This window comes from Dryas octopetala, chromosome 4 (assembly GCF_963921425.1).
Source record: "Dryas octopetala chromosome 4, drDryOcto1.1, whole genome shotgun sequence".
NCBI classification, from domain to species: domain Eukaryota; kingdom Viridiplantae; phylum Streptophyta; class Magnoliopsida; order Rosales; family Rosaceae; genus Dryas; species Dryas octopetala.
Genome location: NC_141369.1, coordinates 16,961,886 through 17,017,748, shown reverse-complemented (window position 1 = coordinate 17,017,748; position 55,863 = coordinate 16,961,886). Strand labels below are relative to the sequence as shown.

Genomic DNA, 55,863 nt, shown 5'->3' with positions numbered 1-55,863 from the left:
AAAATTTATAGGTGATGACATTCGGTATTAATTATTGTATATGAGATTTGAACTCAAGACCTCCTCTGACGAAAAAAGACTTGATCAATAACATCCACTGAGCCAAATTGTAATTGGCAAAATACAAGTGTTACTTAAATACAGTTGTCTTACATTTGTTACTTAAAAAATGAATGCTGAAAAGAAAAACAATCTATTTTTCATTTTTGGGACGACTAAAACAGAGAAAAGTCAAGAAACAACAATTTTGTTTTTTCTTTCTTGCTAGTCTGGCAGAATGATTTTATTTTTGGAATTCTACCTACCAAGTACCAACTGCATTATGTTTTGCTCAAAAAATTTCAAACACACATTTACACACAAAGCAACGCGCCAGCGTGTAAGCTGCTGGGACCAATCAGGGACGTACATTATGCTGACTCTTGACCCCTCTATGTTGACCTTCGAGAGGAATAGTACATATGGATCCACAAGTGAAGTACATCAACTTCTAGGCTTAGTTTAACTGTAGTTACTGAAGGATTAACATTACAATCTCACAAGCATTGTAAGTTCTAATGAAAGCAATTTTGACCTCATCTTGAAGTTAAAGTCTCACATACTGTTAATGGCCCAAAAAAAGAAAAAAGCCTCACATACTGTGTGTCACAGTGGGTTGGTTTGAAGTAATTACTAGGAAGTCAAAACAAAATTAATTGGTGTTAAATTGTTATAAAAAAAAAAAAAAAAAAAAAAGCAATTTTGATTCTAATGAACTAACACCAAAAAAAAAAAAAAAAAAATCATTAGAAACTCATCAGAATAAATAAAGAATTATATATGCATCCATGCTATATATAAAAAGTGAAAAACCATAAGATCCAATCACCCAACCAATAATGAAGCCCAAAAAGAGAATATGATATATAGAGCCATAACAAGCCCATGGCGTTCTACAATATGAAAAGAAGGAAACAAGACCTTGCCAACATATTAAAAAAAAATTCATCATGAGAAAAAAAGAAAAATGCCAACTGATTCTCTCTGTGCGCACACAAATCATTTGAGGAGGGTTCTGGTTAGATGTTCCCTTGCTGTAGCCCACGCTTGTGTTATGGTCTGCAATATTAGAAAAGAAGTCGATGGATTAGATTAATACTAAAGAACACCAGTATGAAATTATTGTAGCAGGTGGCCAATGGTATTAGACAGCAAGCTATCAACAACTCTTCTTCTTATTCAAATAATGGCATTCGTGAAAGTTAAACTATTTGGTTTGACCTAAGGGCCAACAAATAAAGAATTTGCATTACCTGCTCAGACAAGGGTGCATCAGCATCCATGCTGTGAGTTGCCACCTTTCCTGCAATAACGGTTGGATCTGTTTCGAGTATCATCCTGCCATATAAATTAACTACATAAATATATAATCAAACACTTATTTGACTAGGGGGGGGGAAGCATATGGTGGAGTGGAACTTATAGTTTATAGACAAGGATAATTGATGGTTCATTGTGTTATGATGAAGTTTACCCCCTTTGTTTCCCCCATCCCCCCAAACACACACACACACACACTCTCTCTCTCTCTCTCTCTCTCTCTCTCTCCATCTACCATGGAAAATATTAATAGCTGCATAGACATAGAGCGTGAGAATTTAGGAAGCATATTCCATACCCCCCATCAACAATCTCATCAAAACATAAGAGTATGAGATCCAGATTCTCTAGTGCTTCTCTTTTGTCGACATTGTTCCTACGAGAAGGAGATGCAAGAATATATATCAAAGGTCTGAAAAAAGATAATCATCAGAAAGGAAAAGAAATGAAGGCAAATACCTCAAGAGAAGGGCAACTGCATCAAAGAACCCCTGAAGTACTGTGGATAAAATGAGTTCATTTTCATCGTCACCTCCAGTCACAAAGAAGTGAAGGTCCTGCAGGAACTTATATATAACAATGTTGCTCTCAAACATCATTATCTCTGCTGCAGATGATAAAATAGAAAAGTATGAGCACAGAAACTCTGGTGATATAACATGACTTTTGTGTAGCACATTGATGAAAATTATCCACCGGACAGGCTCTATATTTATTTCAGTTACATTTATGCTGCATACCTTCTATGCGAGCATTTGTCTTCAGAGTCTTGGTGAACACAGATTTTTCAAAAGCTAACTTTGCACTGTTTGTTGGCCAATCATCTGAGTAATACTTGACGGCCACACGCTTCCCTTCAGAGTCCAGAAGAAGAATGTTCTTTACAGATGGGCATGAATCCTAGACAAAATAAAAAAGTGTATTAATAGAATACTACATCTATATACTTCTGGTGTAAAGATTACTCCAATTCTTTGGGCATTATCCTTATGGATCAATGTAGTATCCATCATAAGTTCTCTTCACATCACATCAAGCTTCTATTCATCAAGATGAATATCCTTAGCTGAGAACAACTTGCAAATTGGGATCCATACCCTATTTGTTATGCAGTTCAAATTCATGCATAAAAGTGCAACTTTTCATTTTATTCCAAAACTCTATAGGGTCTAACCAAAGTGCTAACAGATCCTCAGGTGATTCTTGCCATTCAAGTACCACCATAATCTATAACAACATCATTTTATCCTTAATTAACCACATTATTCACAAACCCAATTTCAAAGTATTTCCTACCTGGTGCCCAGTTCATTCTAAGTCAGCTAAAACCACAAATCACCAAAATTTTCACATTCTATAAATAAGAAACCTTTGTTGAGCTCATGTCTCAAGTATCAAGCTTGTCCACACACCATTTTGTATAATATACATAAGGATCTAAAAATGGGAAACACACGGAGAAAAAAAGAGTCCAAATTTGATGTGATATCGAGAAACAAATAGAACGCGTATATGCTCACAAACTGTTTGGTTCCTGAGAAAATGGAAAAGAAAAAGATCTCACCCAATGCTCCATTCGGATGTAATCTCCAAATCAATACAAAACAGTTCCCAATTAATTGTTCCAAACAAACCGACAAGCACAGAGAAAATTAGATTTAATTTCATCTCATTCCAGACATTTTCTCAGAATTTTACGGATCTTGTATCACAATTACTCTGAGACCCAGAAATGGTTCTTATCGAAAATTGGAATCAGAGAAAGCCCAGATTTCAGGGAGAGAGAGAGAGAGAGAGAGAGAGAGAGAGAGAGAGAGAGAGAGAGAGAGAGAGAGACTTACACGATAGCCGAAGAGGCTGCCCATTTTGACGTAATGTGAAAAACAGAGAGAGCTTTCGCTTATTACAGTTAACAGAGTTTGTGTACAATGTTTGGTGGTTACTACTTTTTCTTCAGAGCGAGGGAGGAAGATGGGTAATTTCGTCATTTTGATTTACTTTAGGAGGCCAAACGTCATGTCGTTTAGCAAACACATCTACTTTTGCTTGTCTTTTTGTTTTTTATTTTTATTTTTTATGAATAAATGTGAATCTGAGGTGCAAGGAAGTGGAAGTGAGAAAATAGGAAATGTGGTTTCAGCCGTAACACAGTTGCATATCATTTTAATGAGGCAAAGTTTAACACTGAATAAGTACAATCACCTACAAATTATCTGTATAAGGAAGTTGATTGTGTTACTGATTTTAAGTTGTATTCATGACCTCATTGAAGCATTACAACTATTTCTATTTCACACTAATGTGTGGATCAAGTTTCAAGTTTAAGGACTTTGTTTGGGTAAATAACAATCACCCCAAATTAGTTTCAAGGACTTTCTAGTACCATAAAAATTTGCCTACAAAAGGCAGGCACCAACCCATTAGGAAAGTCTTGTAAAGGATGCATGGTATAGTTGCCCAATTGAAAATGATGGTACAAGTCATTATAAATGCTGTTAAAACAAACAAAATAAAAATTCAAACATATATAATTTAGTTAAGAAGTTAATTGGAAATTTGAATTTTGTACAATGGGAATGATCAATTGCATACATAAAGCTCAGAGAGAAACAGGAGCCAAAGTATGTTAGAATGCCTATGGGATTTTTCATGGGCTGAAAAATGTCGGGCCACACTTGCATTTCCAACCCTCAGGCTCATAATTTGCATATTGAACCCCTAAAGGGGTGTGCTTTTTGGTGGTGGGAACTTGAATGGCTTCACATGGAGTGCATCCATAGCACTTGTGCTCACAGCTGGGAGGGCTTGACCCTAATTTGCTAGCCCCTCTGTAGTTTGCTATTTCATTCATCTTTGCCTCTCCATTCCAGCTTTTTGAACCCTTAAAAGACAACAAATTCAATAACATTGCAATAAGAGAATACACACACACACAGAGGGAGAGAAAGATACCTCTTCTAAGGTAACTTGTAAAGACTCTGGGCTCTGGCTTGGGTCTGTTCAAGCATTAATGCAAGTTAGCAGAGAAACTCGGGAGATTACCCAGAATGTATGAGAGAAAAAGCAAAAAGGCTAAATTAGGAAGAAAAATGGTTTTTAAGGAAAAGGGTGTTTGATCAATACAGAGTAACCGAGATAAGAAGAAGAAAAGGTGTTTGTATGTAATGAAATGCCAAAAAGGAACTTTCACTGAGAATGGCTGTGAAAAGCTGATTCCAGTAGTCCAGTTTCTTAGGACCCTGATGCCAAAACAGTTCGTATTTCTTTTCAATCCCTCCAAAAGAAGGGGAAAGAGAGAAAAAATGATGGTGATTAGTATAAGGTATTATTAAAAATGTGTTCTCTAAACTGCATAAAGTTGGTCTACTAGTATAGGAAATGCATATATATATATTATATATGAGGGGAATGTCAAAACAAAAATATGCATATGCCAAATGCATGTCAAGAAAATTCAAAATGAAGCTTTCTACCTAAACAAGATGCAAGAGAAATCATTCTATAGAGGAAACAAACAAAAAGTATCAGTCCTAAACCAACTAGGTTGATCATTGCTATAAAAAAGGCTTAAAAGCTCACTTTTATGCTCATGATTGAAAAGGGCATCTTAATTTCTAAAGGGAAGGCAAGTAAGTAACCTGCTTGATGACCACCAAGACCATCATTTGGAGGAAACGGCCTGCTTGTTACAGAAACCCAACACAGAATTTGCAGAGCTATTACAAGACAATAACTTCCTTTCATTGCTTCAAAGCTAAAATGATTATGGTGGTAATGATGACTATTAGATGGGAAGAGGGACATAGAGAAATAGAGAGAGAGAGAGAGAGAGAGATTGAATCACTCACAGCACAGGATGTCATGCATGATTGCTGAGATATATAAGAAGGTGAAAAATCCTATTCCCAAAAAAGCTAGTTAGAACCTCTAAATTTCTTGGTTCTCTCTAGTCTATATTGCACTGGTGGATAGAGTTTGCATCACAAGCAAGTGATTGTGGGCTTTCTTGTCAAATAAGTGAATAACACAAACAAGTTTCCAGCTCATTTGACAACTCACTTCAAGACCCTTTTGGCTAAGGAAGATGCTGATGCTCTGTTGTATCTTCCTATGAGTAATCTGTTTTCTCTGCCTCTCCACCTCTGATCTTTGATTTCTTACTCTTTTACACAATCTCTCTCTCTCTCTCTCTCTCTCTCAAATCAGTCCACCAGAGTTCTAGTAAATGAGCTGGTCCCTAAGCTCAAAATAACAGCTCCCCGTCTTGGGTCTGAAAATTTGGTAGACCTTTTTAGCTCCCTAGCTTACAGAGCTATTTTTCCACCCTCTTTTTTCTCTAATATGTCCACTCATTTAAAAAGGAAAATCCCAAAATGTAATCCAGGCTCCAGTGTCAGTGGCAGAAGCCATTGTATAAAGGTGGAAGAAACTAGAAAGCAACCAATGTCTGAGACTTTCAGCACCTCAGAAAAATTTAATGAGTTAGTTAAATGGATTAAAAATTAGGTACTTGGGTCAACTTTTTTACAGGCTTTTTTACAGGTTGGTAGGTGGGAAACATACAGGTTAGTATACCCCCATCCATTCTGGACCCTCCATCTGGACCTTCACCAGATTGGACATTTAATATTTTGGGTGGCTTTGGTTTCCTTCAAGGCACCTCCAGATGATCACATCAATTAGCAGTATATTCTGCCACCACACACTAATCAAGATTATCTTTTGTTTTGTTTAGCTTTTTACTCTTTAACTCTCCCCCTTTTTTTTTTTCCTGGCCAAAAAAAAAACTCTCTCCTTTTTTCGAATGCATGCAATGTAACAATGTGCAGTGGATAAGCTATTTAATAGAACTAAACTTGTTTAGTAAATTATTAATTTCTTGAGGTTTGTGCTGTGAAAGCAAGTCTGATAAGCAAGCTTGATTGCACCATTCAGTGCAGTCTCTCCCTCTCTAGTTGGTTTCTTTAGGAAGTAGTAGGCACTGCTGAGCCGTAATAACTTAATTTGGGTGTGGATTTGTTGCAAATATTTTGCCTAAAATGGGATAATTTAGTCAGGTTAGGGACGTCATAAACAGATATTAGCCGAACATCTGTGATGGACATAAAAAGGAAGACTGGTAGGCACAGCTCAGACCAACTTCGAAAGCACCCATACATGCATACATATATATACATATCATGTACAATGTTGCCTAGAAATTTCCCCTTGTTAGTTGTATGCCTTGTATGAGACTTGTTGGAGTATTCAATGTGCTGAGTTTACCCAGTAAGGCTATATTTCTTGATTCTCTTCCACCTGAAACTACAGAGTACAGAGGGGTGGAAGAAGGTATCGGCTCATTTATTGTACTTTCAAAAGAGCTTACACCAGCTGGAGCACACCCTGATAAACCCCCCACTAAAACTACAGGTCATGCATTTATTTTTTAGTATGAAGAAAGGTCATATGACTCATATCATATGATATATGGTCATTCCAAACCTCCCCATTGAACACCACTTTGCTCAGGCAAAACTCAATGTGGTGATTCTATCTTCAAAAGAAAAATCAAAGTTTAACAAGAACCAATACAAAAACCAAGTCCAAATCTATATAATTCTTAATGTCTCCTCCAATAGGGGTATAGAATGCTTCTATACACAAGGCTTAGACTATCCCAACTCCCAAGTCTCTAGACAGGAGCCAAAACTTCCCTGGTGAAGTATATGAACAAATTTCAGATAAAGATTTCATAGGAGAGAATATTTAAGTACAATTTGGTCTGTTAGTTTAAATGTTGATAACGAGATTACAGTTCAAAATTTACTGCTCAATAGATCTTATGTAGTGGATCATATTTGTAAAAATGTATTAAAAATAAACACTGTAATATATGATTTATCCAGATATCATAAATGATAAAAAGTTTATTAGAAATTTACGAGAAAAATGAGTATACATCAACTGTTAAATTTATCAAACATAATGATTCTTTGTATATTAAAAATCCTAAAGTAAAGCAAACCCTGATCAACCCACAATTGATAGTTCACCACACCTGACATGACACCTGACGGTTTATGCATCCAGAAACCCTGTATAAACCAGGGCAACCCACCTGTGGTTTCCTGTGTAAAACCAAGACCACTCAATGTTTTAACCTTTCAACATTATCATTCATGAGTCCATCAAGTTTGAATCTGATTTGGTTCAAGTAATTCTGTAATTGTTGAGTAAGTTAATCTCAACTATATTGAACAGGAAACTGCATGAAGCAGTTATATTCAAGATCAGAGTAGTGAAATCAACTCATGTATGAGAAAGCAAAACAAGGCTGCCACACAAGCCCACAACACCCTTCTCCTTCTCCAACATACAAGAAATGCCAAAATGGGTATCAGCATCTAACAATATAACATCTAGCCACTGCAACCTAAAGCACACTGGATGGAACTAGAATGGTCATGTTACTATTAAGGTTCTACATTTGGGGGTGTTTATGACTAGCCTCAAGAAATAAAATCAAAATTTAAATGTCAGTAAACATTATAATCAAAGAACAAGTAACATGATATGATGATAATTATTTTTGCGGTATCATACAACATTTTCCTTAAAAGGGTCCCTCCAAACAACAATCATGCTCCATCACATGTGAATAGTTAGACTGAAACAAACATACAATGATACAAATCAAAGAAATTACACAAACATTGACAGTACAATATTGGCTTCTCCCATTTACTCCTACTGAGAGCTATATTTGTGAAGCATGCTTACAACTGAGGCTCAACCAACCTCTCACTTAGAAGATGAGTCATGAGAATCATGACTATCAGATTTTTTCTTAGGAAGAATGGCTTCAACAATGGCTTCGACTTCTTCCTTCACCCGTTCAAACACATTTGGGCCTTTGACTTCTTCTGCTGGGGTGTTCTCATCTATGTCATCACTCTTTCCATGCGTTTCATGGTCATGTTTTGGTAATTCCTCACTGTGATGTCCCGGTGATTTCTCTGCCATAAACGTAAAAATAAATCGATATAATTTAAAGGCTATCCTTTAATCACCAAAAAAGAAAAAAAGCCATACTTAACTAATAGAAATATCATTTGTAATTTTGTACATGGTCTTTACTAAATAGAATACTCCCTACACCATAAAAATATCATTTTTTAATTAAACCCATCACCAAGATTAAATTTTTTCTTCAGAAGATCAATGGAAGATCTTCACAATATCAAGCAAAAGAAACCCAGAAAGCAAAATATAAAAAAAAATATATAAATACAACAAATTAAAAGTGCACAGGATAAATATTGGGGTTTCTGTAAATACAAAGAAATGAAACTAAGCTGTAGGACTTAAAAGTACCTGAGACTGAGAGAGTGTTTTTGGGCTCTGGTTTTGGTTCCGCCATCGGAGTTTCTCTGAGAAATTTTGTTGGTCTTGATAGCTAAGACAGTTTGGTTTCTCTGTTCCAGCGCATCCTGACCGTTAATATTTTGGGACCCACAAGTACGGCCGTGTCATGATTTTTGGCGGTTGTGATTTGCTGCTGCACAAAGAACTTGTACCAGCGCATTCTAATGTGAACTAATTTGTGGTTGGGTTTGGAGCTCCACGAGGCTTTGAAGTTTGAACTGGATCAGTGTGGGGCCAGTAATGCCTTACAGAGTCCAATGAGACTGAAGGCCCAAGATATGCTTCCTAAATATCATCGCATCCTCATTCAACACAGTTTACGATGAAACAATAACACACTTTTTTTTGGCTTCATAGCCATCAAATTGTCCCAAATTAAAAATTTGGTTAATTAAGCCATCAAATTTGTAAAAATATGGATCAATTTTTTAAAATTTCATTCAAATTTTTGTCCAAAAGATTACGTAAAGGAAAAATAAACAGTTCATGGCTTCATGCCCAAAGTGTTGGAACTTGGAAGCGGTTTGACATTAACAATATTTGTCTCATTTTTAAAAACCTTCAAAAAGAAACAAAATTGGGTGAGAAAGACCCACAAGACATATGTAAGCTTTGGGCATAAATTGTCAATTTTACCCTCACTCAAAGGGCACGTAACATCAGTGACCAAAAAAAAAAAAAAGGGCACATAACATCTTTTAGATCCTATTCGTGTATATGGTAACACGCTTCGTATTAGAATTCATGCGAACCACACGTAGATTTCTATCTTTCATAATATAATTTAAGGAGGATTAGACTCCAGTCTATTTTATGAATCTTTCTTTTACTAAGACCGATAGTGATTTAGAGTTTTTAATCAAGTCCTTTTATTTTTCTTTTTTAACGGCTTTATATTAGGTTTTAACTCCGGAATTTTGGGCTCTACCCAAAATTCTGGAGTTAAAACCTAACATGCAGTCTCTACAAACCTCACTCTACATCCTAGAAGGGGAAATACCCTTCAAATCGAGAGAGGACTTTATTATGAATTAAGAATTTTCTTATAAATTAATAGGACTTTATTATGAATTAAAAATAAATTAAAGGACTTTATTATGAATTCAAAATGATTTTCTTATAAATTTTAAAACTTAATTATCTCTTTTTTTTTTTTTTGCCCAACGTAATATAATCTATCTCTAGTCATGTCACTTTAGCTATGACCAAGACAACCAAAGACTAGTCAACAAATGGATAATTGCGATATCATTGCCATGTTTGTTATAGGGAAGCAACCTGCAAGAGGGCAGTTGCAAAACGTGTGGGAAACGTTGTCAAGTCCATCTTTTATAATCTTAATGAATTACCTTTCAGCGACATAGAAATTTACTGAACCTGATGTTGTTAGGGTCCAAGGAAACATATATGGTGAAGACATGTTTGTTAAATAAGTTATAATGAAGACATATATGGCTATGCCTAGGTTTTTCAGTAGTACGATGTTTCTGTGTTTAAGCTGCTTTGCCTGCCTACAAAGCAATTTGATGTGAAGGAATAACCTTGTTCATAAGCATGGTTGCATTTCTTTGTGTTTTTGGTCCTTTGTACGGAAAATCCCACCATAAAGATGTAACATATACATATGACAAATGCATTTTTAATTCTTGAATTTTGATAGATTCACTTTTGACTAGTGGGATATAGATTTCGCCACCTTTGAATATTTTTGTATGTCGCAGACAAACACTCGCTTTCTTTATCGTTTCTTGTTGTTTTCTTGGACTTTGCCTTAACAAAATCCTCTCAGTACTCTTTCTCTGCTTCTTGGAAAATTTCATAGCACATGTTTGACTGATTGCCTCTCTCTCTCTCTCTCTCTCTCTCTCTCTCTCTCTCTCTCTCTCTCTCTCTCTCTCTCTCTCTCACACACACACACACACACACACACACGCACAAAGAGCACACATAACATTTTCATAACATTTCTTTCTAAAGAAAGTGAATGCACATGGTAAATGCCTTACTGAAATACTAATTGCTAAGTGTCTGAAGTCTGAACACTCTATTTATAAATACAACCTTTGAATACTTCAAATTCAAACCCTTCATAGTGTTGTTCACTCACGCCAATTTTCTTTCGCCATTCAAGCAACCCCGTGTGATGGGACACAATTTCAAACTTCATTTTCATTGCCCTTCAGAGGATTGCGCAGTATTTAAAGGAGGGTAGTGGTCTGATTTTACTTACAACTAAACCAAGATATTGCTTTAGAGAGGGAGACACTTGCATTCAGATTCAGGTGAGCAACCTTCATATCCAAATATATCTAATTGTTTGTGTCTGTAAATGGTTTTCAGAAAAGTTGGCTCCCTTTGTGGTTGTTCTGGTGTTTGGTTAAGATACTAATTTTGATAACTTCTTGATATGCTTCAAGTTATTACCCAAGTTTAAATGTGTCATGAATATTTGATCATGGTCCAAGTGAAGATGATGGGTTATCTAGTTTAGGTTCAAAACCATTCATATATAAGAATAGCATTCTCAATCTGGTAATAAGCATGCATGTCTCTCTTTGAGAGAGTAGAGTGCCACCAAGGTTTTCTTATCTTTAATATTTAGTGTGAGTTAGTATCTTCAAGAAACTAAGTTTTTCTTTCTGGAAATTCATAAACTTGAATTCAAATTTTCTTATGATCCAAACTCAGAATACCATTTTGCATGATTTGAGAAACTCTGGATATCTGTTTTCTGAGGCACATGGTTTTTCGTTTAACAGAAATTATAGAAATGGTCATACTGACATCCATCAAATTTGAGTCCAAGAGAAAGGCAACATCTAGAACAGTTAGCTTTGAGAAAACTGAATTTAGCAACACCAATAAATCTGAAGGGATAGATGAAATCATTATCGAACAATCCATAAGCAGCAAGAAAAGCAAAGTAGGAGAGCTAAAGCTCAGGACGAATGTTTCATTCAAGAATACAGAGGGAAACACTGATAATTTCATTGAGAAGTTCAATCCAACAATATCTTTGGCCAAGCCAGAAGATTGGTTTTCTCTGCGGTCCCCAAGTGAGCTTGAAGCAGCTGCAATCAAGCTACAGAAAGTCTACAAGAGTTACCGGACTAGACGAAACCTTGCAGATTGTGTCGTTGTTGAGGAGCTATGGTTTGTTGGATTATCATTTCCTACTCTGCTGCACATAGTCAAATTACTACTTCGAATAGTACAGTCATGCTTATTTTCTTCTTCTAATTGTTGTAGGCGGAAGGCATTAGACTTTGCTTCTCTTAGGCGGAGCTCTGTGTCATTCTTTGACTCTGTTAAATCAGAAACTGCAGTTTCAAGATGGGCAAGAGCCAGGACTAGAGCTGCCAAGGTGATTTTTCTATGCAATGCAGTTAAAGTTACTTGCTTTGCAATATATTGAAGATAATAAAATATCATTCATTTCAACATTTGGACCCAATTCAGACTTTTTAAGGCAGAAAGTCTATGTGCTTCATTGCTTTGTATTTTGACCAAGACCAAAATGGATAACTAACTAATTCAAAATTTATAAAATCATGTAAGAACTGCTATTTTGTACACATGGAGTGGTGATAAAAAGTAGAATATGCTTGATTGATGTAGGTTGGGAAGGGTTTGTGCAAGGATGAGAAGGCTCAGAAACTAGCTCGAAGGCATTGGCTTGAGGCTGTAAGCTCAAACTAATTAGAATATTCTTACTTTGTACTTTTAACTCATTATTAACAGGGTTAACTCTAAGTGGGCAAAAAAAAAAAAAAAACAGGGTTAACTCTAGTGTCAAATGAATTTTGAGTCAGGTTGATAATATAAACTACTCTATCTGGCATGGATTTGCATTGACATGTCAATACAAACATTTGGGAATCTCAGAACCTACCAAACCACATGACTAGCATTAGCATGTATAGACTAATTTCTTTGTATCTCAATGAGTGGGAGATATCATATATGGATAAATCAAGCTTACCTTCTTCTTGTGCCGTTTAGATTGATCCACGCCATCGTTATGGACACAATCTGCACTTTTATTATGATGTCTGGTTTAGTAGTGGGAGCTCTCAACCTTTCTTCTACTGGTAGAATTCCTAGAGAAGCCAATTTTCCTGCTTTTAGAAATTAATATTTCAGCTTTTTTAATTTTGTAATCTTTTGATTCTCCATCCAAAATGAAGGTTGGATGTTGGAGATGGTAAGGAAGTAAATCTTGAGAAGTGCCCAAGAATTGATCTGCAGCATCAATGCATCAAATACCTTGGACCAGTAAGTATCAATATACTTTATTACTTTTCCCAGATACTGAAAAAATATATATACAATGATCAATTTATAAGGTATCTATGGAATTTTCACCTATATTTAAGTTTTTTTTTAATCAGGATTAGATATATTTTAGTATGAATATGTAGGGGTTGGATCATTGGATGTGTGGTTAATGATGTTTGGTTAATCTGTATGTATTTGCTGTTACAGAAAGAGAGGGAAGCTTATGAAGTGATTGTGGAGAGTGGGAAGCTTGTGTACAGACAAAGTGGGAAGCTTGTGAATACTACTCCTGAGGGTTCCAAATGGATCTTTGTGCTCAGCACATCAAGGAATATGTATGTTGGGGAAAAGAAGAAAGGCCTTTTCCAGCACTCTACTTTTCTAGCTGGAGGTGCCACCATTGCAGCTGGCAGATTGGCTGCTTCTAATGGGGTTCTTGAGGTGATGTCATGTGTTGCATTTTCTTACACACACACACACACACAAAATACAAAATTTCATTAACTTCCTCCCATAATTTTGAATATGAATTTCAATTTTATGTTCAAACTGTACAGGCTGTGTGGCCCTACAGTGGTCATTATTGCCCGACAGAAGAGAATTTTATGGAATTCATTGGCTTCTTAGAGGAGCATCAGGTGGACTTGACAGATGTTAAAGTAAATTATTCTTAAGCCTTCATAAACTTGGTGCTTATGGAGCATTAATTTCATCTGATTCTGATTAAGCCTATCTATATGTTCCTAATTGTTCTCTGCAGAAATATCCCATAGATGATGATGTTCCACCTTCATATGCTACCAAGAAAGAGGAGAAGTCAGATTCTATAAGAAGCACTCTTGAAGATATCCCAGCTGCTAACATTGATGTTGCTAGTGTATATTCACATATTTTACATGTATAATTAACCTAGAAATAGGTTAGGTCCAACTTTAATTTTTATCTCACATGTATATGCATGTCACATATTAATTTCACTTTTAAATATAATTAACTTAGAACACAAGTTAGGTCTAGATTCTTACTACTGCACTCGTACTATCTCTAACAACTGCTTGTAGTAGAGCTCTTCCCTAAGCTTAAAGCCTACAAATAGGCTTTCTCTTGTACATTATTATTCACTTCAATATACTTAGTTATTCGTTTGTTAAACATTGTTTAAGCTCTGTTGGCGCCAACCCTTATTTGTAGAACTCACCTACTTGCAAGCTTTCCAAATAACGCCATATTGTGCAGATGCCGGTTGATGAATCCAACCATTAGATACTTTCATGTTTCTATCTTTAGTTAAGGCCTGAGAAGGACTTGAGTTCAATCACTTTTCTCACTCTATAGTCTATATAAGGACATGAGTTCAATCACTTTTCTCATTCTATATAAGGGAAACTCACATGCTATATATAGATGCGACCTACTTTGCCAAAATGTTATAGAACAGACTCTGGCATCATAAATTATTTGGTCGGCACCACACTGATCGATGTTCCTAAACTCCAATGATCTTCTCTTTAATCTTTGCTTTTACAAGAGATTTCATTATAATTGCGTGATCACTTATCATCACACCTTTGATCATTGACTGCACTTTTAACTGAGCTATCAAAATTTTGCCACCAATAAATTCAAATAAACTATTAGAAGAAATATATAGGTTCAATTACAAGTACACCCACCAATTATAAAGGGTATTTCAAATTGGTTCATGAATAAAAAAATATTTCATATTAATACACTAACTAATAGAAATTTACAAAATAGCACATCCGTTACAAATCTCATTATTAAGTACGTTAAATGCCAGTATAGACAGTGTTGACATGTATTTTTTGAATGATGTGGACACCTAATTTAAATCACATGGATTAATGATGTCATATTTAATCGTATTTTTAGAGGTTTAAAAGTTTTGTTAGTTTTTATTTTTATTTTATTAATCAATATGACATTATTAATCCATGTGAAGCAAATTTAGTGTCAACATCATTCAACTAATTTACGTCATTGTTGTCCAAAGTGGCATTTAACTATCTTTTTTGACGGAATTCATAATAGATGTGTTTTTTTATAACTTTCTATTAGTTAGTGGACCAATCTAAAACATTTTTTTGTTTATGAACCAATCTGAAATACTATCTATAGTTAGTGGGTGCATTTTGTAATTGAGCCAAATATATATATATATATATATATATGTATTCTTAATTTGGTAGATTTAGAAGTAATGAAATACTAAATAAATAAATAACACAGCTACAGTAAGCAATTTAAAATAAAAACTTACACTGTATATCATTCTCTCACAACAAGGATCACGTGATTAGCTAAACATCAAACGCAACATAAGATATATGAATATGTAATTTGATTTCTTGGGCCAATGATCTTTTTTTTTTTTTTTTTTGTCATGGGGCCAACCAACCGGCCAAGGAATATTTAATAAGTTGATATGACCAACAAAATCTGAGTAAAGCCGAACCGGTCGTGACTCGTGAGTCAATACTCCCGAATTTTCTTGTTCTCCAATGCTTTCTTGGAACCTTTCACACTCTTGACAAGTATGTCAATGTTATGTTTGACCCATTCTCTCTCTCTCCCTCTCAGGTCCCAACACACGTTAAACCTTTCATCACATTTTGTTCCAAATAACGTAACCATACAAATACATATATGTGAACTTGAACACTTCAAGTTCAAGAATCAACCCCCTCGTGGGGTTGTCAAAATCACGCCAGTTTTCCCTTTTTTCATTCAAAACACCCCCAATGATGGGCAAAATTTCAAACCTCTTCTATTTTCTGCAATCTTTGTCCAATACGTATAGGAAGGTACCAACTACCAAGGTTCAACAAACTTCATTTTCATTGTCCTTCAGAGGATTGTGTAGAATATCTATAAAGGAGGGACGTGCTCTGATTCAGAAGTACCAAACCAAGTTGTTGGAGACACTTGCATTTTACATTCAGGTGAGCAACATTCATCTAAATGTTTCTAAATGGTTTTCATAGAAGTTGGCTCTTCTGTTGTTTGGTTAAGATACTAAGTTTTGTCTTGAATTTGATCATTTTCAAAGTGAAAATGTGGCTTATTTTTGTAAAAAGAGATCTAAAAATGATGGATAATATCTATCAAGAAAAAAAATGATGGGTTATCTAGTTTAGTTGCAAACCTCATCATATGAATAAACTTGTCTCTCTTTGTGACAGTAGAGTACCAGCAAGGTGGTTTTTCTTATCTTTAATATTTAGTGTGAGTTTGTATCTATGGAGAAACTATAAGTCTCTTTGTGGAAATTCATTAACTTGAATTCAGATTTTCTTATGATCCAAACTGAGAATTTTATTTTGCATGATTTTGAGAAACTCTAAAAGTAGATTTTTTCATAATTTTCATTGTATACCTACCTGTATTTTCTTCCTTGGAGTACTGAAGATTTCAAAGAGGTTCAACAAATTATCTTGTTGAGCAGGTGCATTTGTCAGTAGTCAAATATTGATGTATTACTGCTTAAAAATAATAGGAATATCTGTTTTCTGAGGCACATGCTTTTTTGTTTGACAGAAATTATAGAAATGGTCACACTGGCATCCATCAGTTTTGAGTCCAAGCAAGAGAAGGCAACATTTAGAACAGTTAGCTTTAAGAAAACTGATTTGAGTAGCACCAATAAATCTGATGGGCTAGATAAAATGATTTTTGAAGAATCTATAAGCTGCAAGAAAAGGAAAGCAGGAGAGCTAAAGCTTGGGACAAATGCTTCATTCAAGAGTATAGAGGGAAAAATTGATAATTTCATCGAGAGGTCCAATCCTACAATTTCTTTACCCAAGGCAGAAGATTGGTTTTGTTCACAGAAGCGAAGTGAGCTTGATGTAGCTGCAATCAAGCTGCAGAAATTTTACAAGAGTTACCGGACTAGACGAAACCTTGCAGATTGCGCTGTTGTTGTTGAGGAGCTATGGTTTGTTCTACTATTGTTTCTTAATCTGCTGCATATAGTTGTAGTCGTACAGTCACGCTTATTCTCTTCTTTTCATTGTTGTAGGTGGAAGGCATTAGACTTTGCTGCTCTTAGGCGGAGCTCTGTGTCATTCTTTGACTCTGATAAATCAGAAACTGCTGTTTCAAGATGGGCACGGGCTAGGACTAGAGCTGCCAAGGTGATCTTTCTTTACCTTGCAGTGAAAGTTACGTACTTAGCTTTAAAAATTCTTTAACATCATTCATTTCAACATTTGGACTCAATTCAGTCTTCTTTAAAATATTTTTTAATCCATTTTCTTCTTTGTTTTGTATTTTGACCATGACCAAAATGAATGACTCAGTCAAAGTTTATAAATTTTTGCAAGAACTACTATTTTCTAGACATTAAGTGTTGATTATCTATCATATGGTTGATTGTAGGTTGGGAAGGGTTTGTCCAAAGATGAGAAGGCTCAGAAATTGGCTCTAAGACATTGGCTTGAGGCTGTAAGCTCACATTAACCATATTCTTACTTCATAAGTAGTTCATATTTGGTTCATTATTCTGTTTATCATGGTCAAATCAAGTGTCTACCGAATTTTGAGTCAGGTTTATAATATACTCTATACTCTATCTGGCATGTACTTATATAAACATGTCAATACAATATTTCAAAATCTCTAAATTCTTTTCCTTACATTACATTTCAAAATCCCACAATGAGCTTGGAACTATGATATACGGATAAAGCATGCTTACCTTCTCCTTGTGATGTACAGATTGATCCACGCCATCGTTATGGACACAATCTGCACTTGTATTATAATGTCTGGTTTAGCAGTGGGAGCTCTCAACCTTTCTTCTACTGGTAGAATTCCTTCAGAACCCAACTTCTCTGTTTAAGAAATGTTAGGGCTTCTTTTATAATCTTCTGATTTTGCATCTGAAATGAAGGTTGGATGTTGGAGATGGCAAAGAAGAAAATCTTGAGAATTGTCCAAGAACTGATCTTCAGCGTCAGTGCATCAAATACCTTGGACCAGTAAGTATCAATGTATTTCATTACTTTTAGTTTTCCCAGATACTAAAAATATACATTCACAAAGTAAAAAAGGAAAATGCATTTTAAGTTCAAGTTTCAATATATTTTAGTATGAATATATAGTGGTTTGATGTGTGGTTAATGATGTCTTTATCTTTACATTGCTCTTACAGAAAGAGAGGGACGCCTATGAAGTGATTGTGGACAGTGGGAAGCTTGTGTACAGACCAAGTGGGAACCTTGTGAATACTGTTGAGGGTTCTAAATGGATCTTTGTCCTCAGCGCATCGAGGAATATGTACGTTGGGGAGAAGAAGAAAGGCCTTTTCCAGCATTCCAGTTTTCTAGCTGGTGGTGCCACCATTGCAGCCGGGAGATTGGTTGCCCGTAATGGGGTTCTTGAGGTGTGCTTCTTATTCAGACACAATACATTGTCATATGGACATTACATTTCTTGAGACATATTTTCTCCCCATAAATTTTTTAACCTTTTGATTTTCACATTATTCAGGCTGTATGGTGCTATAGTGGCCACTATCGCCCAACAGAAGAGCATTTTATGGAATTCATTAGCTTCTTAGAGGAGCGTCAGGTGGACTTGACAAATGTCAAAGTAATTATACATTCTTAGCCTTGATATTGTCTTGCATAACTGGCCTGAACTTGTTTCTTGTACTGCAAGTAATGAAGCATTTTTAATTTGATTCCCATTATGCCTTTCTATAATTTCGTAATTGTTCTCTGCAGAAATGTCCTATAGATGATGATGTTCCACCTTCACAAGCCACCTTTAAAGAGAGGAAATCAGAGTCTATAAGAAGCAGCATCGAAGATAACCCATCCACGAATATCGATGTGACCAATGAAAATGAGCATGCCATTGACACTGCTATTGCAAATGATCACCATGAAGACAATGTGGAAGCACCAAAATTTGAGTCTGGCAGCCGTTTGTCCTGCAAATGGACTACCGGAGCTGGTCCTCGGATTGGATGTGTAAGAGACTACCCGGCACAGCTCCAGTGTCAGGCACTTGAGCAGGTCAATCTATCACCTAGAGTCACACCAGAACACTCTGCTAGCAATGCTCCGGTCCCTTCACCAAGGCCTAGTCCAAAGATCCACCTATCACCTAGGCTTGCATATATGGGGCTTCCTAGCCCAAGAGTACATAATTTAACTGCCAACTCATCACTAGATCTTTCAGCCAATTAACCCCAGGGTGAATTTATTTAAGGGTGTGTTGGACCTAATGATTTAGGACTTGTGGCATTGAGTACAAAGGGGTTTGAAGACACTAACCTGACTAGAATGTCTTTCATTTGGTCTTTTTCTTGACGTTGAATTGATCATGTAGCTATGTAGGCCAGTATTGCCTTTGCCAAATTATTTGATCTCTTCCACCATTTTTTGGACCTTTCAGGGGTTGGGACACTTTTTCCTTGTAGGGTCTTTTCATTGTATTCATCATTTAAATAATCATTGGAAGAGATTGTTTTGTAATTAATTAGTCTTTCCATGCAAGTTTTGTTATTGTAATCATAATTCAAATACACCTGTGAATGTGTCCAATCTCTCTCTCTCTCTCTCGCTCTCTCTCCTCTCTTCCCTCTTTTCTTAGAGTTTTTTTTTTTGGCCAGCCTCTTTTCTTAGAGTTTGACCATTCTTCAAGACCAAAATATTGCACACATATACCAAGTTTATCAACTATGAACATCCCCACTTGGAAAATTTTAGACTAATTTTTCCAACCGTTGACCCTAGAAACCAATATTTTTTTTTTTTATCACACCCTAAAAACCAATTTTGATAATCTTGAAATGATAATTCTATAACACTTACCGGCTAGTAATGTAATTATGAATTTATCATGTTTTAAACCATCAAATTTTCATCCCACTATTAATAGTGTAAAGGTTTAGAAAATTTACGTAAATGACACATTTTTTATTAACCGTTAGAACTTTTAAGTATTTAAGCATTCTGCCCTATTAAGTATTTGTTCAAAATTAATTGTGTCAAACATCCCCAACTCAAGTACATCAAAATACACTATTTCTTAAATGGGTCATGCTCATGGAAGATCATCTCCATCAATGTAACATGCTTTCTATAATTGGTCAAGCAAACACCACCTAAGGTGATTCTAAAAGGGCTCCAAAAATGAGGCCCAAGGCCCACTTCTGATTCTTCTGAACAACATGGTTATTAGGCTTGCCACTAAATTCTTAAACTGGGCCCATATCAGAAGTGCCGTACGTGTAACTTGTTACTGGGCCCCCACCTTGTCGCCAAGAGGGATTGGATGTTTTGGACGGACGTCGTCGTTTCAAGGAAGGAGCGGCGGTTAAAAACTTAAAAATGTCCATTGCAATTTGTATCCGTTACATTCTTTAATTGACTTTTTCTTTCGAATTTCGAAATTCAAAATTACTAATAAAACCTTGCCACTCTTAATTAATATTATTTTGAAAGCCCCTTAATTAATAAATTCTAAACCCAATCCCAAAAAAACCCAGACTGACACTCTCTGCTTGCTCAGTTTCTATTTCTGGTTTCGAAAAACACTACACTCTCTGCAAACACTGAAAACAAGCATTACCAAAGCATTTTCCACAACACAGAGAGAGAGAGCCATTGAAGCTTGATTCAGTTTCATAGTTTTGTTTTGCTCCAATGGGTACTCCAGGAAAATGGTTGAAGTCGCTTGTTAATCTCAAAAAGCCCACCACAAGTGACCACGTAAGCAACCCAAAACATTCCTCGACCTCTGTTTTTTTGTTTTCCTTTTTTGCTCTGTTTCCTCTGTTTTACTCTGTTTTTCTCTGTTTTTGTTGTTTTGGGTTCTTTTAGGAGAAGCTGGGGGACAAGGGCAAGAAGAAGTGGAAGCTGTGGAGAAGTTCATCAGAAGGGTTTGGATCTTCATCCAAAGGTGGCATGAAGAGCGGCCAAGTGGCCGCTTCGGAGCCCTCGGATTCTTCGTTTGCGGTTGATCATGCATTGGCTGCTGCCATGGCCACTCTGGTCCGAGCTCAACCTAAAGATTTCAAGGCTATCAAGCAAGAGTGGGCAGCTATTCGGATACAAACAGTGTTTCGGGGATTTTTGGTAACTTGTTCTCTCTCCTTTTTCTATTTCCATTACTATGTATTTAGCTCATATACAAGCTTACTGAATTTAGCTATATGTTGTATACAGAATTCAGTTCATAAGGTCAGAAACCTCATAATCTTTGCACTAGCTTTATGTCCTCTGTTGCTTACTTTATAAATAGATTAAACTCTGAGTGCCAAATACATTTTTTTGATAGTTGGTATCAAAGAAAACCCAAGCAAATTTATTGGGTTTTTGTGGAATCAAATTTAGGTCTTGGATGAGCAGAAATAAGGGTTTGGACACCGTCTAACTTTGATATATTATATATAGCTTCATCTCTATTTCCTCCGGAAAAGTTTTAGCTGTAGATTGCAGATTTAAGTCTTTTTTATTTTTGTCTTCTTTCAAATTTTCTAGTGAATATGTGTACTAATTGTAGGTCCTTGTGTGGTTGATTTGAGCCGGTCCAGTCTCAAAAGAAATCGAAATCTTTTTAAGTGTGAGAGGTGGTTGAGAAGTAAATAATGAATGTCATATTTTCAATTGAGCTGCTTGAACGGATCATATTCAAAGCTAGAATTACTTGGAGGTTAAGACGATTATGGGTTTGATAGGTTGAGTCATAGCTTCAGAGTGAAACATTATTTGGTTCCCAAGAAAAGCAAAGAAAAAAAATATTTTTAAGAAGCTGGTTTTTGATCATCCATCCAATGAATGAGACAACATGAACTTTGAGTTTGAGGTATTCTTTTCAATAAAGCATGTAGCAGGATGTCCATTTTTGTTGCATATCGGCAAATGTTTAATGTTCTCTTATTCCTTTCATTTGCATTTGATAATGGTTAATGTGATAACTGCAGGCAAGGCAGGCATTGAGGGCCTTGAAAGCAGTGGTGAGGCTTCAAGCTATATTTCGTGGTCGGCAGGTTAGGAAGCAAGCCGAAGTTACATTGAGGTGCATGCAGGCACTTGTTCGAGTTCAGGCTCGAGTACGAGCTAAGTGTGTGAGGGAGTCTCCAGACGAGCAAGCTTTGGATGAACATCACCAAGCTGATCCCATTAAGCAGGCTGAGGTATATGTATCAAAATTTTCTTGCATTCTACATGGTGATGATGTTATACATATTATCTTGACAATAATAGTAGTAACTTCTTATGAGGTTGAGATTAACTCTATATTCAATATTGCATTTACAACAATTTTTCAGCAAGGATGGTGTGATAGTCCTGGAACGGTGAGTGAAGTTAGATCAAAGCTACAAATGAGGCAAAGAGGAAACATAAAGAGGGAGAGAGCAATTGCATACTCCCTCTCTCAACAGGTAATGCAATTTCTTTCTTTCTTTTCGGTAAGAGAGTTAACTGAAAAACATGGCTTAGTTGAATAGAGTTTTGAGTATGCATGATTATGTTGCTTTTTCAGAGACCAAGATCAACTGCCAGTCCATATAGAAGGACAAACAAGACAGCAAAGGATGTTAGGCATGATAACGATTCGGGATGGAACTGGTTAGAAGGATGGATGGCAGCGAAGCCATGGGAAAACAGGCTGATGGTCATGGAAGAGATTCAAAGTGTGCCATCAGAAATGACTCCTTACTCCAGGAAGAGTGGAGATGACAGTGTTGGCTTTTATCCATATTCTTCAGAACAGAACTCAGTGAAAGTAAGAAGGAACAATGTCACAACCAGGATCTCTGCTAGACCTCCTCACACAGTTAGTCAAATAACTCGCTCGTCTTCTGCCCCAAGTTCTGATTTTCTACATGATGAGAGCTCAGCATCGACTTCTTGTACTTCTGCTTCTCCAACTCTTGTGTTTGGCAACACTCCCAAGGTGGAAAGTGTAGAGGAAACTAATATATGGAGACCCAGTTACTTGAACCTCACAGAATCAATTAAGGCCAAGCAGAAAACTTCCAATTGTTTGAATATGTATCAGTTTCATAACAAGTCAATGGCATTTTCTAATGGGGATACAAAAAGCAGTGGCAGTTTTGATCTTTCAGGTAATTTGTGCAAGGATCTATACCCTCCAACATCATTGGGCAGAGTCGAACGAGTAAGGTATCGATGACAGTAAGGGCTACTAATTAAGAATTGCCTTCATATATCATCCTTCATATATCATCAGGCAAATCTTGTGTATTTTTTCCGTTATTTCAACAGCTTGTTGTCTACGATTTCGACCTTCAAATTACACTGAGTTTGCATCAAAGGATTACTGATAGAGAACTAAAACAAGTTTCAGGAGAATTAATTGTTTGTGATTATATTGTCAATAAGTACAGATTTTTGGAGAGAGTGAACAAAGAATTCAAAAACTGTAGGCAACTCCATGCCTGAGTTGGGTGTGCCCTATGATTGAATAGTGTTTTCAAGCATCTAAGACTTGTCAAGACTTCAAGACTTAGTATATTTATTGTTGGTAATCTTGTATTTTAAGGTAATGTGTGATTGTTTTCTGAAGTCTGTGAGTGTGCATACTCATGATGCATGAAGTACTGAGATGAAAATTAAACTAATTTGAAGAATGTTCTTTAATTTGCACATATCAAGAGTGTTTAATTTATTTATTTTCCAGGATCTTTTTGTGGTAAGAGTATGTACAACGATTTGTTCAGCTCTAGATCAATTGTTTGTGGTCTGAAATGGCTCAAATTGATTGTCACAAGTATTTTGGCATGCCACATTTACAAGATGTAGAATGATTGAGTTGTTATATAAAGATCCCTTGGGCACTTCTACTTTTTCATACCATATATGAGCAATGAAACCAAATGGGAGCCCTTGTATTTCTATGTGCAATTTTAATGAGTCCTGGTTGGCATGTGTACAGTTTAAGAGAAAAATTTAAGATGCTTGGCAAGGACTCCTGGTGCTTACTGTAGCCTTAGTACCCCACACGCAAAAGACAAATACTGTACATACAAGGATGTTAATTTCACTGTTTTGTAAATCCCATCAGGATCTTTTATATTGGGGTTTTACTTTTTCAGTTTTCTTTTCTTTTCTCTGTTTTTCTCTAAAAAGACCCTACTTGGCTCTTTAAAGCTCAACCTTTTATAATTGCAGGGATGATTCCTTTTCAATCATGTTTGGAAAAGAATTAAGCTTTACATGAAATTAACTTGTTAACTCCACTTGGGAACATGAACAATTATGTAGATGTGGGTATCGCCATTAAGACAAAAAAGAAAAGGAAGGCATCCCCATTATCAGTAATTAATGCTAAGCATACATGATTAAACCATATATATTCCCTTCACACAAGTATAAAATATGGTCCCACCATTCGCAAATAGCTAGCTAGCCAGCTGCTTAAAGAGTAATGATACATGAACCACATTATTGTACCACATTGTTTATCAGGTCATTGATAAATGTGAGATTCAAACAATCAATAAATCCCAAAAACTTAAAATGTTAGGAAATAAATCAACAATGTATATCAAATTAACACCATGTCTTACATGCAACTCTATCATGCACGTGGAGAGACATATGCATACAGATGCAGATAGTATTGGTTCACCCAACAAGAAATAAGTTGGGGATCATGATTGTTGGTTTCAAACCCAGGACTTTTTAGAACCAAAACTTTGATGCCATGTCAGATAACTACTCGACTTCAAATGTTTAAGCTATTAGAGAATGAGTCAATAATGTATATCAAACTAACAAAACTCACTTATATAGGTGAGTCTCACTTTTATTAGTGATGGGGTACACAACGTGGTCCATGTAGCATTACTGATTGCCTGAAGTATTGTGAGCACATGATCATCCCATCTTCAAGAAATGAAAAGCAGAGAGGAGAGCTAGATGTAAAAACAACAGTGACATGAACACATAGCGGTTTCAAATTTCAAATAGACCAAACAGTGATGAAATGGTTCAAGGGTCAACTTCAGAAGTTTTAGACAGTATCTCCAGTCCGTTAGAGTTTGACTTCTCTCTGGTGCATGGCCTACACATTGCTGAAGATGGTGCAGAGTGATGGGTCCACGAGCTGCTCACGTGGGGGGGCATGCGCTAACAAAGGCAAGAAATCAGGATGCCACCAAAAGCTAGGAAATTTGTTGATGTCATTCGATGGGATTCTCTCTCAGAGTGAATTGGAAAGATAAAAGGGATGGCAAGCTTTCTTCAATTGTGAGTAAATACGTAAACTTTCTTTCATGGGGGGGTTGCCATGAAGAGAAGCAATGCAATGCAGTGTGGGGGCTTATGATATAACATCTCTGTTTTCTTGCATACCCTTTAATTCATTTCTTGTGTGTCATATTCTCTGTGGGGTCTATATTTGTGGTTTTGTTTGTTAATGGAGTGCAGATTACTGAGATAAATATGTGTTGGATATTGCTCATTGTGATTGATTCGAGAAGAACTCAAATTTACTTTTTTTTTTGTGACAAAAATGTTTTTGTGGGTTTTGATCACCTTTTATTCCCATCAATTTGAAAGCTTTATTACTGTAATTAAAGTCAATTAATCCGAATTGATTTTGAGCATGTCTTTTGGATTAGATGCAATAATTTGTAAGCTTTTCAACTCCTTTATGTATGTCATGACGTACTCATGAGGAGTACAGCTATGTTAGATAGTATCAAGTTTTGTGTGTATGTGTGTGTTCAGCAAGCATGACTACTTTAGTTCATTGACACACACACATATTTGCAACATATTTTGGTGATACATTTGTAACATATATTGATATATATAGTTTATTAGCTTGATGATATTTTATAGGTTAAAAGTCATCTTCCCAACCCCAAATATACTGAGATCATTTAACCAATTAAAGTATTTGTGGTTGCAGATTTCATTTGAACTTCTACTTTTATGATAGTTGTTCCTTATTCTGCAGTCATATAGAACCTATGGAGTGGATCAAAAGGACAGTTGCTAGAACTTTAAAACTTAAGTATTATGTGTTTTCACCTCTATGACAAATTTGACTCCTAACTAGATTTTCTTTTTCCATCTTTTCAGGGGTTAGGTTATCCCGGCCCAAATAAAAAAACAGTAAAGAGATAAGAGAAACATGGTATATAAGGCATAATATGCTCTTAAGTCTTCATCATTACTCAATTGGTTCTGCTCTCAAGTTTTCTCTGAAATGTTATAGATCCCATGAGTGATCATTTTAAAACTGCTCTTGTTTTGTTCCTCATCTAATTTCATACAAGTAAAGCGCGCAAGAAACAATATTGGAGGGAAAAATTACAAGAACATGGAAATTGAAATTTGATTGAGTTTGTGAAACAATAATATTTGAAGTGAAAATGACCCATACCAAAATCAATATCCTGGTGATAGAGGACAAGGAATGACCTAGTCATTCTTTCATGTTCTTCATTTGATTCCCCAATAAGTAGGGAAAAAAACAAAAAACTCTTGCAGCTTGTGTCCTCTGATGGCTCAACAAATAAAGCAAAACAGTCCTGCCGCAATTAATTGTTGCATGTGCAACAATAAATCAAGAATCTTGTTTGGTCATATTTCTTCCATCACAAGCATTCCAAACTTTTGCTTTTTCTATCAGAAGCAACCAATATGACTTGGGTGCTTGGCAGCTGCTTATTTCACCACAAGAGAAAGCATTGCCTCAAGTTTATTCTATATATCTTGGAATTGCATTTTTGTGTGTGCAATGTGAGTGAAACTAAGAGAGGGGCCTAAATTTCAATAGTAACCTTCGAGGGAAAAAAAACCCCTTAGATTGTAAATTAAGACCAATAAGACATATCTCACCCAAAAAAAGACCAATGAGACATAATTTCATCTAAACGGTTTAGCACACGCAAATCCACACATTGTTGTAAGAAAGTGGAATAGACTAGATGAAAATTTAGCACGTGTTTTGTTTTAATTTCCATAGTAATTTATCTTACACACTTGAAGTTTAGGACATGTGGGATTCTTGACTCTTTTTTTATAATTAAAACAAAAAAAAAAAACAAAATTTGAACCATAAATGTGTCTCACTAATGGGATCTGTATTAATAATAGCCATCGAAAGTAGTCCAAATGATTTGGATTAGACTTGTCTAATTTCATGAATTTGCCAGCTCAAATCAGCAAGCAAAGTACTTTAAACATTGTTTTTTTTATATAGAATTAATATATTCCTCATCGAGAGAATCCATCAAAAGAATCCATCAAAACAAAAAGAAAGTTATGCCGGCCACTATTATATTATCAACAACGAATCCTTAAACAGAATGTAAAAGCCTACTTTTTACCAATTGCATGCTTTTCATCAGTTTTAAAACAAAATGGAGCCCCAAATTCACACAAACCAGATTCTTCACTTCTTTCATTGAGTTGCGCGCTTTGTCTATTTCGTGTTCCTGAAAGATAATTATAAACTTATAATATTGATCCTAATAGTTGTTAGCTATATATGATATAATTGTCATTACTAGTTTAAATTAAATTAACACAACTTATATAAACAGTGACAATCTAAATAGATCGAGTATCCATATCAATTCTAAGAATGTGCATACCAGCCAAATATGAGAAAAAAATCTCATACTTGTTCCGGCAAAACAAACACTAAATAGATCTCCTAACCTTGATTAGTTAGGCCTTCAAGTATATCGATTATATGGGACTGGCTCCAATCGAGCATATTGGTATATTGTATACAATTTCATCACATATATTGATATATTATAAACAATCCTTAATGGTATTTACTTAAACAAAAATATATTTGATCCAACGTTTGTGAGTATGGATATCAAACAAGTTAATTTCCAATAACTAATTAAAATTCAAACAAGTTCAAGTAGCTAGAGTGATCTAGCAGTAGTCACGTATATATATAGTTTCATCAAGTTAATTAATATATTAATAACGGATTTTTTACAATGTGATTCAGAGTGTTTAAACTTGTAATTAATTACATATTAAAATGCATGATCATCTACATCACTGCGTGCACTCTATAATTAATGGGTTAAAGGGGGGCAAAAGCATATTGAAAGGCATACAAATAGTAAAAGTATAAGACTGCTCATCATCAGCTTTAGTTAAATATTTTATGACCATATAAACTAAGAATTTTATTTAAAGGAAGACAAAGAACACATTCATACGAGAAATTTCTATATGCATATATCCCATATATATGTACTATGAATGTGTGGTTTCAGCACAGATTTATTAGGTAAGGTTCCCCAAGATAAGAACACAACTTTCACAGCAAACCACTAGCTCAGCATCCTTGTAATTAAGTGAAAATAAACTGCTATTAATTTGTTCAAGTTTTAAGAAAAAATCACTACTTATTTCCATAAAGAGTCAAGCATTTGTTCTAAAATAAGAGTTTAGATATTATCACAAAATTTGCTGTAACTTATATTAAATATCTTATACCCTAAACTCTATATCTTAAATGAAGATACAACCGATGTCTCATATATACCTTTGCCAGCATCATGTATATATTGAGCATGGTTGAACCCAAGTCAATTCCCATGACTGTCGAGTACTATGCATGAAGCTTTCGAGAGTTCGCATATGTCCCACGTATTGTGCATGCGGTGCTGCCATATCCAATATACCTTATAGCCCGTCCACCCGTATGCAGCGCAGTACAAGCACTCTCGCTCGCTCGCTTGTTCTGTCCGTGGGCCCCCTATATACAATTAATATACAACATTCCAAACTTATGAACCATGCCTGCTGGCTGCTGCATGCTAATTGGACACATTTTCATTCAACTGTTTAGAGTTGATTTTCTATGGGTAGATAGATAAGTGGAGAGTGGGACCTGACAATACACATCCGGGACCCACCAGCCTGCATGTGAGACACGTGGACATGCCGGCCAATTAATCTCTGAGTGAGCAAAGGGGGGATGGATCCATTATAAGCCATAAAAGGCTTACAGAAGGGTGGTGCAGGCAGGTCTTAACCCTTTGCCACAAACCCTAACCGGGCCACCATATATATTAGAGTACAGCTCCCGGCATTAAATTCACCACCTCATTGTACTTACACTTACATGTCATGCATCCATTTTCTCTGTCACAACAAGTCACACTAGTAGTACTCTTCTCACTAGCTGCTTCTTTTTGTAATTAAGTCTGTCGATCTAATTCATCCCTTGCTTAGAGCTAGAGCTGCTAGCTAGCTAAAGATAAAAGAGTCTCAGTTCCTTTCTCTATTGCTCTCTAGCTATAGCTTTTTCCTTCGTTCTTTTGTCATTTTAAATAATATATATATACCCAATACTGATCTTCTTCTGCCATTGGCTGCAATACTGCTTTGAGAGAGAGAGAGAGATGGGACACCACTCTTGCTGCAACAAACAGAAGGTGAAGAGGGGGCTATGGTCCCCAGAAGAAGATGAAAAACTCATCAACTACATTACAACTTATGGCCATGGCTGCTGGAGCTCGGTTCCTAAACTTGCAGGTCATCTCTCTCTCTCTCTCTCTCTCACTTTCCTCCCAATACACAAACACATGCAGAGTCTTGCATCTTTATTGATTCTTTAACATGTTAATCTATACAAGTCTTGGCTTGAGTGGGATTTTTGCTGCTATTTAATTAACCCATTATTATAATTTTTCTTTTGTTTTTGGCCTGAACCCATTATAATTTGTTTCCTAAATTTTCTTATTTCTCACTTAATTTTGGGGTTTGGTTTAATTTCATGAGACAGGCCTACAGAGATGTGGAAAGAGCTGCAGATTGAGATGGATAAATTACCTCAGACCTGACTTGAAACGTGGGAGCTTCTCTCCCCAAGAAGCTGCAGTCATCATTGAACTCCATAGCATTCTAGGCAACAGGTACGTATATTATAATAACTTAAATTTTGTATATTAATCATCATCATCAGCTTCATTATTTATGAAATTCATGCAATTACTAAGCAGATGGGCTCAAATAGCCAAGCACCTACCAGGAAGAACAGATAATGAAGTGAAGAACTTTTGGAACTCGAGCATAAAGAAGAAGCTCATACCCCATGAAGTCCTTCCTGCTATGGCCTCTTTTTCTAACATTCACAACCATAGTGGTACTTCTGAGGAAGGTTTCTTCACTCTCACTACAAACCCTAATTTGGGTCCTCACCAACAACAGCAGCTTTACCTTCCCATTCCAACACCAATGCCACCAAGTTTTTATCATGGTCATCATGATATCATCAATAATCTCAAGTTAGACCAAACCAATTATAGTTCCAGTTTCTTTCATTTTCCGCCTCCCATTCAATTACCATCAAATTCAACCTCATTTGACTCCTCATCAATATGGTCTTTGGGATATCAACCCCATCATCATTTGGATCCCAATTATCAAGTACAAGATCATCAAACTTTTATCAGCAATAATATTGATCAAGCAGCTCCACATTATGACATTGGTAACGAAGCACTCATGGTTCCAATTAGTATACCATCTTATGATGATCATGACAATAATCCATCAATTGTACCCACAATGCCTAAATTCTGTGAGATTATTGATGCTAATGTTTGTAGATCAATGCCATTATATCCATCTGATCCATCTCAAGAACTTGACTCAACTGCACTTGCCAAATTATCATGTGCCACTAGTACTCTTCCATCTGCTCATGGACTGTCTTATCCAAACGATCTGCAATTTCCATCCAATCAATTGGAGTTCATCGATGCCATGATCATGTCATCATTGCCGTCATCTTCATCATCCTCTTCCCCATTGTCGGCATCTTCATCCTTGTCGCCATTATCAAGCAGCCAATTCATCGCAAACCCTAATGTTCATTAAAGCTTGGGAAGCCTAGCTAGACATGGTACTAATTAATTTGAAATTAATTATTTAGGTATTTTGTATGGTTGAATATTCATAAATGAATAAACAATGCATATATTTATTTCTTGAAATTTGCATAAGGTAATGGTATTCCCATAACTAGAAAACCTAAGTGTTGCTAGTTCAGGCTCCTTAAGGAGTAATGCCTGGTGAGGCTCCATAAATATGTATACCTTCTTTCACATGTTGGTCACTTTTATTATGTAGTTTTATATGGGACATTAATCCCCATCAAAATATTCTCTATTTATATATCAATCATACTGTACTCTAGCACCTGGTTCATTATTATTTTCCTAGTGAGGATCTCTCTCTCTCTCTCTCTCTCTCTCTCTCTCTCTCTCTCTCTCTCTCTCTCTCTCTCTCTCTTCACCATTTATGAGAGCATCAAATAAAGACAAATCCTACGCAGCAGCCTAGCTAGCTAGAAGTCAACAAAAGAAATTTTAGGCCAAAAATATTTCAAACATGAATTCTCTACTTCACTTGTCATGGCACTGCTAGTTGGATGAAAGCTAGTTGAACTTGAATAGTATGTAATTACAATATTATTCTTTTAACTTTTAAGTTAATTATTACAATTAAAGTAATAAGAGTACACTTGGGATTTTACATGTCATGGTTGACAAAATTGGTTCTCTCAGTACAATAATATAGATTAACATTAAGTTCAAACCACAAGTAATTTAGAGTGTTATTAATGAGACAGGCTCTGGACGTAAAACTTAGCAAGTTCACAGGGCCCTTAGATAAACTCTTGGGGCTGAGTGAGTCTTAAATGTGTCAAAGGAGTTGCATGGAAATATTTGAACGTACAATAAGCACGGCTATGTGAATCTAATGCGGTAACCGTGTTTGGTTTAATCTCGCAAATATGATGAAATTCTGAGGCAAGAAGCAAATTTATGACAAGCATCAACGCATGGAACATAAATTAGTAGTTGACGCTTGAACGTTGCAGAAGAAAATGTCATCAAACCAATTCTGTTTCAAGTTTGAAGCCTGAGTGCAACAAGGCCAAGCAACTACGAAAAAACAAAGATTACCATGATCCAAGGGAAGCTTCTAAACTAGATTTCACTCAATTTTTAATCAATCAAGACTAGGCTAGAGAAAGAGACGCTAAGCTGTAATTCTTGATCGACCCTTTGCTACTCTTCTGGCAATTACTCTGCGTCCGCCCTTGGTTGCCTTGCTGTTCATGTGATAAATATGTTAGTCATTCATGTAAAAGAAATCTACAGATCACTAGTTGATCTTTCTTGGTCTAGTTAAAGCTTGATTAAGAGAAGAGAAATTGTGCCAAAGAATAAAAGCGTGTCACACCCACAAAAAAAGGGACCATTGAAACAAAAACTGAAGTAAAATAAAGATAAGATTACAAAAGTTGGACATTCTAATTTTTTTGATGAGACAAAATTAAGCATTCTAATAAGCTCATCTGACAGTAAAACTGGCATTATATTTTGAAAAAGTATACAAGTTCAATGACTTCCCAAGTGGACTGAACAGTTATGGCCAAGGCTAATTTTAAGGATCCATTGACCAGTGAATTAAAATTGCATCTGGAAATTTGCTAAAAGCCTAAAAGTAATGTCGCCTATCACAGAAAAGAAGTCAATTAGATCAAAACATCAAACCATTGTTAGGCAAAAGGTAGCCCTTAAATTGCCTTAATCCTTCATAAACAGATAATACTAAAAATTTTGCATTATATGTATTCTCATAACTAAAACCATAACACTAATTCTAAAAGGCAGCCTAAAAACTCCAACTTACTGTATGTTAAAAGAAAGACTACTTGTTCGAAGAAACCAGAGGTTTCTCTTGTTGTGTGTGTGTGTGTGTGTGCTCGTGTGTTTTCTTTTGTCTGGTGTGTGTGTGTGTGTGTGTGTGAGAGAGAGAGAGAGAGAGAGAGAGAGACCGAGCAAAAAATCCATGGTTCCTCTTCCGCCGGATGGTACTAGGCTGGAATGTCCGCTTTGGAAATAATAGCATTGGCTCTCCTGAATCATCACCTGATGAATAAAACATATATCAGTTAAGCAGAAACCAAAAGAAAACACAAATGGTGTCACAGTCAAAATTACTTTTAATACAAGTTGACTTTTTTCCTGTTGGTATACTTGGAAGGCATTGTCTGGAGGGCTTTCTAAGAAGGCTTGGGACCTAAGAACAAAACAACACAACAAACTTGAATTGAGAAGAAGAATGAACGGGAGGCGTCGGAGGAAGGACAGACAAACTACTTACTTGTGTTTGGTTAACTACTTTATTTACTGACTTGGGGTTCTTTCTCGTAAGTGGTATACCTACACCCTGCACACACACTCACTCTATCTATAGGACAAACAGCAGAGGTTGGGCTCCCAGTCTACAATGACAACTATAATTTAACAGGGGACAAAATAAAAGAACTGCCAACTGTCCAAAGGGCAAAAAAATGAGACATGCAAGTGAGTTAAAACTTCTTAGCCTACTTATACAAATCTCTGTTCTGAAGTACACAACTTCACACAGACATGCAAGTGATCTAAAACTTCTGAACCTATTCAAGGATACTCTCTTTCCTCAAGGTTCTCCCCCCCCAAAAAAAAAACAACCATATATATATCACAAGAGAAACTTGTTTTTGTCCCACATAAGCTTAAATCTATTGATCATACAGAAACATAGCATTAAGACTATCAAAATATGAGGGCTGTTTCTGTCAATCAGTTACCCTACATGAAAATTTAAATTTTAAACTTTAGAACACAACCTAATGAATTTAAGCATCTTTGCGTCCTCTATGTCATGGTCATGATATCAATGATCTATCATAATTAGTGTGACTCATAATAGTGGAACCCCAATTTAAAGATTAGGCATGTTATGTCCTAACTTCTTATCATTTGGTCAATAAAATTAGAAAAGAAAATGGAATAGAAAATATACTTGGTTGCCCAAAAACATAAATGCCAATTACAAAACAAAATGTTTCATGTAACATACATTAAGGATTTAAGCCTCAAGAAAGCTCATGAGACTGATTGAGCTTTAGATCCCAACCCATCAAAATTATCAAATGGAAGCATCCAGGTAAGCACAATGTAGAGGCACGAGAAACTGCCAATGAGGGACATGCTTAGAAGCTAAACCTTGTTTCTATACTCATATACAACTCGGAACATATGACAAAATACTACTGGGATGCTTCATTCTGGTTGATATTGATGCTGAAAGCTGCGAACTCAATCAATCGAAATATTCATTCCTATTCAATTAAAAGATTTCTGTGTCCCGAAATTTTCTCAGCAACCAAGCAAAACCCAAATTAAAGTCATCAGTGCACTCACTAAAAGTACAAATATCTACACTGTAAATAAAGCAGTCTGCTTTGTGCAGTCCTAAAAACGCAATACTTACTACATTATCTTACCAACCAAACAAAAAACTGAGAACAATATTCAAATTTTCCGTACAATCTAAAAAGAGCATAAACCGATGAAGAGAGAGAAAGAGAGAGTACCGTCGGGTAGGAAGAAGGGGAGAGAGGGGAGGCCACAAGGGTACACGAACCCCTCAGAGGAGACCCTTTTGAGCGATTCGGCGTCGTTTTGGGGCAAACGGAGGGAGGTCTCTAAGTTGGAGAGAGATGGGAATAGCTTGGGAGTGATTTCGAGGCCATGAGATACAATCTGTTGAATCGGATTCGGATTCGGGTTCGGTTGGAGCAATGGTTTCGATAAGAACCGGTTCATTAGGGAAGCTCCGGTTCGGATTAGGGTTTTGGACGCCATTTCTTTGAAGAAGAAGATGGAGCTAATTCTGCTAAAACCTCCAGAGAGAGATCAGAGGGACGGGTGTAAAGGGGGACTTCAGAAAATGCGGACAGGACGACACTTTTTTTATTGTCGTTGGTTTTTAACATTTACAACATGAGTCCACGACGTCGTTTGCAGTTATTACTTGGCTTAGAATTTATTTGGGAGTTGGGCTGGGTTTTTTCTCCAAATTACCGAAAAAACCAATCGCATGCCGACTCCGATACTGACGGTTCGGTTGGATTTCATGAACTTTTGGCATCGATAGGATTACTGACCGATATCGGCGAACTCAGCATCGAAAATGGTCTGTGATGTCCCAGACCGTCGATATTCCGATACCGACTACAATACCGAATCTTCTTATTCTTCCTTCTTCTTCCTCCGGTGTGGCTGCTTCTTCTCTTCTTCTTTTCTTCTTCTTCTTCTTCTTTGGTTTCTGCGAGCTCAACAAAACCATCACACAGCCACCAACCCACTACCATCCCCTGCCTCTCTCTTTCTTTTTCTCCGATACCGAATGCTATCGACTAAACCTGACCGATTCTAAAGTTGTCAGAACTCGACATTTTTGGTGGCGGTGGCAGCATTGAATATGGTCATTCTAGCGTGTAGCGATTCGGAGGTCAGTATTGGTGTTTCAGTTCAGTTATCAACACCGACCCACCCTTATTTGGGAGTGCCTTTAGCAATATTAATGTGTTTTTTTAGAGTAACAACTGACAATTGACAAAACTACTGGGCTCATTTGATACTGCTTTTAGAAGGACCAAAATCACTTCTAATTGAGTAACAAGTGGTTCTTGAATTTTTATTTGTTTGAGAAGCACTTGGAATTACTTACATAGAAAGTTTGGTTTTACTCAATTAATTGTTAAAGAGAGTGTGTAACTTTAGTGATTGAGTTTATTAATCCAAAATTTAAGCCATCACTATTTCATTCATCACAAGTGTTCAAACCATGTGCTCCACCAAAGAAGCACAGTCCCATAGTAGCTTCTTATGTTTGTGGCACTTGAAAAACCATACAATGATACAAGTATGTCGAATTTTATGAGTTCTTAGCAATTACAGGCGCTAATCATACATTGACCAAAATAAAAATCACACAGGAAAAATGAAAAACAGAAGAAAGAAACAAATAAAAGAAAAGAGAAACTAAAGAAAAAGAAGCAGACTCACCTTCAACCATTGGATCTCATCCGACGGTGGGAATTAATACTGAAATCTGACGGTTTTTAAATTTTTAAATTTTTTTTTTCTTCCCTCTCTCTTCTCCCGCGTATATATAACAAACAAATAGCCTTGTTCTTCTTTCTTCCATCATTTCTCTCCCGCGTCACAATCGAGCTTCTCACTTCTAAGGTATGGTTTCTTCTCTTCTTCTTTCCTCTAGATTTAGGGTTTTATTGTATGTTTGTGAATGGGTTTTGCTTTTCACTCAGTACCTTCTCCTGTGAAACAAGAATTGTCTTCCCTCTTTCATTTGCTCCACACCAAAATGTAAACAGAATAGAGTAACTGTAGAATAGCCCTTTCTGGTTCGCTCATTTTTTGTTTCTTGATATGTTTTCTGGTTCATAGAACCAAGAATTTATACTTTTAACACGTATGACATAAACATGTGTTTTCTGGGTATTTCACTCTTTTAGTTTGTTTGCATTTCAAGATCTCTCTCTATGTGTGTGAGTGTGTGTGTCTCTCTCTCTCTCTGTATGTTTATGGAACCTGTTGATTAGAAACCTTGACACCCTTCTGTGGATTGTACCTCTTTTTCTTTATCCTTTTTTTTTTTGGATATGGAGGATTGTACCTTTTCTGAAAATGAATGATTGTTGTAAAGTTGAGGTAAACAGTCGACTCGAGAACGCCTTATGGTATCACATATATGCATGCATCAGTAGAGTTTCTAATTGGATTGTGGGAAAGGTTGCTACCTAGCTTTTAGGAATTAATTCTGTCTTTTAATGGATTCAGTCAAAATGGTTAAAAGAATTAATCCAACCAAAACTAGGGTTGAATTTTGGATTTTGCAAGGGGGTCATGGCTAAGAGTACATACTCTTCTTCTTTTCTAGAAAAATGGCTCATGTATTGGTTTTTACAATGTATGGTGAAGTTCTTGTGTGTGAAATCCAAAAAGATGGCTGCTTTCACTAAATCTTGACTCTGCTTTCACTAAAGCTTGGTTTATGATGCTTCCATTTTCCAACTTTTTTTCGTTATAATCTTTTTCAGGATGAGAAACACACACTGGAAGGGTTCCATTCACATCCCTGAAGAAATCTTGATCGACATCCTAGTAAGGCTACCCGTGAAGTCCCTAATTCGGTTTATATGTGTATGCAAACCATGGAGTGATTTGATTGGAAGCTCAAGTTTTACTCGCACACATCTTAATAGGAATGTCACAAAGCCTGCCCATGTTTTTCTAATTGCCCTTCACTACACCAGAGGTCACAACAAGCTCTGCCACTCCCTTTTCTGTAATGAAACATTTAAAGAGTGCTTGAAGATTGGACATGCCTTAGGGATCAGAAGACGTTTTGTGATATATGGTTCTACTAATGGTTTAGTTTGTCTGTCAGATCAAACAGTGCGGTTAAGGAGTCCTATATGGATATGTAACCCATCAATTAGGAAATATGTGATACTTCCAATGTCCAGCATTCCGGTCCAACGCTTTTCTTATGACAGTGTTCTTGCATTTGGGTTCCACCCACGGCTTAATGACTATAAGGTAGTAAGGATGGTGTCGTATAAGAGGAAGTATCGTTTTGATGTCGAGTTATATAGTTTGAGCACCGAATCTTGGAAGAGGATTAATGTAATTCCTCCTTTGATAAGGGGCTTGCATTGGTGTTCTGGATATGCAATTTTTAATGGAGTAGCATATTGGATTATGGTACGTATTCGCACTCTCTTGCTTGTGTCTTTTGATACCCACAGTGAGGTATTTGAAGCATTGCTGCTACCAGATACTATGGCCAGTAAGCGACATCCATCTATTCACATGTACAAGGAATCAGTTTGCTTGATTCAATGCGGTATAAGTGAGCAAGAGGAGTCCATTGAGATATGGGTTCTCCAAGAAAAGTCTTTAACAAATTTGGGCACTGTTGTTCTTCCTGGAATGAATGTTTCCCCATTGGGCTTTAGTATAAATAATGAACTCATCATAGAGTATCATGAAGAACATACTGAAGGATCTGATCTGCCTGGATCTCATTTGAGTTTATGCAATCTTGAAATCGAGGAGGCTAACAACACTGGAATCAGTTTGGCCCGAATTAGCTATTGTCGCCATTGTGACTATTATGCGGATTCTTACATTGAAAGTTTAGTTTTACTCAAGGCTGGGAAACGAACGCCATAGAATGTTTTGCATCACTGATTTTGTTAGGCTGTGTAAAGTAATTACTCTGAAAATTGACTTGTACTTGTTTTTCTAGGAGTATTATGTGTCTTTTGATACTGGCAGTGAGGAATTTGAGAGATTGCTGCTAGCAGATGCTATTGCAACAAGGGGGATCCATCTATTAACAAGTACAAGGAAACAATTTGCTTGTTGCAAAGCTATATAGGTGAGTATGAGGTGCATATTGTCATCTGGGTTCTCCAAGAAGTCTTTTTGAAAGTTGCACACTGTTGCTCTTTGTGGAATGAGTTTTACTCCATTGGACCTTAGAATGAATAATGAACTCCATTGCATCTTATGATTCTGATTCTGAAGGATCTGTTTTGAATGTTTATTTTTACAGTTTTACTCAAGGATTATAAAGGAACGATTTAAAATATGTTGTTTCATTGATTTGGTTATGCTGTGTAAAGTTAGTACTCTGGAGATGCACTTGCCCCTTGGTTTTTTTTTTTTTTTGTGAGTATTCAAGAGCAGTTGCAATAAAGAAATGTTTTAATGTCTCAGTTGATTTTATTACAAATGCATTCTAAATGGTATGTTCAATATGAGATTTCCTTTTTTATCTTTACCTGTCCTACTGTCTTTTGCAATGGAGTAGGATTTTGATAAGGGCAGTGAAGAATTTGAAGAATTTGAAGAATTGATGGTGCCAGCAGATACTAAACAAGCAATTTAAAACTCATGAAATAAAATTGTACTAACCAAGCAATTTATGAGTAAAAAATAAAAGTTATTTACACTTACACCCCTTGAGATTTATTATTTTTTCATATACACCTCTTAGGATTTCAAAAATTACACATATACCCCGCATACTAAGGAGTGGAATGACCTAATAAGATTACTCAAGGTATAAGGTTCAACCTCAATACAAATATCTTCTTTTTTGTTTATTTATTATTTTCTCTTGCAAGAGATTATATGCAACAGTTTTGAAACCGTAAGGGTGTATGGGTAATTTTTGAAACCCCAGAGGGTGTATGTGAAAAGATAATAAACTTCAAAAGGTGTAAGTGTAAATAACTCTTAAAAATAAAATCACTCATATTTTAAAATTACTTTCTATATAGTATGATCATCAATGTACACAGGGATGGAACTGGGCAAGGCATCACAGCCGGAGTTTGCAATTCCAATGCCCATCCCACACCGAAATTTGTTTGAGCAAACTACATTTTAGCATCTCAACTTTATATGTTATTTCAAATTAGTATCCCAACTTTCAAAGTTTTTTAAATATTATTTTTTTACATGTAGGAAAAAGACAAAAATATCTCTGTCACGTTGGCAAATAACGGTTTCATTAACAGAAAAACTAACGGAGGTATTATTTTGACACAAAATGAAAGTTGAGATACTTTTTTGTAAGTTTTCAAAGTTGGAGTATTAACTTGAAACAACATGTAAAATTGAGGTACTAAAATGTAATTTGCTCAAAATTCTTTATTGCTTACTAAAATGATAAACTAACCATTACTGAATACTATTAGACTTATAGCTAGTCAAATTAGATACATAACCGGACCATTTTTTGTGTTTGTATGTTGATATATTATATGTTAAAATATGTTAAATATGTTGATATGTTAGAAATTATTATGCTTGATTTAATTGATATATATATATATATGTATATGTATGATTTGTGTTAATTTTTTGCACTGCATGTTAGTGTTAAGTTAACAGGTGAACACAATATGACATGTTAAGTTAACGGATGAAAAAAATTTCAACACGAACACGATACGAAAAAATGGCAGGTTGACACGAACACAACACGAAAATTAACAAGTCACTAACGAGTCCACACGATTTAAACACAATACGATAAGTCTCAACCCGAACATTGATTTTTTCGTGTCATATTAACGGGTCGAATAGGATATTGCCAGGTCTATACATAACATAACACACATTCTATTTATAGAATAATGCTAGTTAGGGACCCCGGTCATGTATCATAAAATTATATAGTTAAGTTTAAAATAAAGGTTAATGCTAATATAACAAATGATGAAAAGCCAGAAATTTAATAAATATCGGTGTTCAAATTTACAGATGTATTGATGGATATATTAATTTTAAGAATAATGTTATACTTACCACATTTCTTATACCACATTCTTATACCATCTCACGTGTCATTACTTTATTGGACAGAGTTTTTCTTTTTCTTTTTGGGTTTTTCTTTTTATTTTTTAGTATCCAATGTATGAATGCCATGTAAGTTGCCACATAAGGTGGTATAAAATTATGATATAAAAATGTGGTATACCTAGCACTACTGTAATTTTAATGGATATCGGTGTAAAGAAAATTGTGTAAGTTTTTCTTTCTTTTATTAGTTGATTGTTGATTATTAGGATTAATAGATGAGTTTTGGTCTAAATATATAGGGTCGGATTTGGTTTGATTATCTTCTTTAATTTGGCTTTTAACTTGATCGATTTGATTGATGTGCCTATCACACAATGCCATGTGTCATTCTTGGGTGTGACCCGTTTTGTCTTGATGAATCATGCGCCACGTGTATTTTGTGTGGCACCCACGACTTGCACCAGTTGGCTTTGACTAGTTAAATGGTCAAACTTGAAATTGTTGATCTTGACCAATTTTAGTGATTTTTTATTTAGTGATTTTGTGCTTTAATTTTTTGTGCTTGGTTTATGATGGAAGCACAATTTTTGTGATAAAAAAACATAAAAATAAAATTGTAAAGAGTAAAGAGTAAAGACACGCATTACTAAAAATAAAAAGACAACTAAGGAAAAAATGTCTTAAATAGAGTTGAGGTATGCAATCTCAACATGGACAATTAGATAATGATTGAGCTTTGAAGTAGTTCTTAGTTCATCCTCCGTTCTCTCAAGAGCACCTTGTGGTATATATCACTAGATTTGCTAATTTTATTGTGGGAAATGTTGCAACCCTTTGGAAATTTATTGTCTTTTAATGTTTTAAGTGAGTTATTTGGGAATTGATGTTGCGTTGCTGCCAAATAGTTTATTGACCAGTGAGTCAAAATGGTTTAAGAATCCAAGCCAAAATAGTATTTTTGATATATATTTGAATTTTGCAAGCTAGGGGGTCATGGATGAGATTACATACTCTTTTTCTTTCTAAGAAAAATGGCTGAGGTATTAGTTTTTACAAAGTATTGGTTTCACTAAATTTGACTCAGCTATTACATTTAAAGTTAAGTATTTAATTGGTCGAATATGTAGTTGAATATATACATCTGCAATTGGATTGGGTTCTACTTAGGTGAAACTACCATTTCTATGTGAAGGGTTTGAGGCATTTGGTTTTTTCCCCTTTAGTGGGGCTTGGTTTATGATGTTTACATATTCTAACTTATTTTCATTTAATCTATTTCAGGATAAGAAATACAAGACCGAAGGTTTAATTCCAATCACATCCCTGAAGAAATCTTGATCAACCTCCTAGTAAGAGTGTAAGACTACCTATAGAAAAAATAAAACAGCAAGAAAACAAGAAAAGGAGAAGAAGAGGATTAGACGTACGTGGTTCAGCTGGGAGAAACCCAAAGCTTGGTATGCTTTCTTTGCATAATTTCTGGGTTAAGTAGGGATCATCGTTCATGTATTTTATTTAAAAAATTGTTGGAAAATGGACTTTTACCTTATATTTTTTGGGAGCAATATGAGCAGTTGCATTTTGGAAATGTTTTAATTTTTGAGACTCTGAGTTAATTTTATGACAAAAGCGTTCTCAATATGGGATATTTTCTCCGCGGGAGAGGGGGGGGGGGTATTCAGACTACCCTAATCCACTAAGTTGACCACCCCTTTAAATTTTTGCCCTATTTTGCCCCTGCATTAAAAAAAAAAAAAACCATCTCCAATTTTGGCCGGCCACCCCTCCCCGCCGCCGGCGCAACCCCACCCTCTCCCCACCGTCGGCGCGACCCCACCCCTCCCCTTCGCCGGTCGACCCCACCCCTCCCAGGCGAAGACCCACCCACCCAGGCAAAGACCCGACGGCCCTTTCGCCGGCGATCTTCCTTTTCCGGCAGAGTTGAGACGCTGGACCACTTGGGTTTTGTTCCCCAGGTCACGGCGAGTCCAACCCTGGTCTTCCCTTGTTCATCCGACCACTGTGCGCGGCTAATCGACGTCGTGAAGCTCCGCGGCGGCGGGGAGGGGTGGCCGGCCAAAATTGGAGATGGTTTTTTTTTTTTGATGCAGGGGCAAAATGGGCAAAAATGGGCAAAAATTTAAGTGGGGTGGTCAACTTAGTGGATTATGGTGGTCTGAACAGCCCCCCCTATTTTCTCCTGTCCTTCCACTTTCTTTTTGCTTGGTATGCTCTTCTTTTACACAATCTGTTGGCTCAGTAAGGATCCTCATTCATGTAAAATATGTTTGTTTCAGGGGAAAAAAAAATGTATTATACCCCTATAATTGAAAAGTGTATGAGAAACATTAACCTATTTTAAAATGATACCCAAATTTACTAATTAGGTTTCAATCTAATTTAAACAAATTATTACTTAAAAAAAAGAATATTATGAAGAGCAAAATGAATAATTTGGTTCACATCATAGTTATCAAACCGGAGAAGGACTTTATTATAAATTAAAATGATTTTATTATAAATTATTATGAATTAAAATGATTTTTTTTATAAATTCTAAAACACCCTCAATTTCTATATAAAAACTGTTTTTTTTTTGTTTAAGATCTAAGTCTAATTATCTCTAATTTTAATTCATTATCTCACTCTACCTCACTATTTAAATTAACAGTAATGCTACACTTACCACATTTTTATACCACAATTTCATATCATCTTACATGGCATTCATACATTTGATACTAAAAATTAAAAAATAAAATTTAAAAAAGAAAAAGAAAATATCCTTCCAGTAAAGTAATGACACATCAGGTGAGATACAAATGTGAGAAAAAAAATATGGGACAACTAGCATTATTGTTAAATTAACTCAAGAACTTCATGTAATATGTTTTCCGAACAAGCTTTTCGTGCTCTTCTTAACTATAAGAAAAACTACACATAATATATTTTTGTTAGAAAATGTTGAAAAATGTCCTTTTAAACACTACATTGATAATAAAGTTTCAACGGTTTTTTTTTTTTGTCTATACAGGTGGTTATCTTTTTTTGTTCTGCTCTTAAGTATTTCCTTTTTTTTTTTTTGGTCTTTTGGAAGCTTTGATGTCACTCTCACTCAGCAACATGTATGAAATGGAAGGAATTTGATTGCTTTTTGTTAGACAGTTAGCTTGTGTGTGTCTTTCATTAGTGTATTAATATTGGAAGGGGATTTATATTTATTTTTTTTTTAATTTAGAAAAATGGAGAATCGAACTTGAAAGCAGCAAAAAGACAAATTCTATGACTCTTCTAATTGGACTGCACACCAACTACCATTCTCATTTACTTGAAAAGGTACTAGTGCTTTATTGGTCACAAAGTAGAGGGGAATACTATATAGTAGCGGCACGAAATTATTTGTTGTTAAACCATGACATTCAACAAAGAACCAATATCGTCAATAAACAAAATGGAGAACTAACTAAACGAGTAATGTAAGAAAGATGACACCAGTTGACTTGACCATATCATGTGTGAATTAACAATGATATTTTTTTTAGAATAGTTTTTTTTTTTTGCTTATAAGATTTTAGCCTAGTTTTATGAGTTGAAATAAAAGTACTCATATTCTTCCATCACCAGCAAAAGTCAAAGATCCTCTCCCCTCTCTCCCACACCACCACCGAATTGGAGCTTCTCAGGTATTGGGGTTTTCTATTTTCTTCCCTCTATAGCTATGGTTTTGTCTTTTACTCAGTGCCTGCTTCACAGAACAAGAATTTGTACCTCTCTGCTAAGAAGTAACTCTCAGTTTGGATACTTTTTACTGCTTCATGTGTTTCAGAGAACTAAGAATTTATGCATCTTTCTTGTTATGAACTAGAGTCTTATGACACAAAGATGCCATTTCTCTAAAAAATTTATTCTTTTCTCAGTTTTTCATTAGCTACGCCAGAAGTGAGTCATTGGGTTTCTTTTGTAAAAGTCGAACTACCATTTTTGACTTATTATCGTTTTGATCTTTTTCAGGATGAGAAACACACACTGGAAGGGTTCCAATCACATCCCTGAAGAAATCTTGGTCGACATCCTAGTAAGGCTACCTGTAAAATCCCTCCTTCGGTTTAGATGTGTATGCAAGTCATGGAATGGTTTGATTGGAAGCTCTAGTTTTATTGGCAGACATCTTAATAGGAATGTCACAAAGCATGCCCATAATTTTCTAATTGCTTCCCACTGCCGTACTAGAGGTAAACGCAACAATTGCCACTCCCTTTTCTTTAATGAAACATTTAAGGAGTGCTCGGAGATTAGACGTCCCTTAGGGATGAATAAAATTTTTGGGATCTATGGTTGTTGTAATGGTTTAGTTTGCCTGTCAGAACAACGAGTACGTTTGAAGAGTCGTATATGCATATATAACCCATCAATTAGGAAACATGTGATCCTTCCATTGACCACCATTTCGCTACGGCGCTTTTCCCCTTATGCCAATGTTCTTGCATTCGGGTTCCACCCGGGGCTCAATGACTACAAGGTAGTAAGGATGGTGTCTTATGATGGTAAGAAGTGTTACATTGAAGTGGAGGTTTATAGTTTAAGCAGAGAGTCTTGGAAGAGGATTGATGTAATTCCTCCTTTGATAAAGACCATGTGTTGGTATTCTGGATATGCAATTTGTGGTGGAGTAGCATATTGGCTTATGAGAAATGATAATCATTCTCTCTATCTTGTGTCTTTTGATACCGCCAGTGAGGTATTTGAAGAATTGCTGCTACCAGATTCTTTGAAGGGATATCCATCTATTACAGAGTACAAGGAATCAATTTTCTTGTTTCAACGCAGTCTATTTGAGCAAGAGTTTCCTGTTGACATATGGGTTCTCCAACAAAAGTCGTTTAAAAAGTTGTACACTGTTGTTCTTCCTGGAAAGATTCTTACCCCGTTGAACTTTCGAATGAATAATGAACTCCTCATCAGGTATCCTGAAAAACGTTTTGACGGATCTGTAAATCTGGCTTTATATGATCTTGAATCCAAGCAGGTTACTGAAACTGGAATTAGGTTGAATCCCTACTATGAGTATTTTGCGGATACTTACACCGAAAGTTTAGTTTTACTCCAGCATTAGAAAGGAACACTTTTGAATATCATGTGTAATTGATCGATTTCCTTATGCTGTGTGTAAGTTGCATTTTGGAAATGTTTTAATGTCTGAGACTTTGATTTGATTTTATGACAAATGCATTATAAATGGTATGCTCAATGTGGGATTTCTTTCTTCCTGTTCTTCCACTTTGTTTTGCTTGGTATGCTTTTCTTTACACAATTTGTTGGCTAAGTAGAGATCATCATCATTTGACCAAAAAAGAAAAGAAAAGAAGGGATCATCATTTATCACTCATGTATTTTGTGTTGGTGTATTCTATTGATCATTATTATCATAATTCATGTATTTGTGTGCTGTGTTGTGTTTTCGTTTTATATTACAAATTAAATTTGTGTGTTGTGTTGTGTTGTGTTTTAGTTTCATTGTTAAAGCTTCTAATAAAACCAAAATTGATGTCATATACGAATTTTGATTTATTTGTAAAAAGTTGAGGACTCGATGTGTGATGCTCAATGTGGACTTGCTCATTGCAGTGAAGTTATGCAAACTATATTAATGACTGCAACAGTAATTACTAATTAGTAAAAAAGAAAGAAAGAACATTTTCTCAAGGATTAGTATTTCCCACATTTGGAGTTGCAAATTTATATATGGATGGGTTGTAGTCCAGAACAGGGTGTGTAAAACTGGTTCACATTTTTAACAGGTCTACTATATTCTATTGCCTGAGGTGGTTTTTTTTTTTTCCCCCTTAAGAAAACAATTGTCTATAAACCCCTAAACAAGTGGTTTTTGTCGAAAAGCCTAGTCTACATTCCCTTTTTAAGTTATTTTCTTGTGAATAGGCAAAGTGATTCTTCTTTATCGGTTCTTGTTTTTTTTTTTTTTTTTTGGTTTAATTATCTTAACAAAAATTATTGTTTTTCTTGATAAAACAAAAAAAAAATTGTGTTTTAGTAATTTTAATATGAAATTGATTTAAAAGAAACAATATTTATTCCTTTATTTTTAAACACATTATACCCATAAATACTGTCTTCATAATTTTTTTTACCGAACTGTTTTCTTAATTTTTAAATAAATTTATCGGATTTTACAATTTCATACATAATTTTTCTCATCTTGTATTATTACTAATTATTGTTCATACTCCCCATATTAGAGGCTTAGTTTTCAACAATTCTACCAAGGGCTCAACAATCATAATGGATCATTGGGCTTGGACATTACTTGAGTGATCTTTAATCGTTTAAAAATGGCAGCAACATTCCATCCAAATAAGAGAACAAAGAAACCACTTAAAAATGAAAGGCCAGGCCGATAGCCAAGTCATATGTAATGATTGCACACATAGTTAAGGCCGCATAACAAGTACCATAGTTTCCCAAGTTGCACACACAAACCCAAGTAGTGAGCCTATAACAAAATAAAAAGCAAAATACAAACACATCCAATTACATTACAACCTTCAGTGTTGTACTGAAACAAAAAGAAATAAATGACAAACTGGCATTTCTAAAACATGCCATAGGATTACAGGAAGCATTTGCTCCAGGACGATATGGACTGAAACAAATCAACAATTAATATGGAGGCTGGCTACAGAAAATAAATTATAGATAAAAGGACACTAGAAATCATGATCAACTGTTAAATTGGTGAATAAATATCATAACTGCAGACCCAAAAAGGAAAAAAAAAAAATATCGTAACTCCAGATGTACACAAAATCACGTTGGACTGAGAAGGCCTAGGCCTTATTGCTCTTGAAGTGCGGAAGAGATCCAATTGGAGGCAGCAGTTTGAGCATCTGACTCAAGATGGGGTGAGAGGCAGAGAGGAGTTACCGAAACCTGTTGCTCCGAAGCAGAAGAAAGAATCAGCCACCAGGAGAATTAATCTAAAATGTTTCTAAGACAAACCAAGACACTCATCCATTATATCTATTGTTTAAAAGAGTTTGAGGTAATTGGGACCTATAACATGAAGTGGAGCCCTACAGACAAATGCTATGCAAACCATAATGAAACCATTTAAAGGCACAGAGCACCTCCTACAACAATTTCTATAATTGCTTGAACAATCGCCAATAATAGATGCAATCACATTTTACTACAGGATCATCTTATATCTCACGGGATCAGAGAAGTGGAAATCATCAAAATGAACTTTGTCCGAAAGTGGACTTGACCAATTATTTACTCCAAAATTTAGACAGAAAGAGGGGAAATGGCTTTCAACTTACAAATCCACTTTCGAGTGCTCTGAAATCCAGATCCTCATCTGTATCTTCCTGCTCCTTATCCACAAACTGCATACATGAATACATATATCCTCAGGATTAGTTATGTACTACATGGAAGTACTAAAATTCAATTCTTGGGAATGGAAAAGAGTATCCTCAGTCAATACATAAACATATATCCTCACACCAAGTGACCAAACAAAACCCTTCAATACGGTTGCTTGCAAATGTAACCTCAGATGCTAGAAAATTTGTTTACCTCTAGTCGGAAGTACTTTTTCACCCGTTCAAAATCAGATTTTCCTGCAGCTCCAGTTGATTCTATCTCCACATTTTTCCTCTGTGTCGTCACACGGCGAGCTGCACCCTGAGGAAAACAAAACAACATAAAAATCCAAGAATGAAAACCAAAGGAGGCACAGCAATTCCTCTGTTTAGAAAACATATATTGGGAAAATTAACATTAAAAAAAAATGCCAATATTTTAATGAGCTGGCTACTTACGGCAGCAGAGGCATCTCGACCAAGCTGTGCAAGCTGAATTCCAAGGCTTTGTTGACTGTTCATAAAATGTCCAGGAGGATACCGATTAGCTGAAACAGCTTGCCAGCTAGGAGTAGATCTCCACATGCTTTGCTTGGTTAATTTAAAACCCTGTCACGAAAAAGAATATACTGTACATGAGTAGGACGGAAAATATAAAGGATGTGTCCCAAAAGATATTGAAATCATGAATTCATATTAAAGGTCACAATAACTGGTTAAAAATTTATAACAAAAGTACTTCGAGCAACAAAAGAGAGGGTGCTAATTGCCTCTCATTTTATGCAATGTTCACGTAATCCACTTTTCAAGTTTGCTGATTAGTTTTATCATGTTTTAGGAGTTAAAAGTTGAAACACAAACAAAATATAAGTAATTAAGATCTGCAAAGAATACAACACAAAGTATTCAAAAATATGCATTTCTCACACACCCTTTCCTGTTGTGTTTTTTTGTTTTCTGTTTTTGCTATAACGAAAATAAGAATATAGCTTAGTGAACATAAAGTTTGAGAAAAAACGCAGAAAGCACTGCTTAAAGAGCTTTAGGTGGATTCTCAAGTTTGGAGTGAATTTTATTAATGTAGCCAAAAGATTGCTTCATCCAGAATCCTCATATTACTTTAACAAAAATCAAAGGTAAAAGTAGGGCGGACCTAGAAGACAACCAACACATGGACAGTTACAGCAAATAACTAGAAAGAGGCCAAACAAAACAGTTAAGTTTCCTCACAATCACAGCTTTATATTAGTTTCAATGAAGATTTGGCCAATTACAATCTACTTCTGTATCTCCGCATAAAATACTGCCACCCAAGAAATAAACCAAATCATATAAGAGCACACCATATAAGTTGAAAATATCGTACTTAAGAAAATCCCTAAGGTACTTGGATTCAGTGAGAAAATGTCTGAACCTTTACTTGAGACCACAGGTCATATGCATATCACTGATGCATAATTTAAGAACAATGATCTAATAATGGTTCAAAAAGACTAACCTTGTTTGACAAAGGAGATGATGGAATCTCTATATTCAGAAAGCAACTTTTGGGGAAAACTCCCTTTTCAATATCCCTGATAGCTGCATTTATTAAAGGTAAACAGACAGCAACTGCGTCTTTGAAATCATTTTCTTGACTTTCATCCTTCCTCCTACAATAGATTATTAACACCAAAGATTAACTGATCAACACAGTATGCAAAAAAGAAACTGAGCATCCAAATGCAGGTATTGTAAACACACCAGTTCAGTGATAGTGACAAAGATGGTACTCCGCTTAATAATGCCTCCCTAGCTCCAGCAACCACACCTGAGTACAACCTGGTAAAAATTAACATTTGAAACAAACATTAGCCTCAAAATACAGGCTATACGTTCCTAGACGGGGGACAATAATAAATCAGAGTCGGAAAAGAAAAACATACACAACTTTATTAGATATCACTACAGTAACGTATCTTAAATAATTCCATATATTGCCAAAACTAATGACACTAAGGATATCAGAGGCATATACAACTTACATATGTTTGCCATAGCTTGATCCCCGGTTGATTCCACTAATTACCTGAAATTATATTGTACTTGAAAACTCAGTGAAATGCTGAATAACAAAACGTACATATGATCTCAAAAGTGACATCATATTATGCTAACCAGCAAAGGCTTTGACCAAGAAAACAGTGCTCCAGATAATGCTAATGAAACACAATCCACGGGAGTCCCTGAGTAAGAGAACCATCACAAAACCTATTACTATCAATGGCCACGACCGAAATGCAAAAGCAGCAAAAAGAAAAATACAAAACCCTGCAGGCATATATGTGTAGCATAAAAGCAATGACTAGAATGGCTAAATATTGTGATGGACACCATCATTTTTTGCACAATGAAACTACATAATCACAGAAGCCTCATCACAAAAGTACCAAATCTTACAAGCTCTAGCCCAAAAAATGATCACCTCAATTTCACCAAAAAAGATAATGCATCTCTTCCAAATCCTAAATCATAGCAATCCGATTGCAACAACTTGGGGAAAAAAAGACAAGAAAATGGGTAAAGGAATATAGAAATATAGCCTGTACCTGAAACTTCATAAGCTGTGGCACCATTTATCTCAGCAGAACTCACAGAAACCGTTTCTCGTAGAGTAACAGAATGACCCGAAACTGATTTGTCCCTAAAGCAAGCAGCCAGATTTTGCAAAGTAAGGAATCACACAATAGATTCCCAATACTATAAATGAAAGAAGCCCACATACCCAGATGAGAAAACTAAGAGAACAGGCAACAAAATGCAAAAACAATTCGTAATCAAAGAGCAAACTACCTACCCAAATTAGCAAACTTCTACATGCCCATATTAGAAAAATAGCACAAAACACAAAAAAACAAAGAAAAGAATCAAAATTTAAAGAGAACTCACGATTGAGGAGCGCAGACATGGACATTGTAAAGGCCTTGGCGGACCAGAGCTTCAACAAGGTAAGTGAGGCCAGGGGACTCAATTCCATCACCATTGGTTACCAAAACAATGGGCTTGGAACTATCAACAGGGTCCTCCGCAGCTTCAGAAGTAGAAGTCTCAGTGGAATCGGCAGCTTTGTCCTTGGATTGGTCTCCATCACCACCACCACCACCAGCCCTTTTGCTCAAGACATCTTGCAAATTGGAGACCAAGCCCGGAGGCAACAAGTTGGGTTTCACAGATGTCGAAGTCATAACACTAAGAGATATAGATACAGATAGATAGATAGATAGATAGATAGACGATTTGGGTATCTGGGTTTGTGTACAGGAATCAAAATCAAAACCCTAGAGAGAGAAAGAGAGTGGGAAAGAGGAGAAAATGAGGGTAATAAAGAGCTGGGATTGAATGAAAAGAGAGATGGATGATGTAGATGGACCGGTTCAAACGGAGTTATTTTTAGAGGGAGAGAGAGAGATGGGAGAAGAAGGGGGTTACTTGCTTCTTCTTCTTTTTTTTGGCCACTGGGTTTACTTGCTTCTTCTTACTTTGTCTTAATTGTCATAATAATAACAATTAAAGAGGAGGGTAAGAATGGAATTTTCCCAGCCTCCCTTGGAATGTTCCACTTGCCTCTTTGAAGATTTTTTGGGTGTTTGTAAACCTCGTTTGGTTAATGTTTAGTTTTGTTGTTTGGGGTCTTTGACCCCCCAGTTAACCAAAAAAAAAAGAGGAGGGTAAGAAGAACAGTGAGTGATGTCATGGGAGTACTGGTTTTTAGCTACAAAGTTTCAATCTTTTTTATCATTGAATGAACTTTTGCTTGAAATGTGGCAACAGATTACATGGAAAAGGAGAGTTAGATTTGTAAGTAAAGTTTGATTGAAGTTGGTTAGAATTTGTGTTAGATCTAAGGGAAAATGTTGTAATAAGACAAGCTTTTAATCTAATCAATGTGTAGAATTCTATGAATGTACAAATACTAAAATACTCATATTTCAATAAAATTATATTAACATACTCTATGTTGGTTGTGGATTGTTAGGTTTGGATGAAAAGATTTGGACATAGATTTTGATATGAAATGGGATAAATATTCTACAATGAAATTAATAAGTATGAAAATATAAAATACAAAAAAAGATATATGCTTTGGACAAAAGAAAATATATATATATATATAGGTGTGAGAAATATGAGCCATTAAATTATAAAGTACTTATTAGAATGTTGCGATCTAATAATTAATATTTCTCATTTTCATGTTCATGGATTAAACGAAATGAATGAATAGTTAAACGACGTGAGGAGATTGAAACGAATATATTCCAAGGGTGGAGTGCGGAGCATGCCGTGTAGCGTGTAGGCCTGCCTGTCTAGCTCATCGTGTCTATTACGATGTTATCTTAGTTAATTGAATATTCTTATTCTCTTTTTCAACAGGTTTTTGTTTGCCCAATCAATTATATATAATCCACGATAAATTGATAATCTATGAACTGGGTCAAGGCCTACGTGTCTTTGAAATTTGAGGATCAAGGGCCAAGACACGTGGCCAATCACCATTTGACATGGTATGAATGTATGATGTTCCTCAATCTCCTTCTTTCTCGCTTGGACAGCGAAACTTTATTAAGGAATGTTATTCCCCTTTTTCGATTTATTTTTTTCACCGCCCTATTTATTTATTTTTCTCATTTCGTAACATAATTATAAATTTTTAATAAATATTATTTATTTTTTAGATATAATTATAAAGATCGTCTTTATAAAAAATTAATTAAATTAAAAATTATTTAATTATGTAATTGTGATCAAATAAACAAACAATTTTGGTAACAATTTGATTCACTGTTTATTTATTTGATAACGATTACATAATTAAACAATTTTCGATTTAGTTGATTTTTTTCAGAGATGATCTTCAAATAATTATCTAACAAATGAACTGTTTCGATCATAAAAATACAATGTGAAATAAAAATAATAAAAGAAAATGTTGGTAAAAAAAATGAATGGGAGAAAGTGGATAGCATCTTCCAACTTTATTAACTCAAATAGTAATTGAAATAAGAATAATAAGTTAGAATTAGAATAAGTTAAGAGTTCTATTAATTGCGTAAGAGAAAAACAAGACAAAACCATTACAAGTACACTATTAACCATAACCATAGTAGATAATTGTCTATTTGGTACAATTCACTTTATAATGATTCAAATTGACATATGAAAGTGAATGACAAATCAGAACAGAGTCAGAGAGCAATCGGTGAGGTTTGCTTGTTGCTATAGTTTTGCTTGGTGAACGTGCAGTGTTGAGTAGTGTTGGGTCTATGAGTCTATCTCGATCTTAATTAACATAAAAGCTTTACACAAAGTCACGAATCTTTTGCCACAAATTATGCCAGTTGTGTAAAATCTTGACAGGAAAGAGAAATTGACCCATCTTTGTTTTCTTTTTTCTGGTAAGAGAAATTCATCCATTCATTCACAAATGAAGCACAAGTGCTTTCATTTGAATATTTAAAGGAATTATGCACCATGCCTCTAGCAGGCTAGCTAGGCCCTCTACCATCACCATGCATGATTGAAGAAGAAAATTGATTGGGATCTTAGATCGTCCAGCCCCATAGATTCCTTACATATAATCAGATTAGGTACGTGTGGACCCAGTTGGTCACTAAAAATGGGTGCATGTCACTTTCTTAAGGAGTTCTGGAGTTGGGTAGAGGGGTCAAAGGCATTGAATTTGCACAAGTACATAACCACATCATATAATTAAAATTATAGTAATACTACATTTATCACATTTTTATACTACAATTTTATACTATCTTAAATGATATTCATACATTGGACATTAAAAATTAAAAAATAAAACCTAAAAAAAAAAATACCCTTCCAGTAAAGTAATGACACATCAGGTAAAATACAAATATGAAAAAAAAAAAAAAAATATTAGACAACTAGCATTATTGTTAAACATACTAACTAAGATATCATACGATATAAGTATGAAATAAATAAAGTTTGGACGAAGAAAATACAAGTAAATAATTCGTTCATTAAATATAATATGATACAAATATGATTACAAAACATATAAGTATGACATAAGCATGAAAACAAATTAAAGGGAAAATTAAATTTTAGGAATGAACAAATCTTAGTAATTGTCGATGAAAGACAAATAATGAAATAAATAGTTAGGACTTGGAATGATTAACAGAGAAGAGCCGGACTATTTAACCAAAAAACAAAAAAAAAAAAGATCTGGCCTCATCATGATTCATGACCTTTTGCATGGTCCATCATGACATGTGGCCCTTGGCTGCATACATTTGTGCATGTATGACAGAATGTGAACCCAATTGAAAAAACTAAAGAAAAATAGAAAATGATAGCTATATAGCAAGGTAGTTCAAAATTGAGGAACAACAACATTAAAACTTCAGACAAGAATCATTAAACTTCTGGTGTTCCAGCTCAATCCAGAACAAATATAGTGACTATGAATGTGATCAGCTTTCAGATAGCCTATCTTTTTTCAGTCTTTATGAGCAGTTCTACCTCATAATTAAGCTTGTGTCTTCTCAATAGTCAATACCAGTACTTATAATTAAGTTTGCAGGTGAAAGCAAGCCAATGCATTTTCTGTTCTTGATTGGGATGGATCCCACTCATAACTTAGAATGAAAACACAGCCAGAACTGTTTTAATTCTATGCATTAAACAAAAGTCCATCTCCAAAGTTCTTGCCTTCTCATGCCATTTTTTCTCATGCATGCCCATTTTTCCATATGGGCTTAACATGTTACATTTACAAACATATGTATAATAAAGGTCACAAATTGGAATCTCCTATTTCTAGATACAAATAAATTATGTTATTTAGATAAATCTCACATTTGTGAAGTGTACGTTATCTCACATTGAAAAAATAAAATATTACTTAAATGCTTATAATATATTGAGTCTCTTATATTATACTGAATTTTTTAATTTAAAATTATAATTATTAAAATATTTAGGTATACTTATAATTTTTTATACAATCTGAAAATGGAGTTATGTAACTTATATATGTGAATATGGGGTGCAATTTGGATGAGTTGGATGGGTTTGCAGGCTAATTTGAGCTCAACCCAACATACTAGTGGCCTAGTGTTTAGTTAACTGGTTTTTATTTAAAAGAGTACGTGTTTCTATCTACTCACCCTAACATTTCTCTCCCTGACTGTAACACCACTGCACACCTACACACCTCTGATCAGCCTCATTTATGCCATCCACTCTCTCTCTCTCTCTCTCTCTCTCTCTCTCTCTCTCTCTCTCTCTCTCTCTCTCTCTCTCTCTCTCTCTCTCTCTCTCTCTCTCTCTCTCTCTTTTTGGTTACAAAGGGAGGAGGCCAAGGAAAGAGGCCTAGAGGGGGGAAGGGGGGGATCAAAACCCGGTGAGGTGGGGGCAGCACAACTGCTTGGCCAACTGGCCTACCCCAAGTCCTCTCTCTCTCTCTTTCTCTCCCTCTCGATTTCCTTCCTCCTCTCTCTTCTTACCCTTCGTCGGACAAGTTAATTATACTTACACCTCCTGAGATTTATCATTTTTTCACATACACTCTCTGAAGTTTCAATAATTACACATACACTCTCTGGAGGTTTCAAAACTGTTGTATATAACCCCCTATATAAGATAAAAAATTATACAAAAAAACATGCTAAGAAGTGAAATAACCTAATAAGATTACTCAAGGTGTAAGGTCCAACCTCAATATAAATATTTTCTTTTTTGTTTATTTATTTTTTTCTCTTGTAGGGGGTTATATACAATAGTTTTGAAACCTCATGGGGTATATGTGTAATTTTTGAAACCCTAGAGGGTATATGTGAAAAGACAATAAACCTCAGGGGGTGTAAATATAATTAACTCTTGTCGGACAGAAAGAGACGCAGTGAGAGAGAGAAGACATGTATGATCCATTAATGGAGTATGTTATAATAATAATAATAAATTATCTTTTAGTATGAAATCACTAATAAATTTAGTATAAAAAATCTTAACTTAAAAAGTTAGTATAATGGATAATTTCTAAATCTTTTATCAATGTATTTGTTGTATTTTTACAAATGCACTTGGTATATTTTTACAGATTCATTGATTTCGCAAATGCATTTGTTGTATTTTTACAAATACACAAAATTTTTTTATAGATGCACTCGT

The 55,863-nt window shown here is 35.4% G+C and overlaps 11 protein-coding genes across 13 annotated transcripts; 6 read left to right on the top strand and 5 right to left on the bottom strand.

Moving 5' to 3' along the window:
• Positions 1 to 879: 879 nt before the first annotated feature.
• On the bottom strand, positions 880 to 3,306 carry LOC147287450 (coatomer subunit zeta-2-like). Of its 2 annotated transcripts, none has more exons than XM_086240245.1 (6): positions 3,201 to 3,306; positions 2,100 to 2,259; positions 1,819 to 1,966; positions 1,658 to 1,735; positions 1,293 to 1,377; positions 880 to 1,098 (listed from the first exon to the last, which is right to left on the bottom strand). In XM_086240245.1, the coding sequence occupies exons 1-6, from the start codon at positions 3,222 to 3,224 to the stop codon at positions 1,039 to 1,041; spliced, it is 555 nt and encodes a 184-aa protein (XP_086096371.1). In that variant the 5' UTR covers positions 3,225 to 3,306; the 3' UTR covers positions 880 to 1,038. The 2 variants fall into 2 exon arrangements, with proteins under 2 accessions (XP_086096371.1, XP_086096372.1); XM_086240246.1 differs by having other exon boundaries at positions 1,819 to 1,963.
• A 665-nt stretch (positions 3,307 to 3,971) lies between these two features.
• Positions 3,972 to 5,103, bottom strand: LOC147287449 (EPIDERMAL PATTERNING FACTOR-like protein). Of its 2 annotated transcripts, none has more exons than XM_086242427.1 (3): positions 4,995 to 5,103; positions 4,312 to 4,358; positions 3,972 to 4,240 (listed from the first exon to the last, which is right to left on the bottom strand). In XM_086242427.1, exons 1-3 carry the CDS (start codon positions 5,101 to 5,103, stop codon positions 4,007 to 4,009), a joined length of 390 nt encoding a protein of 129 aa, XP_086098553.1. In that variant the 3' UTR covers positions 3,972 to 4,006. The 2 variants fall into 2 exon arrangements, with proteins under 2 accessions (XP_086098553.1, XP_086098554.1); XM_086242428.1 differs by having other exon boundaries at positions 4,312 to 4,355; positions 4,998 to 5,103.
• Positions 5,104 to 7,893: 2,790 nt separating this feature from the next.
• On the bottom strand, positions 7,894 to 8,867 carry LOC147287448 (uncharacterized). The gene is made up of 2 exons (XM_086241929.1): positions 8,716 to 8,867; positions 7,894 to 8,357 (listed from the first exon to the last, which is right to left on the bottom strand). The coding sequence occupies exons 1-2, from the start codon at positions 8,759 to 8,761 to the stop codon at positions 8,143 to 8,145; spliced, it is 261 nt and encodes an 86-aa protein (XP_086098055.1). The 5' UTR covers positions 8,762 to 8,867; the 3' UTR covers positions 7,894 to 8,142.
• Positions 8,868 to 11,506: 2,639 nt separating this feature from the next.
• On the top strand, positions 11,507 to 13,995 carry LOC147287447 (IQ domain-containing protein IQM1-like). Its single transcript, XM_086239047.1, has 8 exons — positions 11,507 to 11,919; positions 12,016 to 12,130; positions 12,385 to 12,450; positions 12,769 to 12,857; positions 12,954 to 13,041; positions 13,252 to 13,485; positions 13,602 to 13,703; positions 13,805 to 13,995. Exons 1-8 carry the CDS (start codon positions 11,507 to 11,509, stop codon positions 13,946 to 13,948), a joined length of 1,251 nt encoding a protein of 416 aa, XP_086095173.1. The 3' UTR covers positions 13,949 to 13,995.
• A 2,618-nt stretch (positions 13,996 to 16,613) lies between these two features.
• LOC147287446 (IQ domain-containing protein IQM1-like) lies at positions 16,614 to 19,262 on the top strand. Its single transcript, XM_086240914.1, has 8 exons — positions 16,614 to 17,002; positions 17,087 to 17,201; positions 17,446 to 17,511; positions 17,785 to 17,873; positions 17,960 to 18,047; positions 18,221 to 18,451; positions 18,559 to 18,660; positions 18,795 to 19,262. Exons 1-8 carry the CDS (start codon positions 16,614 to 16,616, stop codon positions 19,260 to 19,262), a joined length of 1,548 nt encoding a protein of 515 aa, XP_086097040.1.
• A 1,461-nt stretch (positions 19,263 to 20,723) lies between these two features.
• Positions 20,724 to 23,220, top strand: LOC147287445 (protein IQ-DOMAIN 8-like). Its single transcript, XM_086240913.1, has 5 exons — positions 20,724 to 20,789; positions 20,901 to 21,155; positions 22,004 to 22,216; positions 22,352 to 22,465; positions 22,567 to 23,220. The coding sequence occupies exons 1-5, from the start codon at positions 20,724 to 20,726 to the stop codon at positions 23,218 to 23,220; spliced, it is 1,302 nt and encodes a 433-aa protein (XP_086097039.1).
• A 6,223-nt stretch (positions 23,221 to 29,443) lies between these two features.
• MYB26 (myb domain protein 26) lies at positions 29,444 to 30,923 on the top strand. The gene is made up of 3 exons (XM_086240427.1): positions 29,444 to 29,576; positions 29,827 to 29,956; positions 30,044 to 30,923. Exons 1-3 carry the CDS (start codon positions 29,444 to 29,446, stop codon positions 30,921 to 30,923), a joined length of 1,143 nt encoding a protein of 380 aa, XP_086096553.1.
• An 826-nt stretch (positions 30,924 to 31,749) lies between these two features.
• LOC147287443 (Ribosomal protein L34) lies at positions 31,750 to 34,831 on the bottom strand. The gene is made up of 3 exons (XM_086241588.1): positions 34,480 to 34,831; positions 32,893 to 32,986; positions 31,750 to 32,163 (listed from the first exon to the last, which is right to left on the bottom strand). Exons 1-3 carry the CDS (start codon positions 34,748 to 34,750, stop codon positions 32,091 to 32,093), a joined length of 438 nt encoding a protein of 145 aa, XP_086097714.1. The 5' UTR covers positions 34,751 to 34,831; the 3' UTR covers positions 31,750 to 32,090.
• Positions 34,832 to 36,855: 2,024 nt separating this feature from the next.
• LOC147287442 (putative F-box protein At1g32420) lies at positions 36,856 to 38,149 on the top strand. The gene is made up of 2 exons (XM_086240912.1): positions 36,856 to 36,881; positions 37,012 to 38,149. Exons 1-2 carry the CDS (start codon positions 36,856 to 36,858, stop codon positions 38,147 to 38,149), a joined length of 1,164 nt encoding a protein of 387 aa, XP_086097038.1.
• A 5,759-nt stretch (positions 38,150 to 43,908) lies between these two features.
• LOC147287441 (F-box only protein 8-like) lies at positions 43,909 to 45,554 on the top strand. Its single transcript, XM_086242054.1, has 2 exons — positions 43,909 to 43,974; positions 44,303 to 45,554. Exon 2 carries the CDS (start codon positions 44,304 to 44,306, stop codon positions 45,402 to 45,404), a length of 1,101 nt encoding a protein of 366 aa, XP_086098180.1. The 5' UTR covers positions 43,909 to 43,974; position 44,303; the 3' UTR covers positions 45,405 to 45,554.
• A 1,160-nt stretch (positions 45,555 to 46,714) lies between these two features.
• Positions 46,715 to 51,163, bottom strand: LOC147287440 (Survival protein SurE-like phosphatase/nucleotidase). The gene is made up of 10 exons (XM_086240325.1): positions 50,602 to 51,163; positions 50,262 to 50,356; positions 49,831 to 49,898; positions 49,698 to 49,741; positions 49,417 to 49,494; positions 49,172 to 49,325; positions 48,133 to 48,282; positions 47,888 to 47,995; positions 47,629 to 47,694; positions 46,715 to 47,236 (listed from the first exon to the last, which is right to left on the bottom strand). Exons 1-10 carry the CDS (start codon positions 50,895 to 50,897, stop codon positions 47,141 to 47,143), a joined length of 1,155 nt encoding a protein of 384 aa, XP_086096451.1. The 5' UTR covers positions 50,898 to 51,163; the 3' UTR covers positions 46,715 to 47,140.
• Positions 51,164 to 55,863: the final 4,700 nt, after the last annotated feature.

Excerpts from the sequence above, each read along its gene's own strand:
- LOC147287450 (XM_086240245.1), bottom strand. The coding sequence starts at position 3,224 with ATGGGCAGCCTCTTCGGCTATCGT. Across the intron at positions 2,260-3,200 it reads GCAGCCTCTTCGGCTATCGT|GATTCATGCCCATCTGTAAA; the intron begins GTAAGTCTCTCT and ends TATTTTGTCTAG. Across the intron at positions 1,099-1,292 it reads ATGCACCCTTGTCTGAGCAG|ACCATAACACAAGCGTGGGC; the intron begins GTAATGCAAATT and ends CTAATATTGCAG.
- LOC147287449 (XM_086242427.1), bottom strand. The coding sequence starts at position 5,103 with ATGAAAGGAAGTTATTGTCTTGTAATAGCTCTGCAAATTCTGTGTTGG. Across the intron at positions 4,359-4,994 it reads TGGTGGTCATCAAGCAGGTT|CAGACCCAAGCCAGAGCCCA; the intron begins ACTTACTTGCCT and ends TTAATGCTTGAA. Across the intron at positions 4,241-4,311 it reads TACAAGTTACCTTAGAAGAG|GGTTCAAAAAGCTGGAATGG; the intron begins GTATCTTTCTCT and ends TTGTCTTTTAAG.
- LOC147287448 (XM_086241929.1), bottom strand. The coding sequence starts at position 8,761 with ATGGCGGAACCAAAACCAGAGCCCAAAAACACTCTCTCAGTCTCAG. Across the intron at positions 8,358-8,715 it reads AAACACTCTCTCAGTCTCAG|AGAAATCACCGGGACATCAC; the intron begins GTACTTTTAAGT and ends CGTTTATGGCAG.
- LOC147287447 (XM_086239047.1), top strand. The coding sequence starts at position 11,507 with ATGGTTTTTCGTTTAACAGAAATTATAGAAATGGTCATACTGACATCC. Across the intron at positions 12,131-12,384 it reads CCAGGACTAGAGCTGCCAAG|GTTGGGAAGGGTTTGTGCAA; the intron begins GTGATTTTTCTA and ends TGATTGATGTAG. Across the intron at positions 13,486-13,601 it reads CTTCTAATGGGGTTCTTGAG|GCTGTGTGGCCCTACAGTGG; the intron begins GTGATGTCATGT and ends CAAACTGTACAG.
- LOC147287446 (XM_086240914.1), top strand. The coding sequence starts at position 16,614 with ATGGTCACACTGGCATCCATCAGTTTTGAGTCCAAGCAAGAGAAGGCA. Across the intron at positions 17,003-17,086 it reads GTTGTTGTTGAGGAGCTATG|GTGGAAGGCATTAGACTTTG; the intron begins GTTTGTTCTACT and ends TCATTGTTGTAG. Across the intron at positions 17,512-17,784 it reads TAAGACATTGGCTTGAGGCT|ATTGATCCACGCCATCGTTA; the intron begins GTAAGCTCACAT and ends TGTGATGTACAG.
- LOC147287445 (XM_086240913.1), top strand. The coding sequence starts at position 20,724 with ATGGGTACTCCAGGAAAATGGTTGAAGTCGCTTGTTAATCTCAAAAAG. Across the intron at positions 20,790-20,900 it reads AGCCCACCACAAGTGACCAC|GAGAAGCTGGGGGACAAGGG; the intron begins GTAAGCAACCCA and ends GGGTTCTTTTAG. Across the intron at positions 22,217-22,351 it reads ATCCCATTAAGCAGGCTGAG|CAAGGATGGTGTGATAGTCC; the intron begins GTATATGTATCA and ends ACAATTTTTCAG.
- MYB26 (XM_086240427.1), top strand. The coding sequence starts at position 29,444 with ATGGGACACCACTCTTGCTGCAACAAACAGAAGGTGAAGAGGGGGCTA. Across the intron at positions 29,577-29,826 it reads CTCGGTTCCTAAACTTGCAG|GCCTACAGAGATGTGGAAAG; the intron begins GTCATCTCTCTC and ends TTCATGAGACAG. Across the intron at positions 29,957-30,043 it reads CATAGCATTCTAGGCAACAG|ATGGGCTCAAATAGCCAAGC; the intron begins GTACGTATATTA and ends ATTACTAAGCAG.
- LOC147287443 (XM_086241588.1), bottom strand. The coding sequence starts at position 34,750 with ATGGCGTCCAAAACCCTAATCCGAACCGGAGCTTCCCTAATGAACCGG. Across the intron at positions 32,987-34,479 it reads CCCCTTCTTCCTACCCGACG|GTGATGATTCAGGAGAGCCA; the intron begins GTACTCTCTCTT and ends TTTATTCATCAG. Across the intron at positions 32,164-32,892 it reads AACCATGGATTTTTTGCTCG|CAAGGCAACCAAGGGCGGAC; the intron begins GTCTCTCTCTCT and ends TCACATGAACAG.
- LOC147287442 (XM_086240912.1), top strand. The coding sequence starts at position 36,856 with ATGGCTCATGTATTGGTTTTTACAAT. Across the intron at positions 36,882-37,011 it reads CATGTATTGGTTTTTACAAT|GATGAGAAACACACACTGGA; the intron begins GTATGGTGAAGT and ends AATCTTTTTCAG.
- LOC147287441 (XM_086242054.1), top strand. The coding sequence starts at position 44,304 with ATGAGAAACACACACTGGAAGGGTTCCAATCACATCCCTGAAGAAATC.
- LOC147287440 (XM_086240325.1), bottom strand. The coding sequence starts at position 50,897 with ATGACTTCGACATCTGTGAAACCCAACTTGTTGCCTCCGGGCTTGGTC. Across the intron at positions 49,742-49,830 it reads CTTGGTCAAAGCCTTTGCTG|GTAATTAGTGGAATCAACCG; the intron begins GTTAGCATAATA and ends ATATAATTTCAG. Across the intron at positions 47,237-47,628 it reads GAGCACTCGAAAGTGGATTT|GTTTCGGTAACTCCTCTCTG; the intron begins GTAAGTTGAAAG and ends TCGGAGCAACAG.